This window comes from Apium graveolens, chromosome 5 (assembly GCF_009905375.1).
Source record: "Apium graveolens cultivar Ventura chromosome 5, ASM990537v1, whole genome shotgun sequence".
NCBI classification, from domain to species: domain Eukaryota; kingdom Viridiplantae; phylum Streptophyta; class Magnoliopsida; order Apiales; family Apiaceae; genus Apium; species Apium graveolens.
In genome coordinates, this window is record NC_133651.1 from 241513880 (window position 1) to 241585968 (window position 72089).

The 72089-nt window shown below is 35.3% G+C and overlaps 1 protein-coding gene across 3 annotated transcripts in view; it reads right to left on the minus strand.

Moving 5' to 3' along the window:
- Positions 1-1106, minus strand: part of LOC141724995 (uncharacterized) — a 10177-nt gene extending 9071 nt beyond the window's left edge. For all 3 annotated transcript variants that reach the window (XM_074527337.1, XM_074527338.1, XM_074527339.1), the window contains exon 1: positions 823-1106. In XM_074527337.1, the coding sequence (XP_074383438.1) occupies positions 823-924 (102 nt within the window). In that variant the 5' untranslated portion in view covers positions 925-1106. The remainder of the gene's footprint in view (positions 1-822) is intronic.
- Positions 1107-72089: the final 70983 nt, after the last annotated feature.

The following is a 72089-nucleotide window of genomic DNA, read 5'->3' on the forward strand; positions in this document are numbered from 1 at the left end:
ACAGTCTTCGGAAAGTCCTCGAAGGACAACAATCACATCTTGTTTACCAGTCCCATATATATACACATAAATAGACATCTAGTTGAAAATTAACTTTTGACCGAAAACTCTAATCACTTGCAGACTTCAAATCACGAAAACACAAAAAAGAGATTTGATATCTTGCCCTTTTTTCTTGAACACTACTGGTGCCAGAAATAACACAAAAATCGAACATGGTCATTTTGCAATATTACATTTCCCATCGCATAATTCTTTGAAATCTAAATTTCTAGAGTTGTTTTCTGCTGTTCAACACCGTGACTCAAAGTTCAAGCATCACTTCAGCCCATCTCCACAAATTGAATTCATCGCTATCGTGTTAGACTTTCAGCACATACAGACATTTCAACAATAGACATATGTACTTGACCTATCAACTTAAACGTAATTACAATTAATTAGCAAAAAAAATGTAATCACAATTAGATCAATCCATAAAATCAAACAATTACATTATAAGCGACCTAATAAAAAAAATTACAGTATCATCTCGAGAAACAAATACGTAAACCGCACTGCACACTTACTCGACTAATCACGATCAACAATTCAATCACATTCATTTAACACACACGCAGTTTGAATTAACAAATTAGGTTAATTAAATTTGATTTCGCAGAGATTAACTACAAATCCTCACGAAATACAAATTGAGTAAAGCATAAATTGAATTGAAATAATCGAAACTCTAGAATCATCTAGTGACATAAACGCAAATAATATACTGAGAGATATTTATATATTTATGCCGAAGAGGGGAGAGGGAGATGAGAATCGAACCCTGGATGAGCTCCAGTATTTCTTGTCTAGAGGACCGTTGTATAATGAACCGACTGAGATAATTTCTAGACCGTCCGATTTGTCTCTCTCTCTTTTCGCCATCGCTGCGTGTAGCTTCTCTCTGGTGCTTGTGTGTGTGAAAAATAATGGGGGACTTAAATGGCGGGAGATAAAGGCACAAATATTTTAAGCTATTTGGATTTTCCCGCCTTCGATATAATCCCCAGGTTCCACTTAAATCAATATACCGCATAAATCAATACGATTCGATCACAGGACTGAGATGTGCTTTGCTTCAACGGCTAAAAATAGCTCCATACATTTTAGATCGGAATTACAAATATATTTTTGGTTTTATATTTATGACTATATAATATTAATGTACCTTAAATCGGTATATGTTCCAAAAGCTTGAATTTCGGGCCTTCGGGAACGTAACGTGATCCACGATGGGCCTTCGGGGGCGTTATCTTATATTTTACGCTGAGTTTATCTGTTTTGAACTTATTTTTCTGGACTTTTTTATAAACGTTATATAAACTTTTTAGGGTATAACCTAAACGTATGTTGTAATCTGTTTTACTTGGATTAATTAAATTTTCTCTTTTTATGCTCTGTTCCTTATATTTATTATAATTTTCCTTACTTCCGTTATAATAAAATTTAATTTTATAAATCACTAAATAAATTACTGCTAAATCTTGACAAATATTGAAATATCAACTTATCATACATATTAAATGAATCCATTTTAATTTTATCATTTCCTTATTACATCTACATTGATATTCACCATATAAATTTTATTTATTAATGGTTAACGTGAGTTATATACTTCTTTTTTTTAGGGAATGGAATGATTTCCGTTGATATGAAGGAATTATTTTTTATTAGTTATGCGCATTGAAATAGGAAAATTAATATATGAGAAGTATTATTTTGTACCCGGTTTTTATTTATCAAATTATGTTACGAACTGTCAAAACCACTTATTCGAAATAACTAAATTTGAATAGAGTAGTTTGACTTTGTTGGATTACGAGTTATAAATTGGTTTGAATATTTTATGAATTGTGAATCGTTATGTAATAAGAATAGCGAGACTAAAATGCACTTTATAGGTTTGTGTATTAAATACTTTACACATCGATAACTAAATCTCAAAAATAATCAGTTGTATTGTTAAATTATAGATGACGATAATTTTAACCATAAATATTACGATAAGGATAATAAGTAAAATGGGGTTTAATTTTCGAACGGTTAGTTTAACAGTAAAAAGAATAGTTAGATCTTTGGTAAATAAATCAAAGCAGTAAGATCTTATTGGAGAATATTTTTCATTTAGGTTATTCTACCACAAATCCAAGGTTCAATTCTCACAACATTATTAAAATTATTTTCTATTTTGGTTATTATATAAAAAATTCACGTTTCAAATATGTGCAACTGTAAATTTAGAATTTATATTAATAGTTCAAAACGACATATGCAATTAATAAAGAAATATTAATATTTAGAATAATACATTATTAAAATTATAATCTCTTAAAGATTTATCACATCTTGACCCTCAAAGTTTCACCGAAAATACATATGAACCCTTAAAGTACAAAACCTATCTATGTACCACTGAAGTATGGTTTTTGTACGTATCGGCCCTATTTCCGGTTATCGGAGACAAAATTTTCATATTGGTAGTCCGACAGAGGGGTAATATCGGAATCTTTGTGTTAATATGTGCAAATATACATATTCAGTATGTTCAATTTGTACAAAGTCTTTTTTTACTTATTTATACCACAACTTTTTTTGAAACCCATTGTCATTAACCTACATAGGGAGAAATGGCATGTGGATATGCATGCAAATATGTTTGATCCCTTAAATAAAATTGTTGATCATGGAGTAGGCAAATTACATCGAGCTACTTCATTATCTTCAAGTTACATGTGAACAATTATCTTCTTCAAATTACCATTGTATACTCAGCGTAACTGAAATACATTCAACAATTAACCTTTATATGAATAAAATCATAAAAGATATATTAGCTAGACCTTTTGTGATTGGATATAAATATAGGATGTTTTTTTGGATATTTCTCCAACATTTACGACTATATACTCTTCTGAGATCATTCATCACCAATTATTAGATGTACTTTAATTTATACAACTTAGAATTGAATAAATCATACATGCAAGGGGCCGAAGAATTAACAATTGATTGTAGGGTGTTGAAAGTAAAATAAGCCACGTTCACGGCTTAATGGACTGTGAAGTTAACTATGTTTGCCTGCCTTCTTATTTGAAGACCTTTATTTGATAATAATATTATTTTTCATTAAATTTGAGTCTGAACTTTTACATAACATGCATTATTCAGTATGTGTATATGTAACTTAAAGCAAATACAAAATAATATCACTATAGTGCTTCATTTTGTTGTCAACAATTTAAATCTAAGACATGATTTACCTCTTTCACCTGATTTAATCACCTTATCGATTTAAAGGTTCTAAAATTGGTAGACGGTTAAGGTCACTTATTACTAATTAAATTTACAAGTCACACACTATAATTGCATAACATAAACATAACAAGATGATATATTATGCACTACAAACACATTGATTCCTTTTTAAATAAGAACAATGAACAAAAGAATTGAATGTTTTGCTTGCTGAATGTGTTAATGTGTACAAATGAGCATACTTCAAGGGTCGAGTTATCAAACTAAATGATGAAATTACTTATTTACCCTCAGTCGATATATCTAAAAATATTTCTGAACAGAAAAAGTGTTGAAATATACAAAAGCCATACTTTAGTGGCGCAGAGATACGTTTTTGTACTTCGAGGGTTCTTATATATTTTCGGTGAAATTTTAAGGGTCGAAGTGTTATAAACTCATCTCTTAATGATACCAATTTACCAATTTTTTTTTAATATATGGGAACTAAAATAATATTAAGAAAATAATTATATATTTTGTAAAAGCTCGCGCATTGCATGAGTTGTAAGTTATTTGTACTAAATTACTATACTAAAGGAATTATGTCATAACATATTCAAATTTGTATATATATAATATCTATGTATATATGTATATTAGTTTTAAATAATGCATGTCACTAATGAAACAACTATTATATTGCTAATATTATAACTACAATATAAAACAATGCAAACTTTAAACAAAAAATCATCAATCATTCTGTGAAATCCAAGCATATCACCAGCTAGTATACTAGCTTTTTATACCAAACTCAATCCTTTGTTTATAAAAAATACAACCTTTGCTCCACTTAACATCAGTAATCCACTAGTATTTGTCAAAATTTAATTTTAGCAATCAATAAGATTTATCGATCCAAGTTTGTGACACTCAAATTTTGAGAGCCCCACGGGAAAAGGAAATTACACCAACAATCAGGGACTCTTGTTAGATATTGAATGCAAAGAAATGTAATACATAGTGGGGTGAATGTGATTATTGGATTTTACTTGGCTATAAAAATTATTTGGATTATGGTTGAACAAAGCAATTAAAAAATGTAGAGATATTATGTTTATCAGAAATCACACAAAACACAATGTATCAAAAACTCACTTAATTGTATTAAATATTAATTAAGTTTGTCTTGCTATGAATCTGTGTTCTTGGAAAATAAGAACTCAGCTACTATCTTGAGAGAATACAAGATTTTTTCTAGATCTGTTTGTTACTTCTAAACTAAGAACCCGTGCATGCTTTATAGAATAGCAACACGGGTTTACAAAACTTGCACTAAATATATTAAACCATTTCTAAAGCAACCTTGTCTATTTCTTTTTTTGGTGTTAGCTGTTGCCCAGTAGTAATACAATTATTTAAGGGGGGAGGGGGGTTGGATACAATTGTATAAATATTTCGAACAAGTATAAAAATAAAACAGTTTTGTATATTTCTGATAAAAACTGTTACAAATTCTCTCAAGAAATACTAATGTTCTTGAGAGTTGTTAGGTTATATAATTCTCGAGTTCCTCACTATGTGATTACCTAAACTGTGTTTATATAATACACAGGTGCTACAAATCAATCTAAGATATGCATTATCAATTACTAACAGAAAATGTTACATATTTTTAACTGAATATACAAAGTCCTATCACTCCGAACGAACAGATATCCAACCCTCAAAATAAGGAAAAAAATTAATCTTCACAACAGACTGCCTTCAGATTATAATGTTCTGCATATATTGATGATGCATCAAATACTGATGACACATCAAATACTGATGACATCTAAACACAGTCAGATCCTGAGCTCCTCCCGATCATTGAGAATCAGCTTGTAACAATCTCCCCCAATTTATGCTTAATGTAATGAAGCACAAATTCCATTCTTAATGATGCCAAAATCAATTACAAAATGTACAAGGAATAAGGCTTACTTCAGTATCCTAAGATAACTGAAAGTTGTTCAACCTTTCTTCCTCCTTGTCTTGAAGGACTTTGACAAGCTTTTTCTTCAACTCTTTCTTCTCTTCAGTATCTTCTCCAAGCTGATAAATGGCTGATCTTAATTTGGAAATCAAACTTTTAGTTATTTCAAGATCATCAATTAACATAAAGTTTAAGCTAACATCTTCATGATAAGGATTGAAAGATAACTGAGAATTGTTGAGAAAAACTTTTAGAACTGCAACTCTCTTTTTCATCTTCATTTCTTTACCAGTATAAGTTCTGTACATAGGAACATAATCACCACTGTATTTGTCTTCTTTGTTCATGACTCTTATTCTCATACTCTCAAGTATCATAGAAGACCAGTTTATGGTGACATTGTCCTCAACTCTAAGAAGATAGTGAATATGTTTCAACTCTGTCACAGTCTTTATCAAGAGTTGTTGCAATATAAAGCTTTTTACTTTACCATCTCTCAAGAAGTACATAATTTCCACTCTGAAATCATTAAGATTTATCTTCCTATATACAATCTTTATAGCTTTAACCTTCTCAAGATGTGAAGGAGTAACTCTTTCACCAAGATTGTCAGTCAGAATATCTGTGTCCAGTAAATCAGACCTTAGAGTTTCCATTCCAGAATGACCAAAACCTCCTCTAGTACGAGTTTTGATAAGCTTTAGCTTTTCATTATGTTTCACCCAAAAAGGTTTCTTGATGGACTTATCAATATTCTCTTGTTCTGAAATAGGGTCCTTTAGTCCCGTTGACACAAATTCAACATGCTTGAATCCTTTAGGATAACTGAATGAATGAACATTTTTCCATCTTTTATCCTTCTTGCTGAGAGGAGCATAGCCTGTAGATAAATCATAATTTTTTCCGTTTGTTTTATGCCACAGTACTCTCCTTGAATTTAAAATTCTTTGCACATAGTCACTGCATGCTTGATCAGCTCCCCTTCTGTCAATTCTTTCTTGTTCATCAAGAATCGATTCATCCAATACTTTGATCACTTTTTCATCAGTGTCAAAATCAGCTATCAGGTTCACAACATCAGGATCTGCTTTTTCCTCAGAATTTGAGTCTGCTTTAAGAGACACATTTGCATTAGTTATATCAACTTGAGCAATGTCAGCGGTTGATTTCTTCTTTTTTTGGACAATCATTTCTTCAGTATCCTCAGCTTCTTCTGTTAATTCATGTCCTTGTACAAGAACAAAACCTTCTCTGAATAGAATATTCAGAAATGCAGAATCAATTGCAGACACTTGACTTGGTTTAGAAATTCTTCCTCTTCCTCTTCTTCCTCTAGCTCTTGTAGTTCTTCCACCTCTTTTTCCTCTTCCTTTAGAGGTGTTTGTTTCAGCTTCAATTTGAGCCATTAACTCCTTCTGTTGCATAACTGCTTCTTCAGGTGTTAGATCAGGAATTCCTTCAGTTATCAACCCAAGAGCACTCCTGACATTCTTTTGCTCAAACCTTTTATCTTTGTAGTACAGAACAATCTCTTCACCTGTTTCCTTGTGTCTATAAGGAAAGAATAATCCTTTAGCATCTGCTAGGTTAGAGATTGTAACATCACCAGTTTCAGAAGCATCAACATTAGTCTCGTGCTTAACTCCATGAGCACCAGTATACTTTCCTTGTCCTGAAAAACCAGATCTTCTAGAATGTTGAGGTTGTTAAGCAATAGGAGCAATTTGAGCATTTGCAACCGAATTTTTATCACCAATACCATCAATATCTTTATCATTACTATCAGTATCTTTATCTTTCAACTGAATAGAGTCAGGTGTACATTTTGTGACAGCCATCTTCTCCCCCTTTTTGGCATCAGTATTTGAAAGAAGAGAAAACATAGCATCCAGTTTATCAGTCATTGAAGACACTTTATCTTCCAAGAAAGAAAATCGAGTATCCATGCTTTGTTGAGATTGAACCACGGCTTTAATAGCCTTTTTCACACTTATGAGTTCAGCTGAAGTAAGTGGATTAATCATAAATGCATCAAACTTGTTTTGTAAACTAGTATGAGATTTCTTCATATCAGCAAGTTCAGAGAAAATTCCTTTCACAGAAATGGTAGAGGCCTTAAGATGCAATTTAAGTTCAGGGTTGCGAAGTTCATCATAGGCCCTGTGAACATGTTGCATACCAACAGCTGAGAAGATAGAAGTATGTGCATTTCTCCATGCAAAATCACATTCAGTCTTTCGAAAATGCTTAGCATCAGCATTGTAATAAGAAGGATCAACATTGAAATATGAAGAAGGACCAATATTGGACTTCTTAGATGCATCAATAGCAATCTTAAGTTGAGCTATGTCAGAATCATAAGGATCACTGTCTTCATCAGAATCAAAGCTAGACAGACCCTCAGAAGAATTTGCAGAGCTAGGCAGAATTATTTTGCCTTTAAGAGGATCCTTAGTAATAGGTGTTTGTTCCTGATGAGATCCTGAAATATAAAACAAGGTAACACCTAAATCTCTTTTTTCTTTTCAAGTGATCTCATCACTTCTCACACAATATATTACTTTTAAGAGAAATATGTTTCTCACATAAGATAGTTTATAAGTAAAGAAACACTTAGAAATTTTTTTCTCAATTCTACCTCTCCTTTTGCCAATACAGGAGACTGCCACTCAAAATTAATTTTCTCACATAGTATTTTCACACAGTCTCACAGAAAAGCACAATCACACATTTTTCAAAGAAATAAGAGATAGATGAGAGGAGTAGTATGCTTGTCATATAAATAGAGGTAACCTCAAATAAGAGACTATTTATAATCATACAAACATGAAGAACAACAGAGGAAAATAAGTAATACCTGAAGGTGAGTCCTCAAGTGGAAGTGATGATAGTGGAGGAACAAACAACGCATCAGGATGCTTTATCAAGCTAGTTAGCAGCAAGGAATCATTAGTAGAAGCTGCTTGAATGGACAATTGATCAACATCAGGATTTGTTGTAGCATCATAATTTGATTTGTCAGGAGAATGAACTAGGCCAGCATTAGTACTTTGAACTGATGGTTCTTGTGGGGCCTGAGGAATATGAGCTGCTTCAGAAAGTATTGGTGAAGGTTCTTGTGTACTCTCCTCAAACATCAGATTATTAATAACTGCATCCACCTTGGACAATACATACTCATGAGCCTTCTTTTCTTGCAGCAGTTGTTAAGAGTTAGCAAGAAGATCACCTTGAGCAAAATCAACAATGATTTATGCAGCCTCTTTGTCTGCATCCTCCCTTTGAGAATATGGTTCTTGTGTGACTAGATATGTCTCAGTTGCTAAATCCCTTTGAGACTTAGGTTCTTGTGGACTGACATCCATAGCAGAGGACTGAGCCTTTTTCTTCTTTCTGATGTACCTAACCACATCTTCAACTTTTCTTTTCAACTTGTTCTTGTCATCTATCTTGGGCATAACAGTTTCTTTGGTTACTGGAAACTTTTTGATCAGAGAACTATCATCAGTAGTTGGCTCCTTGGTTCCAGTTGTGTCAACAGAGTCATCAGGAATTGCAGCTATTGATTTCTTTATCTTCATTCTTGTCCCAATGAGCATCTGATCATCAGAGTTAGAATCATCTTGCATGATCAGCCTTTTTTTTAACTGGAAAATATTCTTCTTTCTTCTCACTCTCACTCAGTGAGGCCTGTTGAGCTCTCTGTTCAGATTGAACAGATTTCTTAACCAGCCTTTTCTTTAGTACAACTGATGCCTTTTGGGAGACATCAAAGGAGGCTAATTTAGGAGCTGGATTGGACTTCTGTTTAGGAGAAGGAATGCTTGGGTTAGAAATAAGATGGGTAGTATCTTGTTCCACAGCATCAGGAAATGTTATGGAGGTGCCAACATCAGGATTTGCAGGCACTTGTGAAGGAGTAGGTCTATTTCTCAACAGAAATTGCCTAACCTCCTGAGGCAGGAAAAGGAGGTCCTGAAAACTTATTCTTCTCATCTCTTTTAATATGCTCAGTGATAGCCTTCTCAGAAATTTGAAATATAGGAAGCAATTCATCATCATTAGCAAATTCAGCATTAGGGCATAGAAAATTAAAAACCAGTTGAAGAAATCTAGTATACCCTATTACACCAAGTCATCAGAAGAACAAAGAGTTGTCTCACTTGAATTTCAAGGCAATTAACACCTTGGTTAAAAAGGAGTTAGTAAGAGACATGCCTAAACTGGAGTTTGCTCAAGTTGAAGTTTGTGAAGCTTGTCAGAAAGGAAAAATGAAGAGATCAAGTCACAAGTCAAAAACTGTGAATTCTATAAGTGCACCATTGCAACTTATTCACATGGACTTGTTTGGGCCAGTAAATGTCTTATCAATTTCAAGAAACAAATATGCACTTGTGATGGTGGATGATTTCTCAAGATATATTTGGGTAGAGTTCATGCACTCTAAAGATGAAACTCCACACATCATAATTGAGCACATCAAGAAGATAGAAAAATAGGCTGAAGATTACAATTGTGTGAAAAGATTGAGAAGTGATAATGGAACAGAATTCAGAAATGTAACATTAAGTGAATTCTGCAAAGGCAAAGGCGTTGTTAAAGAATTCTCAGCTGCTAGAACACCTCAAAAAATGGAGTAGTTGAAAGAAAGAACAGAACATTAGTTGAAGTTGCTTGGACAATGCTGCAAGATGCCAAGTTGCCAACAAGTTTCTGGGAAGAGGCTGTTAACACTGCATGTAACACTCAGAACAGATATATCATTAACAAGGCACATGGTAAATCACCTTACTCAATCATGTCTAAAAGGAAGCCTACTGTAAAGCATCTTCATGTGTTTGGAAGCAAGTGTTACATTTTGAAAGACAACTCTGAATATATGGGAAAATTTGACTCAAAAGTCTTTGAAGCAATTTTTCTGGATATTCATTGGAAAGAACAACCTACAAAGTTTATGTGATTGATCAAAAGAAGATTATGGAAAGCACATATGTGACTTTTGATGATGACAAGTGTCCAGGCTTGGAGTGCCTTGATGATAATGAAGTTGAAGCCCTTGCATTTGAAAACCTCAACATTGATATTGATTTTGATGGGGAAGATGAAGTTGATGCACAACAGATGTTAAATAAAGAGACTACTCAACAGGAAAATCATGGAAGTGGAAGCTCATCTCAAACACCTGAATTTGATAGCACACACTCAGGGGGAGAAAGAGAAGAAGGATCTAGCAGTCATACCAATAATGAAGAAAATGATGAAGGCACAAGTCAACAAACTCATACAAGGAAGTGGAATAGAAGTCACACTAGAGAAGCAATTATTGGTGATCCTACTGCTGGTGTGAGGACTAGAAGTGCAACTGCTAATGAGTGCCTACATGCATGTTTTCTGTCTCAAGTAGAGCCTAAGAAAATTGATGAAGCTTTACTGGATCTTGACTGGATATCTGCCATGCAGGAAGAGCTGAATCAGTTTGAAAGAAACAAAGTTTGGGAATTGGTTCTTGCACCAAAGAATAGAAGCATAATTGGAACAAAATGGGTGTTCTGGAACAAGATGGATGAAAATGGCATAGTTACCAGAAACAAAGCAAGGTTGGTTGCAAAAGGCTACTCACAAGAAGAAGGAATTGATTATGATGAAACTTTTGCTCCAGTTGCAAGACTTGAAGCAATAAGGATTTTTCTAGCATTTGTTGCACATTCAAATTTCAAAGTGTATCAAATGGAATTGATTATTATTTGCTCCTGATGGCCTTTGTGATTCATGTCAGAAGGCTAAACAAAGAAAATCTTCATTCAAGAGCAAGACTGAATCATCAATTCTTGAGCCTTATCACCTACTACATGTTGATCTATTTGGTCTAGTGAATGTCATGTTTATTGCAAAGAAGAAATATGTTATGGTCATAGTGGATGAGTTCACCAGATACACATGGGTGTATTTCTTGCACACAAAAAATGAAACTGCATCTATCTTGATTGATCATGTCAAGCAACTGGATAAATTGGTCAAAGATTCTGTGAAGATCATAAGAAGTGATAATGGCACTGAGTTCAAGAATTTGATCATGGAAGAGTTCTGCAAAGACCATGGAATCAAGCAGGAATTTTCTGCTCCTGGAACTCCACAACAAAATGGAGTTGTTGAAAGAAAGAATAGAACTCTTGTTGAAGCTGCACGAACTATGCTTGATGAAGCAAAGCTACCAACCTATTTTTGGGCTGAAGCTGTGCAGACTGCTTGTTTCACTCAGAATGCAACACTCATTAACAAGCATGGAAAGACACCATATGAGATGGTGAAGAAAAAGAAGCCAAATCTGAAGTATTTTCATGTATTTGGATGCAAGTGTTTTGTTCTTAAGACTCATCCTGAACAACTATCCAAATTTGATCTAAAAGCCGATAAAGGAATTTTTGTTGGATATCCACTTTCCACAAAAGCCTTCAGAGTCTACAATTTAAGAACAAGGGTTGTCATGGAATCTATCAATGTCTCTTTTGATGATAAGAAGATTACTGGACTTGAAGATTTCAATGATCATGATCAGCTGAGATTTGAAAATGAAGATTTAATTTATGATATTGTAAATCCTGACAATCTAAATCCTGATACTGCAAACTCTGATGTATTGAAACTGTGGTGACTACGCCAAAGGAAGATGCACCTGTGCAGGGGGAGCATACTGAAGATACAATCACATCTCAAGAAGCATCAGAACCTACAACTGGCTCTTCAGGTCCTGATTCATCAAATTCTGATGAGCCAAGTTCTGATAAGTCTGGAAACTCAAATTCTGAAGGATCCAACTCAGAGAGCATAATTTCAGGGGGAGCATCAGAAAATGTTGATGAAGACAGCATGGATCATGAGGGAGCATCCAGTTCTAGAGAAAAACTTCCATCTGCAAGGAAGTGGACTAAATCACATACACTTGACTTAATTATTGGAAATCCTGATGCAGGTGTCAGAACGAGAACATCTACATCAAATGAATGTCTTTATAATTCTTTTTTTTCTCAGACTAAACCAAAGAAAATGGAAGAAGCTCTTCAAGATGCTGATTGGGTGCAAGCAATGCAGGAAGAGTTAAATGAATTTGAAAGAAACAAAGTCTGGACCCTAGTGCCAAGACCAAAGAACAGATCTGTTGTTGGTACAAAGTGGGTGTTCAGAAATAAAACTGATAGTGATGGCATAATTACAAGGAATCAAGCAAGGCTGGTTGCAAAAGGATATTCTCAATATGAGGGAATTGATTATGATGAAATATTTGCACCAATTGCTAGACTGGAAGCCATAAGGATATTTTTGGCTTATGCTGCTCACAAAAAGTTTACTGTCTTTCAAATGGATGTGAAAAGTGCTTTTCTCAATGGAGAATTGGAAGAGGAAGTATATGTTGAACAACCTCCAGGCTTTGTAGATTCAAAACTTCCAAATTATGTCTACAGGCTTGATAAAGCACTTTATGGCCTTAAGCAAGCTCCAAGAGCATGGTATGAGACTTTAGCTCAGTTTCTTCTGGAAAGTGGATTTAATAGAGGAACTATTGACAAAACACTGTTCTACCTCAACCATGGAAAGGACTTACTTTTGGTGCAAATATATGTTGATGATATCATTTTTGGTTCTACAAATGACAAACTTTGTAAGAAGTTTGCCAAACTGATGCAGTCAAGATATCAAATGAGTATGATTGGGGAGCTTAGCTATTTTCTGGGCCTTCAAGTCAAGCAGAATGAAGAAGGCACTTTTATTTGTCAATCCAAGTACACCAGAAATTTGCTGAAGAAATTTGGAATGCAAGATTGTTCAAGTGCATCCACTCCCATGGCCACTGCAACAAAATTGGATAAGGATACTGGTACATCAGTAGATATTACTGATTACAGAGGTATGATTGGCTCACTACTCTATCTAACTGCTAGTAGACCTGATATTATGTATGCTACCTGTCTTTGTACAAGATTTCAAGCAGGTCCAAGAGAACCTCACTTAACATCTGTGAAAAGAATTTTCAAGTACCTTAAGGGTACAGCTGATCTGGGATTGTGGTATCCCAGAGAATCAGGCTTTAAGCCAATAGGTTACTCAGATGCAGATTTTGCAGGATGCAAAATTGACAGGAAAAACACAAGTGGAAGCTGCCAATCTCTTGGAGGCATATTAGTTTTTTGGTTTAGCAAGAAACAAAAGTCAATTTCCACTTCAACTGCAGAAGCAGAGTACATTGCTGCAGGAAGCTGTTGTGCACAGATTCTTTGGATGAAGAATCAATTACTGGATTATGGGTTAAAATACTTTAAAATCCCTATTTATTGTGATAATCAAAGTGCTATTGCTATGACAGGTAATCCAGTTCAACACTCAATGACAAAGCACATCAGCATTAGGTACCACTTCATAAGGGAACATGTGGATGAAGGTACATTGGAATTGCACTTTGTTCCAACAGATCAACAACTAGCAGATATCTTCACAAAACCACTGTGTGAAGCTACTTTTACAAGATTGGTAAATGAACTTGGAATGGTTTCAGGTTCTTTCTCTAAATCTGCTTAGTTAATGTTCTGATACATCAGATTTTATGATCAGTATTTACAGATATTACTATCTTTGTGTATTCTGTGCTTAAATTGGAAATTGTTTAAGTGCTGATTGTTGTCTGATGTGAAATTCTAAACTCTGATAGTGATATGAATGTTTCTGTGACTATTCAACCCAATGAGGATAACAACTGCTTAAATTCTGATATTTGTACAGACTGAAGTTGTTATCAGAAGTTAAATATTGGTAAATCTTTAAGGACTGTAAGTTGTAGTTATCTAGTCTAATTATCATGCATTTGTACTTAATGTTTTTGACATCATCAAATATTTGTTAAACTTGTATATTATGCTAATTTACAAGTTGGGGGAGATTGTTAGATATATTTGATAATGTCATGGCTAATATGATTTATGTTTAGATTTCAGATCTTACTTAACAGGACAAATCAGTACTTAACCATTAATCAGTACTTATACTGGAAGTCAGGACTTAAGGATATCAGTACTTATATTATCAGGAGATAATCATCAGAAGTTAGATATCAGAACTTAAGTGCTGAAGGACATTCAGATAAGGACAGTAGCTGATTAAAGGAAAGAAGATTGAGATAAATATAAGAAAAGATATGCATGAAGAAGGAGTTCCGTGAAGAATGGAATACTTGGAAGAAAAGATATCTGATTGATATATTTTAGGAAGTAGAATTATATTCCATATCAATTAGCGATTATCTTGTAACTGTGTAGTATATAAACACAGACATAGGGTTTACATTATAAGTGTTATCATATTCAAGAAGATTATTCATTGTAGCCCTAGCAGCTCTCGTGATATTTGTTCATCACTGAGAGGTAACAGTTCCATACTGTAACAGAGTTTATTGTTTCAATAAAGTTTGTTTTTTGTTACTTAAGATATTAAAGTTCGATTTGATTGTATTATACACTGTATTCACCCCCTCTACAGTGTGTGTGACCTAACAAGTGGTATCAGAGCTAATCTGTTAACACACATACAATTAAAGATCCAAACACAATCATGTCTGACACAGAAACTCCAACTAAGCCTACAAAAACTGAAGAACCTCCAAAGACACAAATTCAAAGTCGGTATAAGACTATCAGAGTTCCCATACTGAGACCATCTGAATATCCCATATGGAAGGTAAGGATGACCATGTTCCTGGAAGCAACAGATCCAGAATACCTTGATAGAATCAAGGAAGGGCCTCACAAACCAACCAAGCTCACTGTTGCAGTTGCAGGTGAAGCAGCAAAGACCGTACCAAAGGAGAAGAGTGATTATACTGCTGAAGATATAACATCAATTGCTAAGGATGCTAAGGTACGACACTTACTGCATAGTGCCATTGATAATGTAATGTCAAACAGGGTAATCAACTGCAAGACTGCTAAGGAGATATAGGATGCTCTGGAAACAAGGTGTCAGGGAACTGACACAATTAAGAAGAACAGGAAGACAATACTCACTCAAGAGTAAGAACATTTTGACTCAAAGACTAATGAGTCATTGAATGATTTATATGATAGATTTGTCAAACTTTTGAATGATTTGTCATTGGTTGATAAAGAGTATGATCTTGAAGATTCAAACCTTAAATTCCTGTTAGCTCTTCCTGAATGCTGGGATTTGAAGGCAACGACAATAAGAGACAACTACAATCTTGATGAAACAACTCTTGATGAAATCTATGGAATGCTCAAGACTCATGAACTTGAGATGGAACAAAGAAGCAAGAGGAAAGGAGGAAAGTCAAGGACAGTTGCTCTTAAGGCTGAAGAAGAATCCCCCAAAGCAGCTTCCTCAAGGAAAGACAAGGGTAAAGCTCTTTTCATAAAGTCTGATACTGAGTCATCAAGTTCTGAAAGTGATGATGACTCAGATTCTGAAAGCTTGCCTGAGACTAATGCTGATGAGGAAATGATGAAGCTGTGTGCTCTTATGGTGAAAGGAATCACAAAGATTGCATACAGGAAGTTCAGGAAGGGAAAGAAGTTTTCCAGGAAAGGCATAAGTTCTGATAAGAAGAAATTCAGAAGATCTGAAGGCAAAGGAGGAAAGTCTGACTGAGGAGATTATACCAATGTTAAATGCTATAACTGTGGTGAGAAAGGCCACATATCTTCTGATTGCAAGAAGGTAAAGGGTGACAAAGGCAAGGCTCTTGTCACAAAGCAGAAAAGCTGGACAGACACCTCAGACTCTGAAAGTGAGGAGAACTATGCATTGATGGCAAATGCTGATAAAGAAAGTACTGAGAGCAGTTCTGAAGCTGCTGAAACAAAGGTACCTCAGACTACTTATGCTTTTCATGCTGATGATATTAATGAGTTGAGAAGATATCTTAAAACCATGTTTGTTAGTTATAGAGATCAAACTTTAACATGGGAAAGATTAACTTCTGAAAATCTTGCTTTTAAGAAAAGAAATGATTTCTTAGAAAAAGAGTTAGTCATGTTCCATCAAACTCAGAAGGATAGAGATGATGCTTTTTATGTTAGGGATGAAGTGCTAAAAATGAATGAATCTCTAAAAACTGAGTTAGAAAAGGAAAGAGAGATTATGAGGACTTGGACTAACTCTGGCAAAACAACTCAAAATTTGCTAAGTAGTGGAAACTGGAAAGAGGGCTTAGGTTATGGAGATGATAAGAATGATAAAGGAACTGAAGAAATTAAGCCTGTTGTTAAGCAAAAGTCAAAGTTAAAACCTGTTAAGTTTGTAATTGTAAAGTATGAAAATGAGAAATCAGAAGTTAAAGAGGAATTAACTTCTGATAAACTAAAACAGGAAAAGACAGCTGAAGTAAACATAGGCTTAATGACAAAGAAGCAGCTTAAGCATAAGCTGAAAGATGTTAAGAATGCAAACAAGGTAAAATTACCTAGGAAAAATAGGAATGGAAAGGAAGGTGTGAATAAAAGCAATGATTATAAACCTGTTCCTGATGCTCCTAGGAAAACATGTCGTAACTGTGGAAGTTCTAACCATCTGGCTTCTTTTTGCAGGAAGAATAAGAATATTAACTCTTTACCTACAAAATCAGGAGTTAAGAGTCAGTCTGTTAGATACAAACCACAAAATCCTTGTTTTCATTGTGGTAGTTTATGGCATTCCATTTTTACTTGTAAGGAATATCATAGTTTGTACTATGATTATTATCAAATAAAACCTTCTTTGAAGAAAGTTTCCATTGTTCCTTCTAGTGTAAATTCTGATTCAAAGTCTGATAGTGTAAGTTCTGATAAGAAAAATGTTAACATAAACTCTGATGCTAAATCCGCTGCAAATGTTAACAAACTTAATAAGACCAAAGGATCCAAGCAAGTCTGGGTCCTTAAAACTAATAATTAGTGGTCTTTGTGATTGTAGGGTAACAGGAAAAATATTCTAGTTCTGGACAGTGGATGTTCAGGACATATGACTGGAAATAAGGCCCTACTATCAGACTTTGTGGAGAAAGCTGGCCCAAGTGTTTCTTATGGAGATATCAACATTGGAAAAACATTGGGATATGGCAATATAAATCTTGGGAATGTCATAATTAAAGAAGTAGCTCTGGTCTCAGGACTTAAACACAATCTGCTGAGTATAAGTCAAATCTGTGAAAGAGGTTATCATGTTGATTTCTTTGAAGAACACTGTGAAATTGTGAGTAAATCTAAAGGCAAAGTTGTTCTGAAAGGATACAGGCGTGGTAACATTTATGAAGCTAAGCTTTCAACAAGTACTGATGGTTCTGCAATTTGTCTGATGAGTAGAGCATCAATTGAAGAAAGCTGGAATTGGCACAAAAAACTCTCTCATTTAAATTTCAACAATATAAATGAACTGGTCAAGAAAGATCTTGTGAGAGGACTGCCAAAGTCAGTATTTGCTCCTGATGGCCTTTGTGATTCCTGTCAGAAAGCCAAACAAAGAAAATCTTCTTTTAAGAGCAAGACTGAATCATCAATTCTTGAGCCTTATCATCTACTACATGTTGATCTATTTGGTCCAGTGAATGTCATGTCTATTGCAAAGAAGAGATATGCGTTGGTCATAGTGGATGAGTTCACCAGATACACATGGGTGTATTTCTTGCACACAAAAAGTGAAACTGCATCTATCTTGATTGATCATGTCAAACATCTGGATAAATTGGTCAAAGATTCTTTGAAAATCTTAAGGAGTGATAATGGCACTGAGTTCAAGAATTTGATAATGGAAGAGTTCTGCAAAAACCATGGAATAAAGCAGGAATTTTCTGCTCCTGGAACTCCACAGCAAAATGGAGTTGTTGAAAGGAAGAATAGAACTCTCATTGAAGCTGCACGTACAATGCTTGAAGAAGCAAAGCTTCCAACCTATTTCTGGGCTGAAGCTGTGCAGACTGCTTGTTTTACTCAAAATGCAACACTCATTAACAAGCATGGAAAAACACCATATGAGATGGTGAAGAAAAAGAAGCCAAATCTGAAGTACTTTCATGTATTTGGATGCAAGTGTTTTGTTCTCAAGACTCATCCTGAACAGTTATCCAAGTTTGATCTAAAAGCTGATGAAGGAATCTTTGTTGGATATCCACTTTCCACAAAAGCCTTCAGAGTCTATAATTTGAGAACAAAAGTGGTCATGGAATCTATCAATGTCTCTTTTGATGACAAGAAGATTACTGGTCTTGAAGATTTCATTGACCATGATCAGCTGAGATTTGAAAATGAAGACTCAAATTCTGATACTGAAAATCCTGACAGTCTAAATCCTGATACTGTAAACTCTGATGGATTAAACTCTGATGTTATTGAAACTGTGGTGACTACATCAAAGGAAGATGCACCTATGCAGGGGGAGAATACTCAAGATCTTACCACATCTCAAGAAACATCAAGACATACATCTGGCTCTTCAAGTTCTGATTCGTCAAGTTCTGATAAGCCAAGTTCTGATAGTGCTGAAAATCTAAATTCTGAAGACTCCAACTCAGAGAGCATAGTTTCAGGGGGAGCATCAGAAAATGAAAATGAAGACAACATGGATCATGGGGGAGCATCCAGTTCTAGAGAAAACCTTCCATCTGCAAGGAAGTGGACAAAATCACATACACCTGATTTGATAATTGGAAATCCTGATGCAGGTGTCAGAACTAGAACAGGTACTTCAAATGAATGTCTTTACAATTCTTTTCTCTCTCAGACTGAGCCAAAGAAAGTGGAAGAAGCTCTTCAAGATGCTGATTGGGTGCAAGCAATGCAGGAAGAGTTAAATGAATTTGAAAGAAACAAAGTCTGGACCCTAGTGCCAAGACCAAAGAATAGATCTGTTGTTGGTACAAAGTGGGTATTCAAAAACAAAACTAACAGTGATGGCATAATTACAAGGAATAAGGCAAGGCTGGTTGCAAAAGGATATTCTCAACAGGAGGGAATTGATTATGATGAAACATTTGCACCAGTTGCTAGTTTAGAAGCCATAAGGATATTTTTGGCTTATGCTGCTCACAAAAAGTTTACTGTCTTTCAAATGGATGTGAAAAGTGCTTTTCTCAATGGAGAATTGGAGGAGAAAGTATATGTTGAACAACCTCCAGGCTTTATAGATTCCAAACATCCAGATTATGTCTACAGGCTTGATAAAGCACTTTATGGACTTAAGCAAGCTCCTAGAGCATGGTATGAGACTTTAGCTCAGTTTCTTCTGGAAAGTGGATTCAACAGAGGAACAATAGATAAAACAATGTTCTACCTCAACCATGGAAACGACTTACTTCTGGTCCAGATTTAAACTAATAGGTTACTCAGATGCAGATTTTGCAGGTTGCAAAATTGACAGGAAAAGCACAAGTGGAAGCTGCCAATTCCTTGGAGGCAAATTGGTTTCTTGGTTCAGCAAGAAACAAAAGTCAATTTCCACATCAACTGCAGAAGCAGAGTATATTGCTGCAGGAAGCTGTTGTGCACAGATCCTTTGGATGAAGAATCAGTTACTGGATTATGGGTTAACATATTTCAAAATCCCTATTTACTGTGATAATCAAAGTGCTATTGCTATGACAGGTAATCCAGTTCAACACTCTATGACAAAGCACATCAGCATCATGTACCACTTCATAAGGGAACATGTGGATGAAGGTACAGTGGAATTGCACTTTTCCAACAGATCAATAACTAGCAGATATCTTCACAAAACCACTGTGTGAAGCCACTTTTTACAAGATTGGTAAATGAACTTGGAATGGTTTCAGGTTCTTTTTCTAAATCTGGCTAGTTTTGTTCAGATGCATCAGACTTTATGATCAGTATTTACAGAATGTAATCTCTTTGTGTATTCTGTGATTAATTGAAATATGCGTTTAAGTACTGATTGTTGTCTGATATATGTTTCTAAACTCTGATAAGTGATATATCTGTTTAAGTAACTATTCAATCCTATGAGGATAACTGTGCTAGATACTGACCTAGTAGTCTTCAATAAACAAATGATCCCATGTAAGAAGTAATTATTTCTGTGGAAATCTTATGACACAAGCAAATTCTGATAATTGAGCTTAGTTGAGTTTACTTTGTTTATCTTATTACTAAGTCACAAATTAGAATAATGCTACTCATCTGTTAAGTTCTGATACTAGTAAAACTGCTGAATGTACTAAGTGCTGATAAACCTCACTTATCAAAAGAAAAAACAAAAGGATCAAAGAATAAAATCAGGTACTCCTTTGAGATCTAGAGTAAAAATGTGGAAGGGACGACCCAAGTGCATTGCTGGTATTAAGTAAATATGCATTAGAAAAGCAAAATATTTTCTTGGTGACTTTTCACACTCTATGATTACTGGAGAAATACTCTGATAATAGCATAAATTCTGATAAGCAGTCGTGACTCACTTACACTGAGAAGCCACTGTAAACTAGAATTTAAAAAGATGCATAAAATTAGCACAAAACAGTTGAGGTGGACTCAAACATGAACTCATTCATCAGTAGGTTTCAGGATAATGACGGCTCTTTAGCAAAATTTTAGTTATGCCTTATTTCTAAGATGTACTGAAGTGAATCAGACTTTACTCTTTGTCTGCTATTTAGCTTGATGCACACACTAATCACTCCATCTGAATGATGAAAATTACTGTGGTGGTCTATGTTGTTTTAGAAAACAGTCATTGTGTCATTTTGCACTAATTCTGAGGACAAGTTCTGGTTGCATATTCTGAAGATTAAGTTCTGAAGAGTATAACTCAGAACTTGTATGAGGATTTACTCAGATAATTATTCCTTTTTCGAGTTAAGAAATTATGTTCTGATGACTGTTAAGTCTAAGTTCTGATATTACAGTCTAAATTCTTTACTTGACTTATCTGTGGATAAAATTTGATAACAGTCTCGGCTCAAACTAGAATATATTGAAGTGGAAGATTAATAGTCACTATGGTTAGGGTTAATGGTATTCGTACTTGAACAGTCCACTTTTACTTGTTTCTTGTGCGCATTAAACCATGTTTTCTCTTTCCAATGAATGTTATTCTTTTTCCAAGTCTAGGGAGACGAAGTAGAATTAATTCTACTTGTCAGTATTAAATTCCTTTGCGTCTCCTGGCATTCACTTGCCTATATAAGCACCCACTTCACACCAGCCTTCCCATCAAATTCTTTCTCACAAACTTACCTTCATACTTTTTCTTTCAAAAACACAATGGTCAGATACAACATGTTTTTGAATTACCAAACATTTAATATGGAGCTAAGCTGTGCTGAATGGCAGCAAGAATGGCACGTCACGGCCATTCCTGAGGAGATATGGGACTCTGTCCCACAGGAGGTACTGACCCACCTCCTGTTCTTCTATATGGATTACCATCGCCATCTGGAGTGATTGGAGGAGGAAAGGCTGGAAGCTCTCCGCCAGCAAGAGCGAATCATCCGACTCGCCATTCTGTTTGTCGAGAGTAGGAAGAAGAAATGATTTATTTTCTTCTTCCTGTTTTTCTTCATCATCAGCCTTGCCCTGCTTCTTGAGCTAGGACAAAGGCTGTTGACGTTAGGTTTTGTAGCTTAGGGAAATCTTGTATAAGTACTGATGTAATTTCAATTTCATGAATGTATTCTCTTGATATATTAATGAAATTTGTTTTTGTTTCAAGATTTTATCTCTAAGTTATTTTGTAATGCATTGATAAATCCTGATAATTATTCATATTCTGATGACCATATAAATTCTGTTTTAATTTAAGTTCTGATTTTTCTTTATCAGCACTTACTCATCTGATTTATCTTGGTCATTTTCACTTGATTTATTTTCAGAATATTAATGATGCAGTGAAAAATAATTAAATCAGTGGGAACAATTTTAATTTTGAATTAAAACTGTTTCACCTTGATTAATGGAATATCTGGGTAAGTGAAACGGTTTTTCCTTGAAAATAGGCAAGTGGGCAAGTAATGATTACTATTTTCTCGCGCCCAGTAACTATCCGTTATTACTGCATGTCTGATAGGTGTCCAACGGTAACATTTTTTTTCAGAGTATACGTACGACAGAGAGAGGATTTCTTTAATCTTTTGTTTCCTTCATACTTTTTCTCTCTATTTGCTTTTACTCTCTCTCTCTCTCTTCTTCTCACGTTGGTTTTTCATACAGACATTTTATCAAACACCTAACAGGCACTTTTAAATCTCAATTTTTCACATGGCACCTAAGGATTTAATCATTGATGGAGCTAAGTTTGTTCCGAACAACTATGCTGCAATTCTTGATCATGCTGAAGCTCCATCTGAATTGCATTTTGTGCAAGATCTTCTTGCACACAGTGAGATTGGGTATGCATTAACCCAGCCTTCAGTCTTTTCGAGCCAACAAGTTCTGACATTTTGGCGGACTGGGCACTTTGATGATGGTGGTAGACATGGCACTCCTAGTATTATTTTCGAAGTGGGTGATTCTTCTTATGCAGTCACTCCTGGTACAATACGCAAGGCTCTACATCTCCCAGAAGGTTGTACCTTTTCAATTCCAGAAGAATCAGCTCTTCAGGAGTTAATGGCAAATTTGGGGTATGAAAAGAGTTTGGTAAAACTTGGGCAGTTGAAACAGGCTCTTATCAGAAAAGAATGGAGCTTCTTCTTCGACTGCATCACTAAAGCTTTTGGGAACAAATGTTCGAATTTTGATGCTATCCCAATTCTGAGTCAGCACATCGGGTATGCTATTATAAATCAAACTCATTTTGATTTTGCAACTGGTATAATTGGTTTTATTGGGGATAGGATGACAGAGGATAGGAATGTTGTCTATTTTGCTAGATTCTGTCAACTTATTTATACTTTTTGTACTGATGAACCTCAATTAGTCAGTTCCTCAACCCCACCTTTTAAAGTTGCAAAACGCTACTTTAATGACCTGGTAAATGCTGACACTAAGAAATCAGTGGTTAGACCATTACAGATTCCTCAGTCTGTAAAACAGATCCTAGTAAATGCTGATCCTGATACTTATAGATCTGTTTACTCTGATGTCCAACCAACAATAAACACTCAAAAACCATCATCCTCAGCACCTACCACTCATTCTACTCAACCTACCCTCAGGAAATATCTCAAATCCTATCTCTCCACTTCACAGACTGTTCAACCCTCATCCTCAGCACCTACTGTGAAGACTTCATCCTCCAAGCCAAAGAGGACAAAGACTGTTCCTCAAACACCTCAAAAGAGAAGGAGGATTGCCTTGAGAGATGAATCTGATACTGGGGACCAGGTTCCTTCTTCAGAACCTGTTGTAGGTGAAGCTGAGAAAGAGACTTCTCAGAAGGATTCTGGAATTGGGGGATCTAGGCTTCTCAAAAGGCTTAGAAGAATGACAGTTCCTGAAACTCCCAAGGAATCCAAATCAACAAAGAGATACAAGAAACAGAGGGCAAAAAGGCCAGTTTCAGATGATGAAGAGGAAGCAGCTAAGGAAGGGGATCATGTATCTCTGATCTCACAAGATAAGGAATTTGCTACAGTCACTTCTTCTCCATCAACTCCATCTAAGGAAGCTGTTTCTGAAAACGCTACCACACCATCTGTGTCTCCTGTTGATCCAGGCACAAGTGCTGATATTGATGTTCAAAACTTGGTTGTGCCTGAAGTAATTCTCTTAGAAGCTCCAACAGCAACTAATCCTTCAACAACACCTGTTACTGATGCTGTTCAAACTCCAGAGTTATCTACAACACCTTCTCTGCATCAAGATGCTGATGATCAGACTTTAGGTGAGCATCAGGATATGGCTATTGATCAGAACTTAGAACCAGATCAGCAATTAGAGGATGCTGAAGCCTCTATTGCTACACACACTGTTGTCTTATCAGAAGATACTGATTCTTTAAGTTCTGATGCTGCAAATGCTGGAGATACTGGTGATGCTGCTCCAAGTGCAGATGCTGATGCAGCAGGTCCTTCAGGACATGCTCCTTAATAAACTATTCTTAAGTCTGAACTTATTAAGAAGTTTGTTACATGAGAAGCACCAGTGCCTTGGAGTGAAACTCCTGTAGGACGGGAGTGGACTAAGGAATGGAACTCAGTTTCATGTGTTCCAAATGATATTCATCTTGCTGAGCACTTGACTAAAGCTGATGAAATGTTAAATTCTGATGATTTCAAAACCCAGCTTAGAGTCACTGCATTGAGTACTAAACATCTACAAGGTCTTCATTCAACTACTCGTGCAGAGCTACACAAGATTCAAGAAGAATTTATTAAGCAAGGAGAAGTTTGGAAAATTGATAAGAAAAAGTTCTTCCAACCTACCTTTGACAGGATTGCTTCTATTGAGAAGACTCAAGATCATCAACAAGCTCAGATTGGTGATATTCTGAAAAATGAAGCTTCTCAGCAATCACAACTTAATGAAATCCAATCTTCAATGGAATTGCTTGTCTCTCTTCTATTACCTGCTGATGCCAAAAAGGGGGAGAAAGTAATTAAGTCCAAATGCAAGACTGACAAGACACTGAAAGGGAAGGATGATGGAAAAGATGATCGAGGAAGCTCTGGAATGGGTAGAGGTCATAGTCAAGGTAGAGGATTCACATCAAGACAAGCTATAATCACAAGTCACAGGACAAGTTCTGATACTGGGAAAAGAACAAGTTCTGCTACTGGTAAAAGGATAAGTTCTGATGAACTTTTAGATCTTGATGAGGAAATGTCAAGACAGTTATTTCTTCAGGAAAATCCAGGAATAGACTTGGAGAGTTTAATGGAAGAAGAAGCCAGACTTAAATCAGAGAAAGTTGCATCTAAATCTGAAGCTTCTGGTAAAAAGCCACTTCCAAAACTCAAAGGCATTGTGATCAAAGAAAGGACACATACTGAAGCAACATTGGTTAAATCACAACCGCAGATAGATCCAAGATCCAAGGGTAAAGAAAAGGTTGGTGAACCTATCAAGGTTTATGTGCCTCCTGAAAATGAAAAAATTATTGATGAAAAGGATGATCTTGCTCTGACTTCAAGAAAAGTTCTTAAAACAACCTCTGACATGGCTCAAGTTGTTCAGAGTCAAGAAATTGTAAGTTCTGATATTCAGAAGAAGCAAGTAACCTCTGACATAGCTCAAGTTAACTTGATATCAGAAGATAGACCAAAGACACTCCTACCAGGATTCACTAAAGCAAAACAGAAACAACCTTTGAAGACTACTGCAAGTGGTTTTGAAGCTAGAGTAGTTACTGGAAAGGAAGCAAGAGATAAAACTGGATTGGGAAGTGCTAATGAAAGAAGAATACATAACACTACTAATGATCCAACTTCCTTGAGTGAACCAGGTATTGGAGCAACTCTTGAGAGATTGAATCAACTAGAATCTGTACAAATGGTTTACCATACCTACTTGAAAGAATACATCTTGTTGTATTTCATGACTGATGGTAGGGTTTATCATATAAGACAAAATGCCATTCCATTGAAGTATTTTGAAGAATTGGAGCATGTACTATTCTTACTTCAAGTGGATGACAGATTGACAGGGACCGCTGCAAACTATTTGAAGGATCAGATTCAGAGACAGAAAAGGCTTTATTCTGTTAAGTCTGACAGCACATACGTTCCAAAGTACAGAGATCACAAGGGTGATATAGTTGAAATGAAGCCCAATTCTGCTCAAATTGTAACTACCTTTCTAGGGTACAGGGCTGTGGAATTCAATCTTGAGTCTGATAAAGCTTACTTGATCAGAATGGATCAGGATATAAGAAAAGCAAAGATCAATGATCTCAGAGCTGCAATCTTTCAAATTGGTGAAGATCCTGCAGAGCTTAAAGATGCCAAAAGGAGAATGATTGATGAACTTAGATATGATGAGAGATGTTTGTTGAAGAACTATCTCAGAACAACTCCTGACATCAGAGAGATCAAATAATGAAGCCAAGTCAAAGATCTACAACTGCTTAAATTCTGATATTTGTATAGACTGAAGTTGTTATCAAAAGTTAAATATTGGTAAATCTTTAAGGACTGTAAGTTGTAGTTTATCTAGTCTAATTCTCATGCATTTGTACTTAATGTTTTTGACATCATCAAATATCTGTTAAACTTGTATATTATGCTAATTTACAAGTTGGGGGAGATTGTTAGATATATTTGATAATGTCATGGCTAATATGATTTATGTTTAGATTTCAGATCTTACTTAACAGGACAAATCAGTACTTAACCATTAATCAGTACTTATACTGGAAGTCAGGACTTAAGGATATCAGTACTTATATTATCAGGAGATAATCATCAGAAGTTAGATATCAGAACTTAAGTGCTGAAGGACGTTCAGATAAGGACAATAGCTGATTAAAGGAAAGAAGATTGAGATAAACATAAGAAGAGATATGCATGAAGAAGGAGTTCCGTGAAGAATGGAATACTTGGAAGAAAAGATATATGATTGATATATTTTAGGAAGTAGAATTATATTCCATATCAATTAGCGATTATCTTGTAACTGTGTAGTATATAAACACAGACATAGGGTTTACACTATAAGTGTTATCATATTCAAGAAGATTATTCATTGTAACCCTAGCAGCTCTCGTGATATTTGTTCATCACTGAGAGGTAACAGTTCCATACTGTAACAGAGTTTATTGTTTCAATAAAGTTTGTTTTCTGTTACTTAAGATATTAAAGTTCGATTTGATTGTATTATACACTGTATTCACCCCCTCTACAGTGTGTGTGACCTAACAGTTTATTTATGGTCATTCTCTCATTGGTCATATTTTTACAGAATATTGGTAAAGTATTAATAATAATTTATTTAGTGGGAACAATTTTAAAATTTAAAATAAAACTGAACATCCTTGATCCCATTAATTATCTTTTACTGCTGCATGTCTGACAGGTGTCTCAACGGTTATTTTTTTGTGTATAAGTAAAAGAGAGAAAAGATTGTAAAATCTTTTATTTACCTTCATATTTTATCTCTCTCTTTTTACTTTTATTCTCTCTCACATCTACTGACGATTTTTCATACAGACATTTTATCAAACACCTTACAGGCAATTTCTCTCTCACGTATTTCTCATGGCACCCAAGGACATAATTTTTGATGGAGCTACGTTTGTTCCTAATAACTTCTTCGCTATTCTTAGCAAGTCAGAAACCCCATCTGAACTTCACTTCATTCATGATTTTCTTGCTAGTTCTGATATTGGGTATGCTCTGACCGAACCTGAAGCAGTCTCTGGTACTCAAGTACTGGAGTTCTGGAGAAGCGGTGTATATGATGATGGTGGTGCTCAAGGGTCCCAAAGTATTATTTTTTCATCAGGAGAGGATGAGTATGTTGTGACATTGTCTACGGTTCGACAAGCACTGCAGCTACTGAGAACTGTGTTTATTCTACTGTTAAAGAGCCAGTTCGTCAAAACATGATGGCCAGTCTGGGATATGAAAAAATATTGGCAAAACTGGGCCAGTTGAAGAGTTCTTTCATAAGGAGGGAATGGAGTTTCTTCTTTGACTGCATAACCAAGGCTTTTGCAAACAAATGTTCCAATTTCGATGCAATTCCCATATTCAGCCAACAAATCGGGTATGCTCTCATAAATCAAACTGATTTTGACTATGCAAGTGCTGTCTTAGGTTTTATTGGGGATAGAATGATAGAAGATAGAACTACTGTTTATTTTGTTAGATTCTATCAGCTTATCTATAATTTCTGTAGTGATAATAAGCCCCAATCTGCTAGTGAATTAATTTCATCATTCAGACTAGCTAAAAGAGCTTTTAATGACTTATTATCTACTGATAATAAGAAGGTTGTGTTAAGACCCCTCCTAATTCCTTTATCTGTCAAACAAGCCTTAATAAACTATGATCCAGTTAAATACACTGAACTATATCATGATGTTCAACCATCGGAACCTCATCCATCAGCACCTACCACCTCTACTCAACCACCTCAAACTTCTCAACCTCAACCTTCAGATCCTACAGTGCTGCCTTCATCTTCCAAACCTAAGAGGACTAAGAAAGTACCTCAGACACAACAGAAGAGAAGGAGATTCATTCTGCGAGATGAATCAGATGCTGAGGAACAGGTTCCAGTATCAGAACCTGTTGTTATAGAAGCTGAGAAGGTCTCTTCTCAGAAGGATGTTGATATTGGGAGTTCCAGGCCCCTAAAAAGGCTTAGAAAGCGTAATTCTGATGATACAGCTCCTAAAGACTCCTCAAAAGCTAAAAGATTCAAATCATTGGCAAAAAGGCCTGAAGATTCTGGTAAAGTAATGGAAGCAGCTAAGGAAGGGGGTCAGGATTCTATGATCTTACAAGACCCTGTTGAAGCTCACAATTCTCCTAGTGCTGATCCAGACCTTCATGCAACTCATCAATCTCCAGTACATGCTGATAACCAGGGGCCAAGTGATGAAATTGACATCCATAACTTGGAAGTGCCTCAGGTTTTGCATCTAGAAGCTCCACCAGTTCCAATCACTCCACCACCAACACCATTTCTTGATGCTGATTTTAATCCAGAATTACCTACAACACCTTCTCTGCATCTAGATACTAAAGATCAGATTTTAGGTGAGCATCAGAATATGGCTGTTGATCAGATTTTAGTTGGAGATCAGCACTTAGAGGATGATGTTGAAGCCTCCATAGCCTCTCATACTATTCTTTTATCAGAGGATGCTGTTGATGCTGATTCTACAAGTTCTGATGTTGCTAATGATGAAGTTACTGGTGAAGCTGCTGCTACAAATGTAGATGCTGATACAGCTGGTCCATCAGGACATGCACCTCAACAAACTGTTCATAAAGCTGAGATAATCAAGAAGTTTGTTACATGGGAAGCACCAGTACCTTGGAGTGAAACTCCTAGAGGACAGGAGTGGACTAAGGAGTGGAACACAGTTACCTTTGTTCCTTCTGAAAAGATTCTTGCTGAGCATCTTGCAAAAGCTGATGAAATGCTGATCAATGATGATTTCAAGACACAACTGAGAGTTACTGCATTGAGTACAAGGTACCAAGATATAAATCTGAAACTTGAAAAGAAAAGGTTTTTCCAACCTACTTTTGACAGAATTGCCTACATTAAGAAAACCCAAGAGAAGCAACAGTCTCAGATTGATGAAATTTTGAAGAATCAAGCTTCTCATCAAAATCAACTCAATGAGATCCAATCCTCAGTGGAATTGCTTGTCTCTCTTTTATTACCTGCTGATGCCAAAAAGGGGGAGAAAGTAATTAAGTCCAAATGCAAACCTATTAAGACACTGAAGGGAAAGGATGATGGAAACGATGATCCGGGAAACTATGGAATGGGTTGAGGTCATGGTCAAGGTAAAGGTCTTTCATCAAGTAGAACTGGAACTACAAGTCAAAGAACAAGTTCTGATACTGGGAGAAGAATAACTTATGATACTGGTAAAAGGATAAGTTCTGATGAACATCTAGAACTTGATGAGGAGATTTCAAGACAGTTATTTCTGAAAGAAAATCCAGGAATGGACTTTGAGAGTCTAAAGGAAGAAGAAGCTAGACTTAAGTTAGAAAAGTCAACTCCAAATCTGAAGCTTATGTTGTTGAAAAGAAAATTCCTAAGGCTAAAGGCATTGTGATAAAAGAAAGGGTAAATCCTGAGGCAACCAAGGCCAAATCACAAATGCAGATAGATCCAAGGTCCAAGGGCAAAGAAAAGTTGGTGAACCTGTAAAGGTTTATGTGCCTCCTATGGATGAAGAAATATCTGTTGAAGATGCTAATCTTACTCTGGTTTCAAAGAAGATTTCTCAAACAACCTCTGACATGGCTCAAGTTGTTCAGAGTCAAGATATAGTAAGTTATGATATACACTGAAGCAAGCAACCTCTAACATAGCTCAAGTTAGCTTGACATCAGAATATAAGTTAAAGGAAACCTCTGACATTGCTCATGTTAAATCCTCAAAGTTACTCCTACCAGGATTCACTAAAGATAAACAGACTCATCCTTTGAAGACTGCAACAAGTGGTTTTGAAGCAAGAGTGGTTACAGGAAAGGAAGCAAGAGATAAATCTGGTTTGGGTAGTGCTGATGAAAGAAGAGTGCAGAACACAACCAATGATCCAACTTCCTTAAGTGAACCAGGTGTTGGAGCAACTCCTGAAAGATTGAATCAGCTTGAATCTGTACAGATGGTTTATCATACCTTCTTGAAAGAACACATCTTGTTATATTTCATGACAGATGGAAGGGTTTACCACATAAGGGAAAATGCTATACCACTGAAGTATTTTGAGGAACTAGAACATGTTTTATTTTTACTTCAAGTGAAGAACAGATTAACAGAAAGTGCTGCAAATTATTTGAAGACTCAAATTCAAAGACAGAAGAAGCTTTATTCTGTTAAGTCTGACAACACATACTGTCCCAAGTACAAAGATCACAAGGGTGATATTGTCGAGATGAAGCCTAACTCTGCTAAGATTATAACTACCTTTCTGGGTTATAAAGCTGTAGATTTCAATCTTGAGTCTGACAAGGCATATTTGATCAGACTGGATCAGGACATAAGGAAAGCTAAAATAAATGATCTCAGGGATGCTATCTTTCAAATTGGTGAAGATACAGTTGAATTGAAGAATGCTAAAAGGAGGATGATTGATGAACTTAAATATGCTAAAAGATGTTTGTTAAAGAACTATCTCAGAACAACTCCTGATATTAAAGAGACCAGTAATTGAAGCCAAGTCAAGATCTACAACTGTTTAAATTATGATGTATATATAGACTGAAGCTGTCATCGCAAGTTAAAGTTGGTAAAGCTTTAAGGACTGTAAGTTGTAGCTATCTAGTCAAATTCTCATGCATTTGTACTTAATGTTTTTGACATCATCAAATATCTGTTAAACTTGTATATTATGCTAATTTACAAGTTGGGGGAGATTGTTGGATATATTTGATAATGTCATGTCTAATGTGATTTGTGTTTAGTTTTCAGATCTTACTTAAACAGGACAAATCAGTACTTAACTGGAAATCAGTACTTATACTGAAGTCAAAACTTAAGTGGTCAGAACTTAAGTTATCAGGAGATGTTTATCAGGAGATAATATCAGGACTTAAGGAGACTTTCAGATAAGGAAGGCAGCTGATTGAAAGAAAACAAGATCAAGACAAACGCAAGAAGAGATATGCATGAAGAAGGAATTTTATGAAGAATAGAATACTTGGAAGAAAAGATATATGATTGATATATTTTAGGAAGCAGAAAATTATATTCCATATCAATTAGTGATTATCTTGTAACTGTGTAGTATATAAACACAGACATAGGGTTTACACTATAAGTGTTATCATTATCAAGAATAATATTCATTGTAACCCTAACAGCTCTCGTGATATTTGTTCATCACTGAGAGAGGACAGTTCCATATTGTAACAGAGTTTATTATATTGAATAAAGTCTATTTTCTGTTACTTGAGTTCTTTAATTCGATTTGATTGTGATAAACACTGTATTCAACCCCCTTCTATAGCGTGTGTGACCTAACAGTATGCATCTAGATTTGTGATAAAAATTTCAGAATTATATTATGTTGTATTAATTTTTTATCGATTTATTCGTGTTTGGGGCTATATCGATTTAATTGTGAATTAAATATAAATATGTTACAAAAATATTTTTTGATCCCAGAATATGATTCTACAATTGTTGTAGATCAGTAGGATATTTTTTCTGATTTTTGTGATATACAAATTATTTAATATTGATTTATTAAAGTGTTTTTAAATTGAAAAGTAATTAATTTGTGTATATATAATTATGTAATGATTATTGTAGTCATTACACGGATTTCCGTGTAAAGCAAAAAGAAATCAGAAAGTACAGGAGATTCAGATTTATCAGCGGCTGCTGCATTTTTTGTTTTCTGTCAGCGGCTGTCGGGCGCGTGGCAGCGTGTGTTCGACACGCGCAGCGCGCTGCAGCTCGCTGGTAGGTTTTTGTTTTGGCTCGTACGAACGCGTCTGAACTCCGATTGAGACGTGTAATATACCGTTGGATTCATTTTTTCGAGACGCACCTGATGGGATTATTTAATATTTTTAATATATTTATTTGTAACTGATTATATCCCTTAAAGTGTATTTAATGCATTATTTGATAATATTAAATGCATGATTAATTCATACATTTGTATATAATTACGTTAAATGTTATGACATTCCTAGATATATGTTCTTTTATATTTTTATATGTGATATATGCTTGAATTATCATGCGATGATATATTTAGGTGAACTTAATTGACACAAGGCGTATGTTAGACGATCTAGGCTTAGTGGAAGTGTTCCATGATAATAATATAAATATTATGAATACAATCATGTGATTCTTGTGTTTGTGAAACACATATTTAAATATGAATTTTCAATTTTGAGAGAAAGGATGATTCTGTCAAAAGCGGATTTCGATATGTAAGAAAGGGGTATTAAGTGACGCCTCTTGACAATGCTCCCCCCGATCTGGGAATCATCCAATTATCGATTATTGATTTGAAATATTTAATTTAAAAGGAAGAATCTCTTTTTAATATGATTATGGTTGTAATATAATATAATCCCTCATAAAATAATATCAAGTAGTAAATTGGCCAATGACATAACGGGATTGTGTCGGTCATAGCCTTCCAGCATAATAGAAAGTAGAGTTCTTATTTTGAGATATTGTCATTTCTTGCTACAGCCAAGGGCTTTGTTTTGAGATTAAGAGATGCTTTTATATCACATGGGATGTGTATGATAAATTGGGTTCCAATGGTCGTACGTGCCACAGTCGTGGGCTATTGAAAGTCTAATTTAATTATACAAGATGTTATGTTTGACTTGACTTAAAATATTGAGTGAGTCGTGCTACAACCGAGACTCAATGATTCAAGAGGCTAAAATATTATAGGGAATAACATGAGATGTAATTGACAAGAGTTGTCTACTTATAGAACATTACATTGTGTTTCGTGCTACAGCCGAGGTGATGTAATAGAAAATAGGATCCTTATTCTCACTAGTGTTATGAATGCTTAGTTATACATTTAGAGGGTTGTATAACATAAATTAAATAGTGGGAGCCACCAATGGATAAAGACCCGATTCATATGGTGGAGTAATAATTGATTTTTTTTATGTGCTTATGTTGTTATGTGTTTTTATTTTCAGATTTTACAGATATCATGTCTTCTGCACTATCACTTCGTAGCATACTTGATGCTAACAAGTTGACTGGTCCCAACTTTGCTGATTGGCTTCGAAACTTGAGAATTGTTCTTAAGTCTAAGAAGATGGGCTATGTGCTAAACTCACCATTTCCTAAAGCCCCCGATGATGATGTAACTTGGCAAGAGCATCAAAAATATTATAATTGGATAGATGAGGCAAATGTTGCCCAATATATTATATTGGCATTTATGAACCCTGAGCTTCAGAAGCAACATGAGCACATGGATGCATACACTATCCTAGTGTATCTACAAGAGTTGTATGATGTAGAGGGGAGGACAACTCGATATGAGATATCAAAAGAGCTATTCCGCAGTAAAATGGCAGAGGGGACATCTGTGAATGACCATGTGCTCAAAATGATCAATTTGATTGAAAGTTGGGGGCAACTTGGTTTTGCATGGATGGGGAGCTGAGCCAAGACTTGGTCTTGCAATCACTTTCAAATTTATTCTCGCAGTTTGTTGTGAACTTTCACATGAATAAGATGGATGTCAGCTATCCTGAACTTCATAACATGTTGAAAACTGCTGAGTCGAATTTTCCTTCGAAGAAGAGTTTTGTTCTTCTTATTGGAGAAGGCTCAACTTCCAAGAAAAAGAAGAGGACCTTTCCCAAGAAAAAAAAGAAGATTGGGGAGAGTAAGCCTACTCTAGCAAAGGCTAAAGTAGACCCCAAAAGCAATACTGTTTGCTTCCACTGTAACAAGGTGGGTCACTGGAAGAGAAACTGCAAGGCTTATCTTGCAGAGTTGAAAAATAAGAAGGCTAGTGAGACTACCCCTTCTGATTCAGGTATGTTCATGATCGAAGTTAATATGTCACTAAGTCAAATTTCTACTTGGGTATTAGATACCTCCCGTGGTTCTCATATTTGTAATTCGTTGCAGGGACTAAAGGGAAGTAGGACTCTTGAAGAAGATGGTATGATTCTACGTATGGGCAATGGAGAAAGGGTTGCCGCCATATCCGTAGGATCATTTAGTTTACATATGCCTACGGGAAAGACTATTATTTTGAATAATTATTATTACGTTCCCTCTATTGTGAGGAATATTGTTTCTATTCCTATGTTGGATTTGGATGGTTTTTCATTTATTATTAAGAATAATGAATGTTCTATTCTTAGAGATAATGTTCTTTATGGATGTGGTACTTTAAATAATGGTTTGTATGTATGCGACTTATAATATGATTTACTTCAGATTGAACAAACTAATAAAAGAAAACGAGATGAAAATCTGACCTATTTATGGCACTGTAGGCTAGGTCATATTAGTGAGAACAGATTACGCTCATTACACCAGGATGGGTTACTTAAACCATTTGATTTTGAATCATATCCGGTATGTGAATCTTTTCTCATGGGTAAGATGACCAAATCTCCATTTAATGGACATGGAGAGAGAGCTGCAGATGTGTTAGGCTTGGTACACACAGATGTATGTGGACCAATGTCAACACAAGCTATGGGAGGATTTTCATACTTAATTACTTTTACGGATGATAAATCCAGGTTTGGATATGTGTATTTAATGAAACACAAGTCTGAAGCTTTAGAAAAGTTCAAAGAGTATAGATATGAAGCAGAGAAACAAACCAAAATGAGTATTAAAGTTCTTCGATCAGATCGAGGAGGTGAATACTTAAGTGGGGAGTTTCTAAATCATCTCAAAGAAAACGGTATACTATCACAATGGACACCTCCTGCAACTCCACAATTGAATGGAGTTTCTAAAAGGAGGAACTGGACTTTGTTAGACATGGTTCGGTCCATGATGAGCTATACAGATCTTCCAGTATCCCTTTGTGGTTATGACTGAAAAACTTCAGCATATTTACTGAACAAGGTACCTTCTAAATCTATTCCGAAAACTCCATATGAGATATGGAAAAGAATGAAGCCAAGTCTTAAACACATTAAGATTTGGGGATGTCCAGATTTTGTCAAGAAAGTTGAACCTGAAAAGCTGGAATCAAGATCCATAAAATGTAGGTTTGTGGGATATCCAAAAGAGACTTTAGTATATTACTTTTACACTAAACAAAGGGTGTTTATTTCAATACACGCGAACTTCTTGGAGAAACAGTTTATCCTTAAAGGGAACAGTGATAGCAAGGTTGAACTTAATGAAGTTCAAGAAGCACAACCTACAACGGTTCAAGAGGAAGTACCTATTCAGAAAGTACAACCTTCTATAGAACAGCCTGTACGTAGGTCAAATAGGGTGTCTCGTCAACTTGAGAGGTATTATGGCCTTGTCATTGAGAATGACAATGACTTGTCACTTATTGATGGAGAAGACCCTATGACCTATGATGAGGCTATGAGTTATGATGACTCAGTGAAATGGTAGAGTGCCATGAAATCCGAAATGGACTCCATATATGCCAACCAAGTGTGGACTCTGGTTGAATCGCCTGAAGAAGTTAAACCTATTGGATGTAATTGTATATAAGAGAAAGATTGGAGCAGATGGCCAGGTGGAGACCTATAATGCTAGGCTAGTGGCAAAAGGATTTAAACAAAGACAAGGGATTGACTTTGATGAAACCTATTCACCGGTAGCCGTGCTTAAATCCATTCGGATTTTGCTTGCGATTGCGGCTTACTATGACTATGAGATCTGGCAAATGAACGTGAAAACTACCTTCCTCAATGGGAAACTTGAAGAGGATGTGTGTATGACACAACTAGAAGGATTTGTTTTTAAAGGAAATGAACATCTAGTATGTAAGCTGAATCGATCTATATACGGACTGAGATAAGCTTCTCGCATATGGAACACCCGTTTTGATGAGACAATCAAAGATTTTGATTTCAACAAAAATATGGATGAACCATGCATCTACAAGAAGGTTAGTGGGAGCATGGTAACATTCGTAATACTGTATGTGGATGACATACTTCTCATTGGGAATGATATACCGATGCTTCAATCAGTCAAAGTGTGGCTATCTAAGAACTTCACGATGAAGGACTTGGGAGAGGCATCTTACATTCGTGGAATAAAGATCTATAGAGATAGATCAAAGAGAATGTTAGGCTTAACCCAAAGTACATACATCAAAAAAGTGCTAAAGAGATATAGCATGGAAAACTCCAAAAGAGGACTCATTCCCATGAGCCATGGAGTTTCTCTTTCCAAGAAATTGTCTCCAAAGACATCCGAGGAGAGAGAGCGTATGAGTAGGATTCCTTATGCTTCTGCAATAGGATCTATCATGTACGCTATGTTATGTACTCGGCCTGATGTTGCTCACTCACTTAGTGTGACAACCGGATTTCAGTCCGATCCAGGTGAAGAACACTAGAAAGCGGTGAAAAACATTTTGAAGTACTTGAGCAGGACTAAGGAAATTTTTCTTGTTTATGGTTGTTCTGAGTTAAAAATAGAGGGGTATACAGACTCCAGTTTTTAGTCAGAAATAGATGATAGTAAATCCATGTCAGGGTATGTGTTTACCCTAAATGGTGGGGCAGTTAGTTGGAAGAGTTCCAAACAATCAACGACGCCTGACTCCACAACGAAAGCAGAGTATATAGCTGCAAGTGAAGCTGCAAAAGAAGCTGTTTGGATAAAGAAATTTGTTTCTGAGTTGGGAATTGTTCCTAGCATAGAAGAGCCAATAGTGTTGTATTGTGACAATAATGCGGCAATAGCACAAGCTAAGGAACCAAGATCTCATAAGAATTCCAAGCATGTCCTGCGGCGCTTTCATCTAATTAGGGAGATTGTTGAAAGAGGAGATGTCAATGTCAAGAGAGTTGACACACATAACAACATAACAGACCCTTTAACAAAGCCACTTTCTCAAAGTCACTTTGATCGTCATAAAGACAAGATGGGTATTAGATACCAGAGTGATTGGATTTAGTATAAGTGGGAGATTGAAAGAGATGTGTCCTAAGTCCAATTATATATGATGATTTAGGAATAACTTTTATGTAATTTATTTGATTTCAATTATATTAATATAAGACTTGTTTTGTTATTATTACGGGCTTTATCTATTTAAGTATTTAAATAAGATATACCATAGTTTAGAGTAAAGCTTTTTATGGATTATGATGAGATCATAATAATGAGACGTAAAAGATGATAACTCTAAACTTAAATAGTTCCTGGTCGTAGGATTACTAATTGGTAATTAGTAATCTTCAAAGATCGGTACATACTATGTTTGCTTCATTATGAATGATGTCTGTTCTCATAGACATTTGTGTGGTGACAATATAGCTAGTATGTAGGTGCTTATTATAGAATAAGTTCACTGAACATGACTCGCACAGCTGAACAACTGATGGAGTTCACTCACGTGTCAGCAATTATTCACATAGTGATAGTTGTACAAGTGTTCATAGACTTGAGGCCATCATAGTCATCTTGTGTACACCGAACTATACTTTGGTTTAGTTCTTAGTCTCCAGGGACAATAATAAGGGCTCTTCTGGGTGTAGGACTTTGTACACGAAGATAATAAATGATCAATAAAGGATCTACCCCTTCCAGTGAAGGAAGAGATTGTTCAATGATGATCCCCTTATGCTAGTTCAGGAATCTCTGGCCAGAGTGAACGGAATTAGAAAGGAGTTTCTAGTTCACATTAATTAGAACTAAACATAGTGAATGGGAAAGCATATGATTATATTAGATAGGCTTGACATGAGTTCCATGCCTTGTATTTAATCGGGACATTGCAGGATAGAAGGAATTGATTGTACGGTAATTATTCACTGAATAGGTTCTTGGTATTCTAAACAGTGAATTCTTATTATCTAGATAGTCGCAATATGCTGAGAAGTATCCCTCACGATGTAGAATAAATATGATTAATTTATTAATTAATCATATTTAATGAATTAGAGAATTTATATAAATAATGATAAAATAGTTTTATTATTATTTATTTCTACTACCGGCTTAATATTGAACCTACATGGTCACACCATAAAAGATAATGATTTAATGGTGGAGGAATTAATTAATAATGGCTGGTAATTATTTATTTGTGAAATAAATAATTAATTAGCAAATTTAATAATTAATTAAATGAGATTTAATTAATTATAAATTAATTAAGAAAATTTTTTAATATTATTAATTAAGAATTTAACTTTTGGAAATTAAATCAAGTGAGAGAATTATTTTCTAAAGTGTTTAGAAAAGGGATTAATGATTAAAAGGTGTTTTAATTATTAGTAATCAATTAAAGGGTTATTAATAATAATATTTTATGGGAAAATTTTCAGCTGAAATTTTTACCTATAAATATACTATTATAAACCCTATTTGCCTCAACAAAAAAAAACAAAACCCTAATTTTCAAGAAGAAAAGAAAAGGAGGCAATCCTAATTCTCTCAACCTCTTCCTCCCTCCATTACTTCGATATCTTGGTGGATATCGGTGGAGTGCTTCACACTTGAGGAACAGCTGCTAGGGGTCTCCGTTCATCATTCTTGGATCACTTTTAAAGGTTAGTAATCGATCCCTCGATTTATTCACGATTTGTATGCGAATATATGGGTTTTATGCGTTTTAATTGTATTCCACGCTTCCATGTATGCATAAATCCCAACACCCACATCTAATGAGGAACAACAACTAGCCATAATGATAGAGCGATCTGTGAGTAAAACTGTGACTTCAGTCACAGGTGATTCTGAACCATCAACATCACAACCTTCAACTTCCCAACCTCAATAACCACACAGTATATCTCAGTGGCTGGAAGAATCTGGCTCTCAACCAACTTCTGTAGATGATCTACTAGTGGAGCAGATTTCTGGACTAGCCAACATCTCCTAGCATCTTCTGACTTCAAATATGAGCAACCAGGACTATTAAGCTATCATGCTTGCTTACAATGAAGAGGTTGAGGAGCAAAAGGAGAAGATTGTCAATGATGCTGGGCAAGATGGGAATGTGGATACATGGCTGTCTGATGATTTTGCCATAGAAATAGATCAAGTTTTGGCCAGATTCAGAGAGGAATACATCACTATCTTGGGCAGGAATGCAAAAGACTTGAGTCCACAAGCTCTATATGATGCCATTATAGATGTATACAAGGCTCAGCTCAAAGCATTTCATCTGTTTGCTAAGGCTCTTGAAATCAAGCTTACTGGGCATGAAGACAGAATCAGAAAACTGGTGAATGAGAAGATGGACAAGATTATACCATCTCAAGAGTAGATCTCTACTAAATTCAAGCATTTTACCGAGTAAATGGCTAGAATGGATCTTGCCTCTACTGAGAAAGAAGTCAAAAATCTCAAATAATCTTTCATCAATCTTCATACAATGGTCCAACAGCAAATCACTCACTCTAATGACACTAAGCTCAAGCTGGATCAACTTTACCAGAGCAGATATGAGCCTTCAGCTTTGCTATTGGAAGGCCTCAAACAGGCTATGGAAGAACACTTTGGCACATCTAGCAGCTTTTATCAGCCTGGATCCACTTCAACAAATCTGCAAATTCAGTCTCTACAAACTCAAGTCTCAACACTGCAAGACTCCAATTCTTCTCTCACTGCACAAGTTCAGGCCTTGACATCTCTTGTCAAGAGCCAACAAACAAACATCCAAACCCCGTGCACTCCCATAAGCATATTCAAATACAGAATTCTATAGCTTTGGTAGCCATTATGGGCAAACTCAACATACCACTACCTTCTCTACCTGAACAGGTAAGGCCTGAAATCCCTACTCCCCTCCTCATGCCTGCCAACAAGATTAAGGGGGAGATAGAGGCTAGATTGGCACAATCAAGGTCATCTCAACAACAAGTCCAGGGTGCTGAAAAGAATTTAACTAAAGAAGTTGATATTGACATGAAGAGACTTATTAGGGCTGCTGAAGGACCTAGTCTGAGCAGAGAGTTTGATGAATTACTCAAAGCCTTAAAAGCCTCTCTCAACAACAATCACTTCACATACAAAAAGGCCCTGGACAAGACAATTAATTTCATAAGAGTGATCATGGTCAATCATGACAACTTTTTGCAAAAGAGGATAGTGATCAATGCAAATGACTCAGGGATAGACAGATTTATGCAGGTGTCCCTCAATTACCTTGTCTCAAGGAGGGCATCTGAGCTAGATATCTTCATCAACAAAGTCAAAGTTATAACTTATGAATATACCTTGCTATTAAGTGAATTGAGAAATGCTCAAGTGGCTGCTTTTCCTGAAGCATATCTACAGCCAAGCAAGGGTATAACATACATCTGTCCAAACACCAAACAATTCAAACATTTTCAGATCCCCAAACAGTGTGTCATGAGTAACAAGAAGCTTATCATGATCCTTGGAACTGGTCTAAAACCAAGAAGAATAAGAACAATGATGATATGGAAATGATAAAGCTACTGAGAAGATATCAGGATAATGTAGAAGCTAACTTGCCCAAACCACAAATCAACAAGGATGATTTGGATGATGATGAGAAGAAGAAAGATGATCAATATCCTTCTAGCTCAAATTCAAGTCAATCCAGTAAGCCATCTGGCAGCAAGAGTGGAGAGAAGAAGGAGGATGACAAGAAAGATGAAGAAAAGAAGAGAAGAAGTGAGAGGAGAAGCAAAAAGCTTCATGATGGCTCATAACCACACCAATCCCTAAAAATCTAAACACAACTAGCTCAACCTACAACATCATCTATCTCAAACATCAAACAACCTCAAACCTCAAAGCCAAAATTTCTGTACAAACAAACAGCCAACTCCTTAAAAATTCCAATCACCACAAGCCATACAAATCTCAAGTAAATGACAACCCTACCTTTAGCCAAACCCTCACTGAAAATCAAGCACAAATATGTTGGGAGAAAGCCTAAGAAATTTAAGCCTACAAAGAAAGAAAAAGTCACTGAAAGGGCCATCTGGAACTGTTTTAAGGAGTCTGAATTTCTACCTCTAAATTGGTGAACCCCAGATGAAGATTATTTCCAACATCTAGCTGAAGAAATAGTTAGAGTCTGGGTTGTTTCCATGAGAGAAGTTAGAATTTATTTTGAAGATGGTCCTTCACTTTTCTTGGCAATGATTTAATAGATTCTCTATCACCAACAGATTTAAAAGAGTGATAAGTTTTCTAAAGGACAAGGATACTGCTACAAGGGCATGGAGATCAGTTCTAGCTGAATGGTTGATTGAAAGGGAGGAAACTAAGAAAAGTAATGAGGCTAAAGCTGAAGAGAGAATGAGGAAGTATGATGAAGAAATAGAGATGTATATAAAAAGATCAGAAGAGCTAAAGGCCAAAGGAATGAGCAGAATCTCTAAAGATGGGAAATTTCTAAACATTAAAGCTAGTGGATTCTCAAGGTTTAGAATAGATTTGCTAGACAGTGGTTATCCCAAGGTAGAAAGACAAAAACTTGTAGAAGCTCTAAGTGGAACACCTATAATAGAAGAACTTGAAATCTTAGATCACTTGAAGGATCTACTTAGGAAAGAAGCTGAAACAAAAACTGTCTTTACCTGATACTTGTAACCTTTGATCTTTGTAAAAATTATGTTGTACAAAAGTTGTAATTCTATCAAGCTTTGTGTATTAATTTTATTTTCCATCATTTTAAACTTGGGGCTAGTCTTGTTAACAGGCATGAATTTGTGTTAAGCAATCTTCTCACAAATTGGGGGAGATTGTTGTATAAGACATGCATGTACTTTAACAGGACTAAGACATTTTGTCAACCCTAAGTAAGTTGTATTGTTATCTTAATTTGTATTTTGTACTTGTAACACTTAAGTCTGTAAAAATGTCAAAGGAGCAGACTGGAGTCTTTTTCTATAAATAGTGTCAAGCCTAAGAATTCTATCTGGAAGAAGATCAAGAAGATCATGCCTCAGAAGAATTATGAAGAAGCTTGGAGTTGAATAAATCTATTTTAGGAAAATTTTTCTAAATCAAGATCTCTACAAGTCACAGATTTAGTGTTATAGAGAAGACATTCGAGAACTCAAAATGATTTATCGAGAAGTCAGGAAAGGCACTAGAGAACTCACAGAGATATCGACAAGCTAAATTAAAGACATGGAGTTTGGAGATATCGACAAGTCATTTCTTCACCAGAGAACTCAGAGTTATCGACAAGTCAACATTCATTAGAGAACTCTGAGTTATCGATAAGTCAAATTTCACTAGAGAACTCGGAGATATCGATAAACCAAAATTCACTAGAGAACTCTGAGTCGTCGATAAGTCAAATTTGACTAGAGAACTATGAGTTATCTATAAGTTAGTAAACCATTAGAGAACTCAGAGACATCGATAAGTCAAAGTGAAGATATGAAGACTAGAGCTCTCTGTAACACCCCCAAATCCGGGGTCGGGGATCCGGGTTGTCACGAGTTCCATTTTCCTTAATAACACCCAATCTTAATAAATAATCAACTACTCTGTACTGTGACCCCACCATAAACACACACACCACAAGTTATAGTCTCAGAGATGAATATCCAAAAAAATAATCACAAGTCATTTTATTCCACCATTATATGCCAATACACTTTAAAAGCGTTTCTGAATAAATTTACCTTTCTTTGCCATTATTACAATTCGTAAATATACATAAATCTAGTACATCAAAAGTTGAAAGCCTAGCCTATTGGTAGTTCCTACCTCAGCTACAGCGACATCAACACCTATAGGAAACTGCGGAACGTTTCTTATCCGCTCGCGAATTGGGAGCTTGGTCCTGTTCATCTTGTCTATCTGATGTTGTGTGATGAAAGAAGAAAGCAAGGGTGAGCAACAAGCCCACCAAAATAATATATATAATGATTAACAATATACGAGCATTCTCATAGTACTCATGAAAGTCTTGGTCAAAAGAAATGAACCAAGTTTGATATCTTAATGCGATGAAGTCGCAAAATATTCAGTATATATACATATATACTTTTCAAAATCTTGGAAGTCCTCTTCCATGCATAATATACACAGAGTTCCAGTTTATAACTGTATAAAAATATCGCTGCAAGGTGATCTCATATGTCTAACCTTGTCTCAACGTTTTTCTGAAAATCTTTGACATGCACAAGATAATCATTTACTAGATATAAGTTTAAAAGATGAAGTTACAAGATACTCCAATATACTTATATCTTTTCCGAATACTACTTGAACTACTACCGTTCAATGTATAAATAGTTCATCCCATAGATTAAGCTACAAGACAAAACTTGTATAGAATCAATCTTTAAAATATCATCAAAATAAAATGAAGTTATGAGATACTTCATTTGATGCACACATCATTTTGAAAACTTGACCCTGCCAACACTCAACAATCGCCCAACCGTAGCCTTTCTATCGAAGTGCTCTGGGTAGTGTTGCAAAAATATCCAATTGGATGATGAACTCATTACGGGAGTTTGCCGCGCCAGGAAGACCACTTACGATGATCAGTCGTAGTAGTTCAACCACACCATTTTCTACATGTAGAGGAGAACCTGTCGGATTTACTTGTCAACCGAACACTGGACTCCTAAGGAATGGACCGTCTTAGCGGAACTTCTAGGCCATTTTGGGCCAATATAATAAGGCTGGGCCGGCGCCACTCGACCACTTACGCCACTCCTAGTTCAGATGAAATCCATGACTCTGAAACGTAAAGCTCGTCCCCCCTTTCCTCAAGTAGAAACTTGTTGATACGGCTCCACCAAGAAGTCGTATCTAGTTGGAAAGGAAAACTCACCGATATTTCCCAGGCGATGCCTGTTAATGGATTAACTTGTTCCAAGAATTTTACTTCCCGAGTATTGGGTAAGTAATCAAAAATTCTTTTATCAAGACAGCAACCTTGTTGCGAATATAAAACACACCACAGAGCCGGATCCCTCAGGTTTTGAGCGAGTATTTAAATCCCCTTCGAAAGGAGGATCTTAAATACAAAAATGAGTTTTGGGATCCGCTCTAACTTTTAAAATCATTTTGAAGACTCGCAAAACATTTTTAAGAATGTTCGGAGTGATGCTGATTTGGTAAAATAAATCAGACCCAATATATTAGAAAATATCTGAATATTAATATTTAAATAATATTCCCATAAAGAATAATCTTTATAAAAATAATTGAAGTAGAAGTTGTAAAACTTATACTTGAAATGAATCTTAAATAATCAAAGATGTACTTATACGAAAGTAATATCTTTATTTGAATAATCAAAAGTAAGTTTGATTATTGACACATTATTCTATAATAAAATAAAGAATATTATTTAGTAAATAATCGGAGTCATAAGTCCTCGAATGAATATTCAAAATAATATTCATTAAAAAAAATAAACGGAGTCATAAGCCCTCGAATGAATATTCAAGATAATATTCATTAATAAAATAAAGTTATCGAATAAACCTTATTCGATTCATAGTTTTGAAAACTGTATCCATATATATATAAATATATATATATATATATATATATATATATATATATACTCGGGAACATCGACTCCCGGTTTAGAAATATGTTCACCTTTTGATCCCCAATACTAAGGGTAAACTCAAATACTGCTTATTTCTAGCATAGGTATTATGCAACTATAAGCATTGAACCAACAGATATATAATCAAGAATATGAAACAGGCATGCATATATACCCTATCACATGCTACAATATATCACAAGAATTTGCTAATAAAAAATATGCATTTATCGCAAGATCATGCATATACACATATACATCACAACAACAGTTATACGGGTAGAAAACTTGCCTGAGTGCTCCCGGATAGACTTAAGCTTAGAGTGGGTCCGATAACCTATGAACAACAACATAAGTCAGAATTAAACCCCGGTCGCTTAAGAAACTAGACTTTAACCATTTAGAGTCCTAACGTTCGCTTTCGCACTTAACGATTTACTTAAGTCGCCCGAGTACCCTCGGCTCCACCATTTTTAATAATTTAACCATTACGATTTTTAAGGCGATTCCTTCGCGAGTACCTTACCAACTGCCTAATCCACTTTAAATAATTGTTTCTTACCCCAATTAGTCATTTAAGGTTCTTAACCAAGGTTTCAAAGTAAGGCGAGGGGTAATGGTTCGGTCGCGAAACGTCGTTACTTAAAACGGTCGTTTCTCCTAAACCGTACATCGGATTCAAACGAACTACATATCAAAACGAAGCTAGCAACATGAAATATCTAAACATGGCAATGGTAAAAACCTAGCAGGGAGTTCTCGGGTCCTAATGTTATGAACAAAAGCAGTCTAAAGTAAATCGGACATTACGACGACTATGTTTACGCGATTTCCCAATTTTATACAATTCCAATTCAACTCACAATCAATCCACAATCAAAACTCCATCTATACCATACTACAACAGCCCCAACAACTCAATATTACCAATTCATACTTATTTCCCAATTATGAACTAAGAGTTTACTTAAGTTCATTAACTAATAACCAAGACTTCCAACTCCAAAAATATCACAAAACCAACCAATCTCTAAACACACAATAATCATGCCTCTCATCAACTAAACTACTCATAACAAGCTTTAAACAAGATTACACACCCATTACACTAACCCATCATCTAAACATTAGGAAATCTAAACAACAAAACTTAAGACTAAGATCATGAAGAGTTATACCTTCCTTGAAGCTTTTAATCCATGAAAGATCCTTGGAATGCCCATGGAAGCCTTAATCTAACCTCCTACAAGCTTGATCTTTCAAAGAAATCAAGAACACAAAAATTAATTTCAAGAAGTACTATTCACCATCTTCTTCCTTGATTTATAAAAAAATATTGGCTTGGAATTAGAAGTTTAAACTTATAGGAAGTATGTAACTATCCATGGGGAAGCTTAGATAAATACCTTGCCAAATAGTAAGTGGTGGAGCTTCGATCTTCATTTTTTTATAAAAGAAGCCGAGAGCTTCATGAAGAAAATGGAGGGTTTTGTGTTTTGTGATTTGTTTTGATTTGCCTTGGTTGTTTTTGTTTTGATTTTGGTTAATTACCTTATTAACCTTGAACTTTGTGTGGTTATCATTCATCCACACCTCCTTCCCTCCTATGTCATGCTTATGTCACTTTATGATGTCATCATCCCTTACTTGCCCTCTTCTTATTGGTTGGATGACCTCATCATCCCTAACCTCCTTGATTAACTTCCTAATTGTTTGCCTAATGACCGCTGAGTTGTTATACGGTTCGCTTAACTTTCGCTTTCGTTTATCGTTTGAGGGATCATACCCGGGATCTTATTACTTGGGTTTCCTTAACCTTTCTCAATACATTATAATCCTTTTATGATCCTCTCTTAATCCTGTAATTTAAATCCTTTTTATCCTGTTACCTTATACTCAATTTTTTCCGTATCTAGTGGATTTCCGGGATAAATCAAAGTGTTCGGAATTGGATTCTGACGATCTTTACATACATTTATATACCATATAGAGTACTAATAAAATCTCAGAATATCCATAACAGAACCCCTACATAGTGTGGCATAAATAGTTTTCTCATTCAGCATAATATGCAAAATCACTATTCATAAGGGTTTCAAAAATTTCCAAAAATTGGGGTTATTACAGTCTCCCCTCCTTAAAAGGATTCCGTCCCGGAATCAGATAGAAATTGAATAGGGATACTCTCTTAGCATTGCACTTTCTAACTCTCGAGTAAATTTTCCCACATTATGGTCCTACCACCAAACTCTGCCTAGTTTGATAACCTTTCTCCTAAGCACTTGTTCCTTTTCACTCTATAACCCTTCCTGGTTGTTCCATAAAGGTTACGTCGGGTTGCATGTCTATGCGCTCATATGCCTCTCTTTATTTGGCATCCGAAATACACTTCCTTAACATTGATACATGGAACACGTTATGACTTGCTACATGTTCGGGGGTAGGGCTAGCTCATATGCTAACTTCCCAAAATATCTTAATATATCCAAGGGTCCAACAATTTGTGGACTTAGCTTTCCTTTCTTTCCGAATCTCATCAATCCTTTCCAAGGGTTTCCAAGGGGATACCTTTAAAACACTAGGTCCCCTACTTCCTATTCTTTGTCCTTTTGTGTCAAATCAACATACTTCTTATGTCCATCTTGGGCTACCACCAGTCGTCCTCTGATTAGATCTATTATATCCTTGGTCCTTTGGACTACTGTGGTTTCGAGCATCTTGCGCTCTACAACTTCATCCTAACATAAGGGAGATCAACATTGTCTTCCCTCAAGGATCTCATAAGACGACACCTCGATACCTGACATACGATCTATTATCGTGAGAAAACTCAATCCGCGTTAAGTGATCATTCCAAATTCTTTCAAGCCTATTGCACAGACTCTCATTATAGCTTTTAGCATTATAGCTCTTGCTTCTCAATACCCACTCTCTTCCCGTTCATAATCGCTACTACCTTCCGTTCCTAATATTATACTGGTTATACTTTTGCTCGTTAGCGTTCTATAACCTTTTAATAAATGCGTCAACCTTAGTATCACGAACGTGTTTCCATTCTGAATACCACCATAACTTTACTACTCCTTTTTCAGCTGCTTCTATCTTTGGAAGCTTGATCAATCATATAGAAGTAAAGGAATTTGCTGAGAGATCACTATGATCATGAACACTTGTTATATCACATAGTTAGTACAGAAGGTGGCCAGCCTTTAGTACTTGACAAGCAATTAAACAACATGTGGTATCCTACTAGGCTTCTATCACACAGATAGATAGTCATTCGACAATACCTCCCCTTCTGGAAGGGTTGTTCTTCTCAACTTACATGAAATGAAAATGAGAGAAAGGAACGAATTGAAGAGAATTGTATATATATATAAAAAAAATATACTGCCACAAAATATCTGGCTTGGAACCTACCTCTGAACTATAGAGGTTTGTCATAGGAGAACCAAACATATGTGTATATATATCAAGTATTATCGCATCGTACTTCACATGCTTAAATATTTTGCTATTCCGTCCATCATTCTATGGACCCTTGCTCTTCCTCGATGTGGCGCCCTCCAAACCCGGGTCAGAAGTTTGGGGTCCACACACACACCTTATTTATAACCTGCTTACAACAATAATAAAGATAATAATAATATATGCAATGACCCTACTTACCAACCACCACGGACCGCAACAGGTTAAAGTATGCACACAAGCCAAATACACTAATATATTACAAACCGTTCAAATCCCAACTATTTCAAATTCAAACTGAGTATTAAACATTATTACAAACTTAAATTATTCCAAAAGAAGCCTACTAGCTCAGCTTTCTCAACCTGAACTCCTAGCTCTCACGCTGGACTGGGGATCCTCTTTACCAACTGGTTCCTTTTTAACTGGAAAGAATATAAACAACATCGCACGAATGAGCTAACTAGCTCAGCAAGTCACAATGACAAAACTGAGAATAATGATCATCAGGTGAATATGTTTATGATATCAAGTGAACAATGGATTATGATTTAGAATTGGATATTATACTTTTAATTTAAAAACCAAGGTTAGGCTGCTGATCAGTCACGCACTAACCCCGAGCAAGGCACACAACATTGCTCTAACTACTGGATCCAAGGCACACATTGGCCTAACTTGACCATTATATGGTCTGACCACGAATCTGGTCCACAATTTTATAAAAACAATCCAATTCTAACATAATAACAGAATATGCAATAATAAACAATAATCGAAATCACTAACAACAATAAATGTTTAACAATGAAAGGGTTTCAATCCTTGTAAGGATCAACAAGGTAATTTCAAAGCTTGAATGCTGGGTAATGAAAGAATTGGATAACAAAAGAAACAACGTTTCAGGGTTTCAAGGATTTGGTCTTTCAACGCATAAGATATCATGGATTGAGGATATAATAATTCGGTTAAGTGTCTGGTATTTAGTTTGTATGTATTTGTGGAGTAGTATCGTAGATTTGTGGTTCTTGTTTGGGTATACAATAATCAACGGCTTAGAAAGAATATGGTTCATAGCTCAAGAACAAACACTGAAATCAGGATTTAGGTTTTCGTGTTTCAAAGCACTTGCAATGTCAACAAGACTATCAACAATTACAATATCTCGAGAAAGTTCAGAACACTTGCCTGATATTAGCTTACTATCATGCACTTGCTTTCAATCTCAATCGTCTTACTCCTCAACTACCTGTTTCCCTTTCCTACGCCTTGCCTTTTCTGCTCACATATCATAAGCATCTATCAATCATCAACTCACAGGATTCTATTCAACACGTACTTCTATCTACCCTTCGTTTTACCCAAATCCGATTAACGGATTGAAATCTATGCAATAACCAAGTAAACACCGAATATATAGACCAATAGTCAAACAACAGGTCACGTATAACACATAATACATCACGTAATCAATGACATATCATCTATAAAGAAGTCTCGGGTCATAAATATGCTTTCGGGTATTTAAAATGATTTTTAAAACATTTTTCGGAATTAAAACGGGTCGTTGGATCAATTTCGGGTTAATAAACAGGGTTCGGTTGGCCCATTCTGGCTCCGAAATAATTTTAGAATAATTATCGAGCCTTGGAAATAATTTAGAATAATATTTTAAAGCTCGAAACTATTTTTCAGAATTTTTAAATCATTTTTAAATAATTAAATCTAATTAAATAACTAATTAAAATCAATTAATAATTAATTAAATCAATTAATCAATTAATTTTCGAATTAATTGACCAATTAATCAATTATAAATTAACTGAAATTAATTAACTAATTAATTCAGATTTATTTGTGAATTAAAAATAATTTTCGGAATTAAAATAATAATTTTCAGAATTTTCAGAAATTAAAAATGAATTTTTATAATAAAAATAAATAGGAAATATGATTTTTAAACATTTTATAAACAGGAATCCTATTTTTGAAAACTTTGCAAACTACAGGGACTAAACTTCACAATCTTCAAAAATACAGGGACTAAACTGCAATTTTGCAGTTTCAGTCGCCGGAAAATCGGGGGTGGCCGGAGAAGACGATCCTGACGTCCTCACCCCACCAACACCTCCAGATCAACACTACACAACACCAGGAACTTGTTCATGCATTCAAAACATTCTAATCATCCCTGTTCTGGCCGGAAATTGACCAAGAACATCGCCGGTTTCCGGCGAACATCGCAAATCTTTAAAACACAACTCCATTCGATTCAAGCATCCTCTGTTAACGAGCTATATATCAATCGATTGCAAATTTTATAAGGAACACACCCCACTATAAATCAACAGCTAATAACCCCTGAATCAAAAACCCCCAAATTTCAATTGAAAACATTCATACGGGTTATAAACCCTAATTTTGAAATTCGAAAATTAAACCCACTTTTGAGCATGTTATTGAACTCCAAATCAGACGTATGACATATGAAAATCACCAGGAAAACAAGCTCTACAACATGCAATCATCAAATCATACAAACAATCATCCGAACAAAAATTCATATTTTTAATAAAATAAATTCGAAAATAAATAAATTTTTAGAAAAATACCCTTGATTTCTGCAGTGAAATAAAGCTCAGAATCTGATAGAACACCTCAAATCCTTCGTTTTGGTTACTCAAGGTTTAAAAATAGAGATTGGTAACGCCTTCGTTTTGCTGTTTGATTCTTAGAACAGTTTATGTAATTAGGGTTTTTTTCTGAAAATTATATAATTAACTATCTGCAAATGATTTTGATACGAAATAAAATACGGAAAAAGGCTATTTATAATTACGGAAAATTTGTATCCCGTTGGATCATTCCGGATATAAAACAGTACGTTTATCTGTAAAAACTGATCTAAACGGTATCGGTTTTCGGGATAATTATCCAAATTAGTACAATTTGTACTGCGGTCTTGGTCTCAGCGCCTGGTTACACGTATTACGAAGTGATAATTGGGATAGTTTAATAAAAAGCTCCCGTTTATCGAAAATACGGGTTTTATTGATTTACCGAAACGAATATTGTATCGAAAATGTTGCGCCGGGACCCGCGCAGGACAAACCGTAAGCCGGATCGAAAAAGTCGGAACATGAAAAATGCTCGGAATATTACAATTAGGTTAGGAAGGAGTTCTCGGAAGAGTTTCGGGTTCCAAAAAACGTAACAACGGTTGACGTCGGTTGGTTCCCGTTTTTATAAAATAGATTTTAATTACCCGGAAAAAGATTTTAGAAATTTCATATGATTCTTATAAATCCATAAATCAACATAAAAATAATTAGGAAGATATGACAATTATCTATATTTTATTTTGGACATATAAAAATTAAAATACTCAATTAATATTATTTTTGAATATTCAAGTACAGATAACACTTAACAATTAACTCACAGAATAGATACTGGGCACACATAATAATATCAAAAATAATTACATGATATATACCGGATATTACATCTTTCCCCCCTTAAAAGGATTATGTCCTCAGAATGTCCTAAGAAAACAAATGAGGGTACTTTTCTCTCATATCATTTTCTAACTCCCAGGTTGACTCTTCAACCTTTGGGTTTCTCCACAATACTCTTACTAACTTTACCACTTTATTTCTCAATACTTTCTCTCTTGCCTCTAGAATCTCTATCGGACTCTCTACATATGATAAATCTGCCTGAAGCTCTATTGGCTCATATTCTATTACATTCCTGGAGTCTGGATTATATTTCTTGAGCATCGATACATGAAAAACATTGTGAATGTGCTCCATGTGCGGAGGTAACGCCAATTCGTAAGCTACTTTGCCAACGCACTTTAGGATCTCAAAAGGTCCGACATATCTTGGGTTTAGCTTCCCTTTCTTCCCAAACCTCGTTAGTCCTTTCCATGGTGATACTTTCAATATAACTAAGCTTCCTTCTTCAAATTCCATATCTTTTCTTGACTGGTCTGCATATTTCCTTTGACGATCTTGTACGGCTATTAATCTTTTCTGGATAATTTCAACAACTTCCTTTGTCTGTTGCACCAATTCAGGTCCGAGTATTTTGCGTTCTCCTACTTCGTCCCAATATTTTGGAGATCTACATTTGCGTCCATAAAGGGCTTCATAGGGTGGCATTCCAATGCTGGCATGATAACTGTTGTTGTAAGCAAACTCTACCAGGGGTAAATGTTCGTCCCAACTTCCTTTGAAATCAATAGCACAAACACGTAACATATCCTCGATTGTCTGGATTGTTCTTTCACTTTGGCCATCCGTTTGGGGGTGATAAGCTGTACTCATATTCAGTCTTGTTCCCAAACATTCTTGAAAACTCTTCCAGAATCTTGAATTAAACCTTGGATCTCGATCAGATACGATAGACACTGGAACTCCATGACAAACTACAATTTCTTTTAGGTACATATGGACCAACTTGTCGAGCGAAAATCTTTCATTTATAGGCAGAAAATGAGCTGACTTGGTAAGTCTATCCACTATAACCCAAATGGCATCATGATTAGCCCTTGTCCTTGGTAATCCAACTATGAAATCCATGGTAATATGTTCCCACTTCTATTCTGGAATCTCCAATGGCTGTAGCAATCCGCTTGGTCTTTGATGCTCTGCTTTAACTCTCTGACAGGTATAACATTTGCTAACCCATTCCGCAATTTCCCTCTTCATATCTGGCCACCAATAATTTTTCTTTAAATCTCTGTACATTTTAGTACTCCCTGGATGGATGGAATATCTTGAACTATGTGCTTCTTGTAAAATTTCATTCTTTAACTCCGTCACTGGTGGAATCCAGATTCTAGATGAAAATCTCAAAATGCCTTAATCATCCTTCTGCGTGCATAATTCTTCACCTACCAAACGATTTATATCTTGATCCATTACATCTTTCTGACATTTCTTTATTTTCTCCAACAACTCCGGCTGGAAAGTCATACTGTACACTTTCGCTTCCTCAGGCTCGCAAACTCTAATCTCCAATTCCAATTTTTGAAATTCTTTATATATCTCTTCAGGTACGGATAACACATTTAACCTTTCCTTCCGACTTAACGTATCTGCTACAACGTTCGCCTTACCGGGATGATAATTAATCGAGTAATCATAATTCTTGATCAATTCTAACCATTTCCTTTGCCTCATATTAAGTTCCTTCTGGGTAAATATATATTTCAAACTTTTGTGATCCGTGAAAATCTCACACTTTTCTCCATACAAATAATGTCTCCAAATCTTCAAAGCAAAAACTATAGCTGCTAGCTCCAAGTCATGAGTAGGGTACTTCTGTTCGTGTGGTTTCAATTGCCTTGACGCATACGCAATCACCTTGTCGTGCTGCATAAGAACACATCCTAATCCTTTGTAGGAAGCATCGCTATAAATTACGAAATTCCCTTGATCGTCTGGAAGTGACAAAACAGGTGTTGTGATTAATCTCCGCTTCAATTCCTGAAAACTTTCTTCGCACTTGTCATTCCATATAAACTTTTCATTCTTTCGTGTAAGCTTTGTTAATGGTGTGGCAATCCTTGAGAAATTCTGAATGAAACGTCGATAATATCCTGCCAATCCCAAGAAACTTTTTACCTCAGTGGGTGTTCTCGGTCTCTCCCAGTTCGTAATTGCTTTGATCTTTGCCGGGTCCACTTTGATCCCTTCGTTACTGACTATGTGTCCTAAGAACTGAACTTCTTGTAGCCAAAACTCACACTTCGACAATTTAGCATATAACTTCTTTTTCCTTAAAATCTCCAAAGTTGTCCTTAAATGTTCCGCATGATCCTCCTCCGTCTTTGAATAGATTAAAATATCGTCTATAAATACTATAACGAACTTGTCCAAATATTCCTTGAAAATTCTGTTCATCAGGTCCATAAACGCTGCTGGGGCGTTGGTCAATCCAAAAGACATCACTAAAAACTCGTAATGTCCATACCTTGTTCTGAAAGCTGTCTTCGGTATATCTTCTGGTTTGATCTTCAGTTGATGATATCCCGATCTTAAATCGATCTTGGAGAAATACTTGGCTTCCTTCAATTGGTCAAACAAATCATCAATTCTGGGTAACGGATACTTATTCTTGATTGTCAACTTGTTGAGCTCCCTATAGTCGATGCACAGTCTCATGCTTCCATCTTTCTTCTTGACAAATAATACCGGTGCACCCCACGGGGATACGCTGGCTCTGATTACTCCTTTCTCTAACAATTCCTGCAATTGCTTTGCTAGCTCTTTCATCTCAACAGGCGCCATTCTGTACGGGGCTTTGGATACTGGTTCTGTTCCAGGTGCTAAGTCGATCACAAATTCAATTTCTCTATTTGGAGGAAGTCCTGGCAATTCGTCGAGAAATACGTCTGGAAATTCATTCACTACTGGGATATCTTCATGTTTTGCTGGCTCCTGACTTTTGTCAATCACGTATGCTACGAAATGCTTGCATCCTTGCCGTAGTAACTTCTTGGCTTGAATCATTGTTAAGAACTTCTTTACTTGTTTCTGACCTTTGAACGTTACTATTCTTTCGTCTGGCGTTTTCACCATTACTTTCTTATTTCGACAATCTATCTGAGCATCATGCTTAGATAACCAATCCATCCCTAATATCATATCAAATTCTCCTAACTTAAATGGTATCAAATCTACACAAAACTTACTACCAGAAATCTCAATCTCATAATTTCCACAAACTTGGTTCACAGTTACACGTTCTTGATTTGCTAATTCCACAGTCATTATTTCATTTAAGCACTCAACTGGACAGTTTAATTTACTAACAAAATCTTGTGAAACAAACGATCGAGTTGCTCCCGAGTCTATTAACACTTTGGCACATAAAGAATTCACATTAAGCGTACCTGCCACGACATCCGTATCCTGGATAGCATCCTTCACTGACATGTCGAAAACTCTAGCCCTTGGAGTCTCATTTACTGCTGGGGTAGATCCCATAATTCTCAATGCATTACTAACTGGGGCTGGTGTCTTGCAATCCCTGGCCATATGTCCTGGCTTCCCACATTTAAAGCATGTAAATCCAATGACTGGAACTTTCACTGCTGGATTCTGGATAGGTTGATCTTTATTTGCTGGCTCTCTTGCTGGCTGATTTCGGCACTCCCTCGAGTAGTGCCCTTTCTGGTTGCATTTAAAACATACCACATTCAACTTGTTACAAACTCCTCCATGCTTCTTTCCACATACTTGACAATCTGGAAAAGTTAATCTCAACTGATTCGGCGGATTCACATTAGCTGGACGATTGCCCTGGCCTCCGTCTCCTGTATTTTGTCTCCTGAAATTAAAATTTCTCCCTGGCTGAAACTTGCCCTTCTTAAAATTTGGAAACTTCCCTGTTTGTGACTGACCCTCACTTCCCTCAACTTTCCTTTTCTTGCTTTCCTTATCTTTCTGGAACATCTCACTCTCTGTCTCTGCGATCATAGCTTTCTGTACAACCCCGGCGTAGGTATCCAATTCAAAAATAGCTACCTTCCCCCTGATCCATGGCTTCAAGCCTTGCTGGAATCTCTTAGCTTTCTTTCTATCAGTATCAACATATGACGGCACATACCTTGACAATTCCTCAAACTTCCCCTCATAATCTGTTACCGACATATTCCCTTGCTTTAACTCTAAAAACTTCAGCTCCATTTGATCCTGAACAAACCGAGGAAAATACTTTTCTAAAAACAATTCCTTGAACCTTTCCCAACTAATAACATCTGTGCCTTCCAATGTCTTCATCATTTCCCACCAATAGGTGGCCTCATTCTTCAGATAGTAACTTGCAAACTCAACCTTCTATTCCTCTTTCACTTTCACTAAGGCAAATGCCTTTTCTATTTCCTTTAACCAAACATTTGCTTCAATTGGCTCTAAGGAACCCTTGAATTCTGGTGGGTTTATTGCCTGAAAAGTTTTGAAAGTTACCTGGGGATTGGTCTGTCTCTGCTGTTGTTGTGCCAGGTGAACTGTTTGTTGGGCCAAGATTTGAAGAATCTGGGCTATTGCTGGGTCCATGGGTCCTGGGTTCACATTCTGATTTATATCATTTTGATTGTTATTATTGTTGTTGTTGGTTTCTTCATTCTGGGTGTTGGTGCGGGTATTTCTTTTGGGAGGCATTTTCTGTAAAGAATCAATCAATTTATTTAGCTTTTGAATCAAATATTTGCATAAAAGAAAAGTTTTGTAAAACAGGAATATCTCTTTTTGAAAACAGTTATAACTAAGTAAATTGCATGCTTCTTTACAGAATATAAACAGTTATGGAAAACAGGGCACATGGTATCACAGGGTATAACTGGTGCAATAGAATAAATGACAGTGCTGGAAAGGAAAAAGGTACTGATATATATAGATCAAAAGTTTTAGGGTAGTACAAGCGTAAAGACGCTTCGAAAGTAAAAGCAAAAAGGGTACAACAACCTACTCACTAGTCAGCATCGCTAGTCTATAAATACAACTCAAAAGTCTTCTGATACACACTACACACTACTGTACATACTATATAATCATAACAACACTACTCAGCATCTTCATCTCAAAATCTCTAACTCAGCTCCAAGGAAACTCTGGTCCTGCTAGCCTCTCAAAGTCCTCCATCACCTCAGTAGCCCAGCCCAGCAGTGCATCAGGGCCTCTGCCAGGTAGTGTAGCTCCATGTAACATAGCCTCAAGAACCCTCCGTGTCACATGAATCTCCTCTCGAAGCTCCCTCACACCACGATTAACATCTGTAGTCCTGATGATATGCTGTAACTCTCTAATCTGAGCCAACAAGGAATCACGCTCCAATAGAAGAACCTCATACCGGTAATAAGGAACTGGGGGCAATGTAGACTGGAATGGGGCACTCGCTACTGAATGCCCAGTGGAATCTGAATCAGCTGGTGGGGGTCCTCTGACAGGTGGCCTCATGCCTGGAGGTGGAATAGCCTGCAGTGGTACGGACTGCAATACAGGTGGAGGTAGAATAGCCAATGCTGGTGGAACAACAGGACGTGGATGCGAAAACGGCACTCCAACTGAAGGCTCTGAGTGATCAGCTGATACGGGAATAAAAGAGTCGGCCATCTCTGCTATCTGAAATCATATCGTAATATAAGAATCTCGTACCACGACGCAAACTATACTAATACCGGTTATACCATAACACTCAACCTCTCGACGTTCTATCATCCTATACCTTACTTCTAATCCTATCCCTCTACCCATTCCCGTCAACCTAGGCTTGTGTCAGTGACTTATAACCTGTAGCTCTGATACCAAACCTGTGGCGCCCTCCAAACCCGGGTCAGAAGTTTGGGGTCCACACATACACCTTAATTATAACCTGCTTACAACAATAATAAAGATAATAATAATATATGCAATGACCCTACTTACCAACCATCACGGACCGCAACAGGTTAAAGTATGCACACAAGCCAAACACACTAATATATTACAAACCGTTCAAATCCCAACTATTTCAAATTCAAACTGAGTATTAAACATTATTACAAACTTAAATTATTCCAAAAGAAGCCTACTAGCTCAGCTTTCTCAACCTGAACCCCTAGCTCTCGCGCTGGACTGGGGATCCTCTTTACCAACTGGTTCCTTTTTAACTGGAAAGAACCCCTATTCGTACCGCTTTCACTAAAACATTGATTTCTATCAAACCGTTAACTTATTTGATGCATCTCTTTCGCGTGCAGGATCTAGACAAAATTTAGAACTGATTATTTGAAAATAGTTTTCAGGTAACAGGGGTGAAAATCCTGAAGCACCAATTTTCTAGCAGTGGGTTGAGTTTGGTGTTCTTACTCCGCGCGACCTCGGTTCCGACATTTTTATAAAATTGAAAAATCAATATTTTTACTTGAAATTTTTATGACAGTTAATATATTCCATTTATTACTCTGTAAAAATTTCATAATTTGTGAGTACTTCTAAGGCGATCATTTATATTTCCAAAGTTCATAATTCTTAGCAATTTTTGTCACGTAAATCATTTTCACTAAAACGGACCTAACTTTTGAACCGTAAATCAAAATCAAGTGATTCAAGTGCCTAAACGATCCTTAAAAAAGCTCTATCATTTTTAAGTCATACTTTTCAAGAAATAACAGTTTATATATTCCGTAATTCTGCAGAAACCTTATGGTTATGTTTTGATTATTTTATCGACGTTACGCTCGCGACTCTGATTTCATTTTCGCTCTAAATAATTAATCAACAACCAAAAATCACCATACAATCTTATTAACACTTAATTCTATAAATAAAATCATGTTATTGAGACCAAAACATCAACATTAGTAACTAACTAACTAAACATCAAGAAAATAATAAATCAACCATCAAAACTAGTTTAACAACTAAGATCCATAATCTTCTTAGAACTTCAACCTTAAACAAGTTTGGGTAAGGATTTATACCTTTATTGAAAGCTTGTAGGGTGTTATTCTTAATGAATGATATTTGTATGTCCTTAATTATCCTTAAAGAACCTTAGATCATCAAGAAAATAACAAAAACAAACTAGAGTTTACTATTCATCATCATCTTCATGGATTATTTCACCATCCAAACCTTAATGAAATGCTTTAAAAAAAATTATCTTACCTTAGTTTGATATGTAGGAAACCTAGAAATTAATTGGAGAATTGTTCCATGAGCCAAGCTTGAGATTTTGATTTCCATTTCCTTAGCTTCTTGAAAAAGCCGAATGGAATGAAAATGGGGTGGGGGAGAAGTTTCTCTTAGCTTCCTTTGGAAGTGTGATGGAAATTGTATGCATTTTGTATATTTATAAGGTGTATAGAACAAGATTTTATTTTTCCATGTATAGTCCTAGCTTGCACACCAATTGTCAAGCTATGTCATGATTAAAAAAAACAAGAATCCTTATTTTAAGGAAAGTTGTTTTGTACTAGCTTTTAATTTAATTAGCTAGCTTGAATTATTTGTTGCTAATTAGCTTGTATTGAATTTTCAAGGAATTTGCATGGTCTTGGTTCTCTTATTCATTCACTTACGTAATTACTTGTCGCTTTCTCGCAATCGTGATAAATTCTTGTAATTGCGATAAATCCCCATAAGCGATTCACAGGGTAAATTCTTTCTTATAAATTCTTTATATTTTGAAACCTTGTACTTGGATTTTAATTCGTAGAATTCTAAATTCTTAATCTTAATGTGATTCTCATATTCCTCGATAGTCCGTAAGATAAGGTCGTTTTACAAAGTTCGTTTTTTTCGAAAACGAATGGCTTTTATATACACTCATTTGGTACATATGATCAAAAATCAACTCGGAATCTTAAACTAAAAACTCGTATATGGTGTGGTCGCAATTTTTTTATTAAACAGCAAGGTCACTATTTATAAGGGTCTTTTACCGATGTCAAAAATTCGGGTTTTTACAGAGATGGTTGGTGAGCTTTGTGTTTGAGGTGTATCGATTATTAAAGAGCGGGACTGTGACTCCACATTTACTGAAGCCACATCAAATTGAATTTGAGAAGGTGCATATACCAAGTATTTGACTTGAGTTTGCACAGTGTGTGCACCCTGTGACTCTCTCACTGGTTTAGATTTCTTCTTTTTAATATAAGTTTGGGCTAGGTCTTTAGTGTCCCTTCCCCTTTTGTTCTGTGCTCTTGGTTGAGAGCTTGTTTCAATAGTCACATCCTATTGGAAGGATTCAACTAGGGATGTGTTAATTTCTTTTTGAACAACTACAACCTGTCGGGAGATTGTAGTGTGGCTAGCTTGGGTTACACTTGCCTCACCGTCCTTATTCTTGGGGCTTCTTTGATTTTTACCCCTTCCCTCACCTTGCTCACCACCCTGTACACTCCCCTCATGTGCTTTAGTGGTTTTTATAACCGGTGTCTTTTGAGAGACACCAGACGTGGTTTTCTTTGTCTTGGATTTTGAAATTCTTGGTTTAGTGGCTTTGGTAGGAATCTGTTTGGTCACTGTCATAGATTCCATGGCCACTGTTGAGGGCAAAAAAATTCGAGGTTGGGAAGAGATGGGAATAGAAGTGTTTACCTCACTTACCTGAGGTGCATCAATGATTGGAAGATAGTTGAGGAGTACCTCACTATTCAGATTATTCCTCATGAAATCTGCAAGAACTATCTTTTCTTGAACCTAACAATGCAACTTGTTGTTCGGGTTCTCAGTTATCAAATCCTTGGAAACATGGTTAACTAGTATCATAAGAAACCTAGCATAGTACACATTTCTAGGCCTTTTCTGAATATCTTTTAATTTGTACCCTATTTCTAGCATGACATAGTTGCTAAAATCAAAGTTTTTATCAGACAATAGCATGTAGAGCATGTCAAGCAATACAGAAGTAATGGCATCAAAATTGCTAATCTTACCAGAAAATACTTTAATAAAAACATCACACAAGTAACTCCACTCTTTCCTAAGCCCTTTTCTCTTAATACTACCTAGACTAGCAGTATCTAGAGAATAACCCATGGAATTAAGCATGTTAACAACACCAGTGTTAGTGTGTGTAGCAGTTGTGTTATTTTCAGGAAATTTGAGACAAGATTGGACAACATTCGAATTAATACAATAATCGTTACCTTTGAGAGTAAAGGTAAGAGTTATGTCCTTTGAATCAAAGACAACAGTAGTTCAAACTTTCTCAACAACCTCACAGTAGATAACTGGTGCTTCAAGCATGGAATACTTGAGTTTGCAGTTGCTAATGAACTCTGTCATCTTGTGTTAGTCTTCACGAGCAACACTCTTATCCACCAGTGCTACAAAGTTATTCTTCTCATGTAAATACCCTATCTGAGACATGATCTTCACAACTGGTGCCATTTTTGCTGATTTTTCAGTTACAGAGAGAAAGAGGGTTTTGGAGATGAAAGAGAGTAAATTTGCCTTGTGAATTTAGAGAAGGATAAAAGTGAGATCTGAAAATGAAATTGGCTTTTATACTTTCCCAAAATAAGACAAACAAATGATTAAAAATAAAAATAAATACCCAATGATAATTGCTAGAAATAACTGTTTAAAAGTGAAGTAAACTTTAGAAATTCTGAAATTATCCATCGACGTATACATACAAACTATAAGTATATATCAATGGATAAAGTTCTAGAATCAACGGTTATGATAGATCAACGAATATCAAATATACCATTATCCGTTGAAGGATAATGAATCCAGAAATATTTTTGACTATCAACGGATAATCCTTATCCGTTGAAAGAGTAATTTTGACTTAGTTAAAATTTCTCTTTTTCATGACTTGATTAAGAAAATCAAATTTATTTCTGGCTGTATTTCAATTTGCATAGACCTCAAAAATATTAAACTAAGAGTAGTTTAGCATACCTAGCTCACTTACCAACCTAGTAAAAGTTGATTCATCAACTGGATTGGTAAAGTTGTCTAAAAGTTGTAGCTCACTTGGAATAAAATGAAATTCCACACTACCATTTATCATATGCTGTCTTATGAAATGATACTTGATTTCAATGTGCTTTGTCTTTGAATGTTTCATAGGATTTTCAGTAATGGTAATGGCACTTGTATTGTCACAGAAAATTGGAATCTTGTACACATGAAGACCATAATTCAAAATTTTATTTCTCATCCATAAAATCTATGCACAACAGCTACCAACAGCAATGTATCAGCCTCAACTGTAGAAGTAGAAACTGAGTGTTGTTTCTTACTAAACCAGGACACCAACTTTTTTCCTAGAGATTGACATGTTCCTGTACTTTTTCTGTCAATCTTGCAACCTGCATAATCGGCATCTGAATAGCCAATTAGATCAAAACCAAAATCTCTAGGGTAGCAAATGCCAAGTTTTGGTGTACCCTTGAGATATCTGAAAATTCTCTTTATAGCTACTAAATGAGATTCCCTGGGATCATCTTGGAATCTAGCACCAAGATATGTAGCAAATATTATATCTGGCCTACTAGCTGTTAAATATAAAAGTGAGCCAACCATGGCTCTATAACTTGAAATGTCCATAAATTTTTCAGTTGTGTTCAATTCAAGTTTGGTGGCAGTGGCCTTGGGAGTTTTTGCAGATGTGCAATCCATTAAGTCAAACTTCTTTAGAAGATCATGAATATATTTAGTTTAACTAATGAATATTCTATCATTAACTTGCTTAACTTGTAAACCAAGAAGTAAGTTAGTTCTCCCATCATGCTCATTTTATATTTAGTTTGCATCAATTTGGCAAACTTTTTGCAAAGTTTATCACCCGTAGAGCCAAATATTATATCATCTACATAAATTTGAACAAGTATACTAGAGCCATTAACATTTCTAAAGAAAATATTTTTGTCAGCAACACCTCTAGTGAAGTGGTTATCTAAAAGGAACTTTAATAAAGTTTTATACCAGGCTCTAGTTACTTACTTCAATCCATAAAGTGCTTTCAAAAGATAGTAAACATAGTATGAAAAGTTAGGGTCTTCAAAACCTGGAGGTTGAATGACATAGACTTCCTCCTCCTTCAATTCTTCATTCAGAAAGGCACTTTTTACACACATTTGATAGACTTTGAAATTGGCATGGGCTGCTTAGGCTAGAAAAATCCTGATGGATTTAAGTCTTACAACTGGAGCAAATGTTTCATCAAAATATTTCCCTCTTACTGAGAGTACCCTTTGGCAACCAATCTAGCTTTGTTCCTTATGACTATGCCATTTTCATTCATCTTATTTCTGAATACCCACTTAGCATCAATAGAGTGCTTATTTTTAGGTTTGGGTACCAGCTTCCATAATTTGTTCCTCTCAAATTATTTTAGCTCTTATTGCATTGCTAAAACCCAATATGGATCCATTAGAGCTTCTTCTACCTTCTTTGCTACTTCTTGTGATAGGAAGCTACTATACAGACATTCATCTTGAGTTGCTCTCCTTGTTTGTACTCTAGATGTTGCATCACCAATGATCAGTTCAAATAGATGATCCTAGTCCATTTTCTTTGAGGTGGTAGATTTGCTCTAGATGAAGTGGCCTCATTGGTGTCTTGATGTGTAACTGAGTATTGACTTGTTGACACTCCCCCTGAGTTTGTGGATCTTTAATTTTAAGATGGGGTTTTGTCAAACAATGATCTAGAATGATCATCAACGGATGATGTATTCTGCCTTTCAATGGATGATGTACTATGTCTTTCAACGAATGCTGCACTTTGTCTTTCAATAGATGTAGTACCTTGTTTTTCAACGGATGCTGCACTTTGTCTTTCAAGGGGTGCAACACTCTGTGCATCAACTACTGTTCCTTCATTTGATGAAAATTTTGAATATTCTTTTGTCATTTCTTCTAGATCACTTTCATCATCACTATCATAAAAGTACATCTCAACATTATCAAATTTAAGGCTTTCATGGAAACCTTCATCTTGCAGTCCTTCAATCTTTTTATCATCAAACACAACATGTACAAATTCCATAACAATGTTGGTTATCAGATTCTAGACTCTATATGCTTTTCCAACAGCATATCCAACAAAGATAGCTTCATCATCCTTTGCATCATACTTTCCATGATGGTCAGCTTGATTCCTTAGAATATAACAATTACATCCAAAAATATGAAGAAAGTTCAGTGTTGGCTTCGTATTCTTGAACAACTGATAAAGAGTCATGCACTTGGCTTGATTGATCAAAGAAATATTTTGAGTGTAACATTCAGCGTTGACAGCCTCAGCCCAAAAATAGGTTGGTAACTTTGATTCTTCTAGCATAGTCCTTGCAGCTTCAATCAATGATCTGTTCTTTCTCTCAAATACTCCATTTTGCTATGGTGTCCCTGGAGCTGAGAACTCATGCATGATTCCATTGTAATGCCCCCAAATCCAGGGTCAAGGGATTTGGTCGTCACGATGAAACCTCAATCCAACTTAACCTACTTAATCAATAAACAATAGCCAGCGGAAGATATTTATCATTTATGACCCCAAAAATAATCCAAGATCTTTTAAGGTTACAGTTCTAGCAACAAGAATTCCAAATTCCACCAATAAATTTTTCACTTTCTTTTAAAATTCTTCCCAACAAATTCCAAATCAAAACTAAACCCACTAGTATAACTTCAAAATGAAATATACTAGGCCCAAATTAAATAACACAAATATAATTCAATATAATATAAACAGCTTTACACAATAGGGCGCCAGAAAAGACATATATTCGGCTTGAAAGATATTACAGCTGGACCGATGTCTCGATCACCTACGCTATAACCAGTAACCATCCAATCTTAAAACCTTTTTATTGAAAAAGGAGCCGAATAAATTGACATTCTAAATAATTTTATTCCCCCATTCATTTGAGCAGGAATACTCGCAACAAGATCATCTTTCTAAAATCCAAAACATTTATAAATCCAGTAATTTGATAAGTAAAATCACTTAGCTATTCTGAACATAGAATAGCAGAAGAATACTTGCATAAACAGAATCATTTAATTCCGCGATATGTAAAACATTTATTTATTCCGAACCGAGAATATGGAAAGCAATACTTGCATAAGAAGATTTAAAAATAAATGTCACTTGAACGATAAGTGATGATAGGGATACTTGCCTTTGGGTTTTTAGTAGTTAGTCACACTCGCAAAGACACATCTATTCTGACATTCGGTCTCAAAACATCACCGCCTTTATTTTACTAATCCTTTGGTTTGCTGCTCATGCAGTACTGCAACCCAATATTCCCTTATATTCCACTCTAGTCTTCATCCATGCCATCTGGTCCTGATCATCTTGAAAGACTCGTATCTATAATTAAAAGATATACTTTAATCGTCTAAACGATAATTACTCAACGAACTGCGCGTCATCACCCTATCGTCTACCCATACGATAGCCCACACATAACTATAACAGTCAAACACAGGACTCTTGACCCACGTACACACGTAATTCACATAGCACATAAGCACATAACTCACGTATCACATAATTCATATCACATATGACTCAGTTCGTCAAAAGGTTTGACTTGGTATGTTTAAAACTGAAATCGGGTCAAAAATATGATTTATCGATCAATAATTGACTCAGAATGACTTGCAAAATGAGTGACCTTTTGAAACAAAAGGATTTGGGTCTCAAAAGTATTTTTAATGAAAGCGGAGTATTTTTCTGAATCTAGAGGCGTTCGTTTCGTATTAAACGGACGAACGGTTTATTTTCTACGAATAAAATACGAATAAATCAATTAATAATAATAGTAATTTATTTTTAAATACCTAGATATATTTTTAAAAGCTCAAAATAATTTTTAAATCATTATTTAGGAAAAATCAGAATTAAAAATTATTTTTCCATAATTTTTGGAATTAAAATTAAATTAATAAATATTATCTAAATAAACTGATTAATTATCAAAATAATTAATCAATTTAAATGAATAAAATTTTCGTATTTTTGAAAATAATAAAAGAAAATATTTTTTTTTGGAATTTAAAATAATTACGTAAATAATTTTTACAATTAAAAATAATTTCTAAATAATTTTTGAAATAAAAAAATGATTTTTGAAATAAGAAATGATTTTTGAGAATGAAAATGAATTTGGAAATACACTTTTAGAACAAAATAATAGAAACATGTATCTGTGTTTCAGCTAGCCAGAAATGAGATCAAACGGTGTCTAAATGAAGAACATAGCCGGAATGTTCGATGAACACCGTTGGAATCTGGAGAACCCAGAAACCAGCCGGTGAACCTCGAACATCCGGTCGAGTTCCGGAAAGCCAAATACGGGGTAAAACGACGGGACATAACCTGTTTTTCACATCCAACATGTTCATAACACAGCCTGCAACTGAAAACACACGATAATAATCTCAAAACATCAACAGATCATCTTTTCCGGCCGATTCCCGAACAAGCGCGGTGAATTATCCGGCCAAACACCGAAAACCTTCAATCATCAACCAAAATTTATGATTTATAGCTCGAATTAAAGCCCTAGACATCTACAATCATTTCCTATACTCACAATTAATCAAACTAATATGATTAATCCATAAAATCGAAAATAAAAAGCTACAAAACCAAGAACTAGTTTAATCATTCCGGGGGATCAAACAAATCAAACAAATACATGAATCGACTCTCCTGATCATTTTAAAGCTATCTGTAACTTCAAAATCAATCAAAGATTAACAGAAAACCAAAATCAAATTTAAGCCAAGAACACCCAAAAATCGATTTTCATGAATACTTCACCTCAGAACCTGATGTTGATATCAAAAGAAAGAGCTTGAACCAAGGATCATTTCGATTACTAGCATGCATGATTTGGCTCCCTGAATCGTTCGAAATCATCAATCAAAGTTTCTGCAGAAATTTTCACCCCCAAAACTATGTTCTTGAATATTGATTTTCTGATTTTTTTTAATAAAATCAATATAGTAAATATATTCTGCAGCTATTTATATTATTACAAAAATAGACACCCCAAAAATCAAATAAGGGTGTTTTTATCCCTTAATTAAAATAATTAATCCCCAAAATTATAATTAGGGGGAATAATTTTTAAAAACAGTAAAAATATAAATTTTATATCAAAATTTCCCAAAAATTGCGAATAATGCAAATATGCAGAAATATCGGGAATTTGGAATGCGAATGATTTTATAAAAACAAAAACACGAATTTTGTGAGCTTTGAAGTCCCGGTGGGGTCCCGGTCCGTTTATTTTTGAAACACAGAGATGAACCCTAAATTAACAGAAATCCCCGAAAATACATAAAATATGCTCAGACTCTTATAAAATGAGATAAAAAGAATACCTCGATAAAGACGCTAATAAACATGCGTCCCGATTGCAATTCGATTCATATAAATACATCTTAAACACGTAACAAGTATCTCATTGGATCATATCGGATCTGAAAATAGATTACTTAGCCGCTAAGAACTATAAAAACGATACAATTTAATATCAGATTTGGATAATTATCAAAACTGGGCTTCTTATAAAACATCCTATAAGAAAATAATGTAAAATATCTCGTCTCTCAAGAAACGGGTTTTGTTGTTTATCAAAACGATTATCGTATCGAAAATTTTGCGTCGGTACGCGTATGGGTCAAACCGTAATCCGGATTAAAAAAGTTAAAACACGGAAAATGTTCAGAATATCCAGATTAGGTTAGGAAGGAGTTTTCGGAAGAGTTTTGGGTTGTAAAAACGCAAAAACGGTTGAAGTTGGATGATTCCCAGCTTTATAAAATAATTTTGTAATTACTCAGAAAATAATTAATAAATTTATAAATCATTATAAAATCATATAACAATCCAAAAATTACCAGAAAAATATCACAATTATCTATATTTTATTCTGAACATATAAAAAAATAAAATACTCAAAGGATATCACATATAAACATCCAAAACATCAACTCCAATTACCAGATAATTCACTAAAATTCAAATAAAATCACATCAACAATTCCAAATAATTATAAAAAAATAATAATAATATTTGAAAAAAATGGGATATTACAATCTACCCCCTTATAAGGATTCCGTCCTCGGAATCAGCAGAACAGAGCACTAAGGGTTTTCTAACCAACTTCCCAATCTTGCTTACGCAACTTTTCTTAAATCTCAAATAAAGCTTGGAGTCCTTGTATAAGATAATGATCGCGGAAGCTTCCCTCCTTACCATTGTTCCTTCTACATATCATTTGACTAATTCCTCAATAGAATCGCTTTTACTGATCACGAGAAAGAAGAATAGAGAGAAGGATAGAGAGAAAGAAAAAGAAAGAGATATAGAGAGAGAAATAAAGAAAAAAATTGACTTCGTTACACGCCACTAATATTTTAATCGCATTGCAATCCACTGCTGCTAGTGGTAATCCCATCACATAGCTTTATTTTGACTTGACCAAGATAACTCAACCCACTTGATTGGCATACCTTCGAATATTTCAGATGATAAAATCATGGAATTTCAAAGAGAAAAGAATTTTATAGCATAACATGACCAAAATTTGTATGTGTGGAAAAGTATTGTTGAAATAAAAGAATAACTGAGAGATCAATATGATCAAATGAACTTGGTATTGCGTGTCCAAATTAAAACACTACTAAAGGTTGTTAACCTTCTTGTAGTCACAACACACATAAGTAATGGCGTCCCATCCAACCCCTATCACACAGACAGGTATACCTTGTGTCCCCTATAGTTAGGGTTGTTCATCTCAGTCAGAATAAAAGAATATCAAAATAATCCAAAATCAAATGAATAAAATTGGAAAGATTTCAAAGCAGATATTTCTGAAGGAAATGAAGTCCAGAGAATAAAAATTATGGCACAAAATGAATAACTGATGTTAGGGATTATGTCTTCTAACTAATATTTCTTTTTGAGAGAAGTCAAAAGAATTTATAGAAAAAGAAGGTATTGCCAAAGTCTTAATATTTATCTCCAATTTGAACTCTCCAGTTGACTCACCATCTGATTCTAGATGCTTCTTCATGTTCCAAGGATATCGATAATCTTCATCGTCGTCGAATCATAGTCTCGGAAGATTCCACAATAGAAGTTTGCAGCTTCCTGGAGTTCCATCCAGCTCAACACAATCATCTCAAACGAATGTGTCTATCTTAACTTACTCGTTGGTACTATATCCAATAGTCCAACATGAACTCGATATGAGCTCAATCGTCCTCACATAGTTATACACACTCCTACTCACTCTTGTTTCTAGTTTACTATAATCTCAGCTCTGATACCAACCTGTAACGCCCCCAAATCCGGGGTCAAGGGATTTGGTCGTCATGATGAAACCCCAATCCAACTTAACCAACTTAATCAATAAATAATAGCCAGCGGAAGATATTTATCATTTATGACCCCAAAAACAATCCAAGATCTTTTAAGGTTACAGTTCTAGAAACAAGAATTCCAAATTCCACCAATAAATTTTTCACTTTCTTTTAAAACTCTTCCCAAAAATTCCAACTCAAAACTAAACCCACTAGTATAACTTCGAAATGAAGTATACTAGGCCCAAATTAAATAACACAAATATAATTCAATATAATATAAACAACTTTACACAATAGAACTTACACTAGCCTGCAAACCCTGGACCAACCACCTTCCAAAAGCTTCTTCTTTGCTTCCTCGAATTACGCGGCTAAACAGCGCAAGCTAATCCTCACTGGAGGTTAAATTTTAAAAACAGGAAAGTATGAGCAAAAGAAATGCTCAGCAAGATCATTATAGCGAATATAGGGTCGTTTTGATATAAAACCGACATCTGCATTAGAGCAGAACACTTAACATTTTAATTGCTGAATCATAAAATTTTAGTTGAGGAACCCCAAAATTGATTCCTTAATTGTATTCAAAATCGTTTTGATATTTTTGAGCAAAATGCTTCAGCAATACTTTGAATCTTGACGAGAACAATACTCGTAAGACAGTGTTTATGGAAATATCGTCAACAACAATACAAGAAGCAATGATTATGGAATGAATCATAAACTTTACTCAAAACCGAACTCTTGATATTAATACTTATTTTGTTGTCATATCAAATTAGATATCAATACGAACTTTGATGCTCACAACATCTCATACTGAAGTCAACATCAATCATTTATACTAATACCACCTTTGATATTTAACAACAACATAAGTATCAACATAAATCAGAATCTGAATTAAAACTGCATTTTACCATTATTCCAAAATGAAAACAGTTGGTAAATCATTTATTCTAAGATTATCAAAATAATAAAGAAATTTAGATATCAATTTAGATTGGAACCAATTATACTTCATGCTGTTTCCGATGATCAGTCGCGAAACAACACCGATATCCCGCAGCCATACCGTAAGTATAGGTACTACCCGTATCCCGCAGCCATACGGTACCTATAGGGCGCCAGAAAAGACATATATTCGCCTTGAAAGATATTACAGCTGGACCGATGTCTCGATCACCTACGCTATAACCAGTAACCATCCAATCTTAAAACCTTTTTATTAAAAAAGGAGCTGAATCAATCGACAACCTAAATAATTTTATTCCCCCATTCACTTGGGCAGGAATACTCGCAACAAAATCATCTTTCTCAAAATCCAAAACATTTATAAATCCAGTAATTTAATAAGTAAAATCACTTAGCTATTCTGACCATAGAATGACAGAAGAATACTTGCATAAACATAATCATTTAATTCCGCGATATGTAAAATATTTATTTATTCCGAACTGAGAATAGGGAAAGCAATACTTGCATAAGAAGATTTAAAAATAAATATCACTTGAACGATAAGTGATGATAGGGATACTTGCCTTTGGGGTTTTAACAGTTAGTCACACTCGCAAAGACGCATCTATTCTAACATTCGGTCTCAAAACATCACCGCCTTTATTTTACTAATCCTTTGGTTTGCTGCTCATGTAGTGCTGTAACCCAATATTCCCTTATATTCCACTCTAATCTTCATCCATACCATATGGTCCTGATCGTCTTGAAATACTCGTATCTATAATTAAAAGATACACTTTAATCGTCTAAACGATAATTACTCAATGAACTGCGCGTCATCACCTTATCATCTACCCATACGATAGCCCACACATAACTATAACAGTCAACCACAGGACTCTTGACCCACGTACACACGTAATTCACATAGCATATAAGCACATAACTCACGTATCACATAATTCATATCACATATGACTCGGTTCGTCAAAAGGTTTGACTTGGTACGTTTAAAACTGAAATCGGGTCAAAAATATGATTTATCGATCAATTATTGACCCAGAATGACTTGCAAAATGAGCGACCTTTCAAAACAAAAGGATTTGGGTCTCGAAAGTATTTTTAATGAAAGAGGAATATTTTTCTGAGTCTAGAGGCGTTCGTTTCGTATTAAACGGACGAACGGTTTATTTTCTATGAATAAAATATAAATAAATCAATTAATAATAATAGTAATTTATTTTTAAATACCTAGATATATTTTTAAAAGCTCCAAATAATTTTTAAATTATTATTTAGGAAAAATCAGAATTAAAAATGATTTTTCCATAATTTTTGGAATTAAAATTAAATTAATAAATATTATTTAAATAAACTGATTAATTATCAAAATAATTAATCAATTTAAATGAATAAAATTTTCGGATTTTTGAAAATAATAAAAGAAAATATTTTTTTGGGAATTTACAATAATTACATAAATAATTTTTAGAATTAAAAATAATTTCTAAATGATTTTTGAAATAAAAAAATGATTTTTGAAATAAGAAATGATTTTTTAGAATGAAAATGAATTTGGAAATAAATTTTTAAAACAAAATAGTAGAAACAGGTATCTGTGTTTTAGCTAGCCAGAAATGAGATCAAACGGTGGGTAAATGAAGAACATAGCTGGAATGTTCGATGAACACCACCGGAATCTAGAAAACCCAGAAACCGGCCGGTGAACCTCGAACATTCGGTCGATTTCCGACAAGCCAAATACGGGGGAAAATGACGGGACTTAACCTGTTTTTCACATCCAACACGTTCACAACACAGCC